Genomic DNA, 50,613 nt, shown 5'->3' on the forward strand with positions numbered 1-50,613 from the left:
TAACCGCACGATAATGGTATTCTACAATCAGAATTCACAGCACAAATGTCTGTGCACTCATGATTACATCCATTTTTTATGTGAATTAATACGTATCTATAACCTTTCCAAAATTAATGCATTATTATTGCTATTATATTTTTCTTAAAAAATAGTATATTCAAAAATATATCACAAAATTTATTAAAAAGCGGGAGAACAAATGACCAATCAAAAAAAGATGAATTATCTCGACTGATCGACTCACATTTCCGCATCCGAGAAATAGTTCTGTATGTGTCAGGGAAGTCTTTGTTCTGTAAGCAAGTTAATGAGTGGTGTAATCATCATGTCTAGAAAAATTGCGTTTACTTTTTTTATCTTCGCATTTGTAATCTCCTACACGAGTAAGTTTCTTATTTGTTTGCATTTAGATATGTCTTAATTCTTTTGTTGGCGTGAAAACCGTGTTTGAACACTTGCACTTCAAAGGTCAGTTGTACGTTAGTTCGGCTGATACTATTTGCGTTTCTTTTCACGTCATGAAAATACAAGTTTTTAATTTCGTATAATTATATTTCATTAAAGAGACGGTAACTTCATCCCATATAACTATTTTTAAATTAATTGTTAATAATATATAGTTAATATTTTAAATTTATTTAAAAAAAAATATATTAGGATTGCTTCCTTGTTGGGTTTGTTATCGCAGTATTAAGCCATTGCGTTTGGCTTTATTTGTTGAATATTTACGCATATAGTAAAGTGTTATTTTAAAACATTGTTATTCGATTATTTTTAGTGGTGTATATCTTTCAGTTTTTCATTTACGCAGTGGTACTAGGTTTTTTTTTGTCTGTGACATTGACAGAGTTTTGTCATCGATAATGGAATTTGAAACGTTGACTGTTTAACACTTTGTTATTGATTTGATGAGTATTTGTATTATACATTTTATTTGAACTATTAACACAAGAAAAACAGTAAATTAAAATTCCATTTATTAACAGGAGACTTGATGCTGTAACACTTGCCTAAAGAAATAGATTTTGCTCTTGCAAAGCAAAATATTTTTTTTTTTTTAGAAATGGTGTTTCAAAAAGATGAGAAGCTAATTAGTTTTACACTTCCTTCAAATTACTGATTGACACAATTCAAGCTGCTGGTTCATGGTTCACTGCTGTAGGAGCCATGTAAATAATTATGATCCAGTTGGCTGGAAGTGTAATTTCCTTGAAATTTTAAAGCAAGTCTACAATTTGTTTAACATAATCTATTCATAAAAAATATGTGCTGTAGGGAAATAATGAAGTATAATAAAATTTCATATTTATGGTGAATTTAATACAACTTTATTGTAATGTCTTACTTACGTGACTGCTGTGTCAGTAAAATGTAGGAATAATTGGAGTTCTGATTGGTAGGCTTTTTTTCAAAAACATTGATGAAAGAAAGGACATTAATGAAAATATAGTAAGTTGTATGTTGTCATTACTGAAATTCTTGGAAATACAATTAATGAGGCAAAAAATAAACTTCGGTTTGGTAAAAATTTATAATTGTTAAGCCTAAATAAAAAAATCTGTAGGGTTCAATTCTAATAATATTGATTCATGTAAAATCAGTTGAAAACAAACATAAATTATAGAAATTTGACTTCATTAACTAAATTGATGAAATAGTGACATACTACTATAATTTTAAACAAAAATATTTTTGATAAAGCAAAGAATTTTGAAACAACAGTATTAAAATAAATAAAAGACCAATTAATTAATAATAATAATAGTTTTATTCTCATCTTCTACAAAGTGCATACTGCTTGCAAAATTACATTGTAACTTTGTAAAAATTCTTAAAATAACTATTGCAAACTTAATATACACAACTGTGTAGAAGTATACATGTTTTATTATAATAACTGTGAAAGAAAATTACCTAACATGTTCTAGATATATTGCAATTTTTAGATCGTAAAAGAGTGAGAACTATAATTTGTGAAACTGTGTAGCATAACCAAAACAGTAGTCTGATTATTCTGATTTATCTGTGAGCAAAAACACTTCTCTGTTACGTGAAAGTGACGTAAAAATAATTAATTCAAAAATTAGAAAATTGTGTTAAAATTAAATCTTTAGCTGAAAAATTTTAAGATTGTACGATACATATAAATTTCATCAAGTAGAAAAAACCATTTGTTTTACCTCATTGTATTTCTTCAGTACTCTATAACCTGCTTTCTTTTGAATCAGTTTCCCAAATTTATCATAATATTTTCAGACAAACTGTCTGCTTCCCATTTTTTTCTTTAAGTACATGTTTAATATAATTTTTCCCAGCATTTGCATTACTTTGTTAACACCTATCAATAAATTTTTTATATCACTAAATTTAAATGTTATTATTCCCAACGTGCCGTTCTGAAAATTCTGATTTTCAGGAAGCATTTACAATTTTTTTCAGGCAATGGTATGGTGCATTATCCATTACTATGATAAACAATTTCAACAAATTTTGGTACTTAACAGTTATCTGCCCACCATGTATTTTTCCGTTTGAAGGGATCAAACTATAATTAGTTTGTTCACTGATGGTGCCACTGAAATGCTATATTGAAATAAGAAAATAATAAATAAAATTATAAATATAATCTTACCAAACTTAACCTCTGCTCACTTCGCTTGCTAACTTTGAGGGAAAGTTAGCAAGCGTAGGCTAAGTTTGATTAGATTATATTTATTTATTTTCATATTTCAATATAATGTTTCAGTGGTGCCATTTAAGAACTAACAGTTTGAATAAAACATTGATTTAAACAATGATTGTACATGGACAGATAATTGATCAGTTCCAAAATTTCTTTTAAACCACTACATACAGTTGTCTCCATTTCATTGTAATAACGCTTGGGAAGTTATGGATTCAAATACTTATTAACCACCATTCAGAAACATTTTTGAACTTCCATTTTCACTTCCTACATGCTTCACTATTAATCATTTAACCTTTTCAACTAGGATTTTCACTTCAGTTAACAAACCTGTCGTAAAAGCGTCTTTTGTGCTCTTTATCCATGCATATCTTTCCCATAATTTAATAAATTTTCTTACCCACTTCACAAAATTTCCTAATTTCTCTTAAATTTTCCCTACACCATGAAATAATATTTTTATTTCAATCAATAAAGAGTCTTTTTCTGACATGAAAGTTAGATTCATTGATTTTAAAACTTGTACTAATAGAAAATTTTGGCATTTCAGAATCTGTATTCAAATTTTGTTCAAGTTAGGAAGCTTGTTATTGAAATAAAACCTATGAACTGTTTTTTGATAGCTGTTTTAGTAAAATCTCCAACTTTTCATTTGTTTTCACAAGCTTTCGGGTCTTTTTAGGCTTAATGTGTTTCCATCAATTCTGTGGTTTTTTTTATTGTATTAAAAATTTTTCTTTTACTAACACCTGTTGCACTACTTTCTTTATGACCAATTCTTTAATAGCAATTTAGAGATCTTGTTTTAAGATTATATTCATTAACTGATTTTTTTTTTTGGAGCAACTTAAAGATTTCCTGGTTTGTTTCACAACAGAATCGCTCATTGTTAAAACCCCGTTGGCACAAAAATACTGCATAAATTAAAATTAATGAAAAAAAAACTAGTAAAAGTTTTATAAAAATGAAATACAGAATTGTATTATATCATACAGAGTAACATGGTAACATAGACTTGCAATACTTTCTTTTACTGAACTAAATAGTGTGTGAAGCATTACAAATATAATTTTTAAATATCAATAATAGGACTCAACAAATTTTTAATTGCTTGTCAAGGTATGCCACGGCACCAGACAAGTGATAGCTTGCAGCCTGTTATTGTGTACAAAAAGCAGTAATTGCACATGAGAGTGACAGAAAGACTGCCTAAACTACTGAGGTATTAGTCATACGTACTGAATTATATTTATATCTGCCGCACAGTTTTGTGAGTCAAGGATTAGGTACTCCCGAGATCATATATGGGAGTTACCATCATTATAACAAAACATATGTAAAAATTGAATTATTTACTATTGTATTAATACAAAACTTTTGAAAATAGAGAATAATAGTGGTGTAAAGTTATTCAGGGGGAGTATGATATGTACTTCTGAATATTTATGTTAAGTTATTTTATTCATTTTAATGTACTTAACTTATGCTAATTTAATATACTTATCTTATAGTTAACTTATACTTACACAGTTATCTTATGCTAATCTCTTTTATATTCAAAATATATCCTATTTATACTTATAATACATAGACTTGTTTGGAAAATTAGCTTATTTTTGAAAAGAAACTTTTGAAATAATCCTTTACAACTAGCCATTTTTTTTTAAATGCAGATTTAATTGTTGTAATTATTTTTAGTTGTTTAATGTTTGCAGGAATTTTATTGAAAATTTGAGGAGCGATAAAAAGATAAATTATATAGAAAATCTTTGTTTGGTTTGGGCAGTTGATGCTGTATGTTCACATATTAGCAACAAAACGTGTTCGCCTCTTTTTATATATAATGTTAGATTAATGTTGCCTATATATATATATAATGTCTAGAGTCTTAGTAGTTTACCATAGGAGTAATAGGTTCCATTCCCTGAAAATGGGTAAGGAATTAGAATTAAATGTTTGATGTTTTTTGAAATAGTTCTCATAATATACAGCTCCTCTCCGCATTGATATTCCATATTGAAGTTTGCATTCAATTAAAGTACAATATATTGATTTTATAATATACTCTGGCAGAGATTATAAATAAAACCAAGCATAATTTAGTTCTTTCTTTAATTTCACTGTGCCAAATTAATTATTTTGCGCTATTTCCCCTTCCTATTTTGTCTTGCAGTCAGTTAATAGTTTTGCATTTAAAACGGTAGTGGCTGAACTGATTTAGTTCTTAAACACAATTGTTTGAGTTTTATTTATATTCACCTGAAACTTGAAACCACGGGTTGACATCTCCATTAACCATTTCAACTAATTGTTTCTCATTGATAGTGCAATAACTCAGTGCTGCATCTCGGCAAATGTGATGGATCTGTTCAGTTTTCCTTCACATAGGTCATTTATATACACCAGGAACAGTTCTGCAGTGAAGGCAGAGTTTTGAAAAACTCTACATTTTACTGATCAGCTTGTACTTAAAATTTTACCTACTTTGACTTGCCTGGGTCCTGCCTGAAAGGAAACTCCCAAACTAGTGTTTGGTGTTACAAAGAGGAGTGTTGCACATGCCTTTGACTCCTGCATTTTGGAGTTTATTAACAGAATTTCTCAGTCAACTGTATCAAACGCTTTTCTGATATTAAGAAAATGACATATACATTTTTTTTTTATCATCTGTAACATTTTAAATATACATCAACACTTTTGACATAGCATTCTATGTTTAGTCCTTTCCTAAACCCAAACTGCAGTTTTTTGCTGTAAAACTCATTTTTTTTTATTAAAAATTTAGTCAGCTTGTTTCTAATTAGCATTTTCAGGATTTTTGAAAATACAGATAACAGGGCAATAGGTTTATAGTTATTTGTTTTGTATTTGTCACCTCCTTTGTGAACCGGAATGATCAACAGCCTTTTTTGCTTGTTGCCATAATGAGGTTATGAAATGCTAAAACATCTGAGATTACCACCTTGATGGTGTCAACCTAAATACCATTTCATTTCTAGAACAATAACTAGCTGACCTACTTTACTCATTATGATTTGCTATTCCGAATCCACAAACATTTAAAACTTTCATTGCTTTCCACTGTTCTTGCCAGAGCTAGCACTTTTCTTCTTTCCAGAGACAAGGTTTCATTTAGATATAGCGATGTGATAGATGGAAGATTTAAAAGTTATGTCTCAAAAAGTCTCGCTTTATTATTCTTCGCAGTAATTTCTCCTTGTTTATTCTTCTTGTAAATTTTATCAGTATTAATGGGAGGTTTGTCACCTTGGTAACCAGAAAGACCTATCGGTTATTTATTTGCTGATCTGTGATTTTACATCCTGGAGCATTTCCAGCAGTCTTACTCAAAAGATAAATAAAAGTTTTTATCCACAAGGTTGTTACGCAATTCAAGACAGTTAGCTTTTGAATATTGTTGTATTTCAGAAACTGTTTGGTGTAAGTCGTCTTCATTTCCCTTCTTAATTTCTCTAAGATTGAGCAATGCTTTTTTTAAAGACTGATAATTATTTTTCTTGATTAATTTTCCAAATTCTCACTCCATTCTTCTGCTGCCTTCTTCCATTTCATTGAGTAGATGGACCAACTGTGTTAATGAGATTTCCCCCTTTGATGCAGAAGTTTCCAGAGACAAGCTTTTTTGTTTTTCTTCTGCACGGTTCGCATCTCCTTTTTTTTTCATGTAGGAAATATTTCATTTATTTTCAAGTTTACACAGGCACCGTGAAACTTGAAGTTACAGTCACAACAAATTATTTCTGGATTGTTTCCATTTTTGAGCGTTTATTGCAGGCTTAGCACAATATTTTTGCAATTGAAAGTTGAAGTTTTAATTAATAGATTCACCACAACGCAAATTTGTATTGTGGTGAGAATACACAATATAAACAGAGGATTAAAATTATCACCAAAAGATGATGCACTGTAATTGCAACTGTTTACCTCGACCGCTACTCTATGACTATTTGTATGTTTTTCATTGAATAAGTGTAATCTTTTATTAGCTGTAATTAGAATAGAAAAAACTTTCAGGGTGTTTATATGTTCTTTTTTATTTATTTTCAACAGCAGAACAAATCTTAAAATTATTTTTTCCTTCATGAGACACTGTATACTGTCATAAACATAATATATTCTATGTTTTTTGCTAGCACTATTACCACCATCACCACACCAAACACAGTATAGCTGAAATCTTTACATGGGAATGGTTGTCTTTATTTTATTTTTATGAAAGAATTCTTTTGCTGCAGTTGTTATCAGTTTAATATTTGAAGTATAAGTTGCAGTTTGGGAACAAGTTGAATAAAAATTAATAGTTAACTGTAAAGATAAGTTACGAGGTATACATTTTTAAATAAAAAATAACAGTTGAAAATAAAATTGTTCTTGTTTCATTCAAGTTTAGGAACTTGTTTAAAACGTTGTTTAGGAACAACAGCAAAAATAACAGGAATCGCTTAATATTAACACCATAACTTATCTCATTTGCTGTTGAGCTTGTTTGTAGACTGATTTAATTTTATTGTGGCTGCAAATAGGTAAATCTGATCCTAGCATAAACTATAAACTGGACTATTGTACACTGAACTTGTAATTTGATTCACAGGTCTGGAACCAAAAGCATTATATTGTTAAATAAATTGCATTTATCTGTGAAGTTCTTCTGCTATTTTTATTCATCTATATGAGCAAAAATGTATAAATATTTTAGCGATTGATACCTTTAGTAGCTATGGCTAATTTGGCATTAAAACCACATTTTGTTGTGATATAAGTAACATTTGATAATGTAAAAATTAAAATATGATAAGTTATATAATTTCATTTGTCAATACATACTTAGAATTTCGATTAAATACAAATATAGTCATTGCTTAATATTTACATCTGGTTTCATTCACTGAAAATGCTGAAAATATAAAATGAAATTGTGAACTTTCATGAAAAAAAGAATAAGTTATTAAATTAAAATTAAGTAAGAATTACTAATTTTGGTTTTTAACTGGTTTACTTTAATTCACGGTCTGTAGAATAATGTTCTGTAACTAATGGATGATTTTACGAATTATATTAAGTTAAAAAAAAATGTTTTGCTACTGCTAATGTTATCTGTGGAGGTATTTGAAATTGTAGTTTTTGGCTGATCCCATTTTTAGTTATATTACTTTAAACATTGATTTTTTATTCCCTAAGCAGCAATGTCAGTAGCGTTCTTGAATAAATTGCGATCTCCAAGATTGTGATGCCACATGAACTCGAATCTATCATTTCTCTATCTGTACAGCATCACGGTGTGTTTTGCGAATTCCCGTGTATTTTCTGTAATTTGTGTTGAGCTCCTGTTTGTGGATCTACAAAATTTTGCAAATGTAACTGTTTGGTGACATATTTTCATGGCAGGTTTGCATTTCTCCAATATGTGTGTCGTTCATTGAAAATAATTGTAAATCCTCTTTTATGTAATTTGTTATGAAAGGCATTTAAATTTGCAAGCTTCTGTCTTACATCGTAATCAAGAAACATTTCTTATTTTCTTAGTAGTAAGCATTGAAGACACACTGCTGAGACAGTATATGGTCAAAATTACATTTTCATTATGTAAATGTACCTTTGTTAATTTCAAATTTCATACTGGTCCTCCAATTACTACGGGTTTGTTAATGATATTGTCAGCACAGACTGTGCACATAAAGGTTACTCCAGTTTCCAAAGTGTAGTGTATGATTTCTAACCGTTAACAAAACTTGACTGATGCTTGGCTCTTTGCTCAAACATAAATGTAGAATACTGTTTTCTGAAATTGTACTGGTGATATCTATTTATAGATATAATGGTTTAAATTCCTTACATCCCGCTGAATATGTCCACCGATCAATGGACATCCATTCGTAAAATCATGTCATGTCCCTGTTTAAATCCATCTGGATTGATAGATCCCCAAAAAATGTACTTTTAAGTGTAATTTTCTTCTTCAAACTTGTTTAAGTTTGAAAAAAGACCAACTTTTTGTTGCTGGAAATTTTTTTTTAAGTTCTTAATAAATTTTGTGCGTGTAGTCATTAAATTTACTATTTGAAGAATAAAACTTCATTTCATTTCTTGAATTACACTCTGGTGTAACTCCAAAACTACGTTTTGTAACTGTTTTATCAATCTAAATATTTTATTTAATAACTGTAGCTAATGCTGGCAGTTTACACTATCCTCGTCTGTACTGCCTTAGCTAAAATCATCATTATTGCACGATTAATTTCTGTAGATTTTTTGTGAGTTTTCTTAATCTTTAAACAAAAATTTGAAAGGAGGATATGAAAATTAATAAAAGCTTTTATTTACCTAATTATTGTTGAGTGCCACAGCTGCCAGTTGGCGGCCCTAGACAGTTGTATCAGGGGTTGTTTATACCATCTGGAGGCCTATGCGTATTCTACTTCTGTTGATGTTTCAGTTCAGCTGTTAAACTTTGTGAGATATTAGTTAAACGCTTAGTATTATAAAATTGTTTGCGGTCCCAAAGTTTTTCCATTATTTTCATAACGGTTGATGGTGAAATCCTGGGTCCTACTCGGTGAAGAAACGATTTTATGTTAAAAAAAATCTACAGAAGAACTAAAACATATTTTGGAAAATGAGAGTAGTAGCAGTGAATGTAGTACCGAAAGATACACTGAATATGGATATTTAGATGACAGTGATGTCAAATTGGGTAGTGAAAGTGATTTGTGCGAAGATGAAAATCTTTCTGATGCTCTCTGTGCAAATTATACACTGAGAAACTGAAACCGATGACAATGATATTCATAAAACTCAAAATGACAATACAAATATACCTGTACCAAAAACCACATGATGTGCAACAAATTCAAGAGCGGCAAGTAACCGTATTCACTATATCAGTAATGCGTAAGATCGGTCCGGTAATTTTCTTAAAAATCCTGGTCTTAGTATTCCCGTTCCAATTATCGGTAAGCCGATAAACTATTTTCAATTACTAGCTGATGATAAGTTTTTGAACTTTGCTGTTAATGAAACGAATAATTATGCAGATGTCTTAGATCAAAAATTAATCATGCTAAATGTGAAATTGTGACAGAAACAAATTTTGCATATTTCTGAGACTTGTTTACACTTGGGCAACATAAAGTTGTACCCGATAAAAGGTTATTAGTGTGCCCATCATTTAATTAACTGGTTTTCTGTAATTATACGGGTCAGAATAGATATATGGTAATTATGAGAGCTCTTCATTTTTGTAATGATGAAAAAACAGCAGGTATACATAAGGTACATTTTTTAAAGAAAAAAATTTCTAATTTGTACTGTCCTAAAATGGAATTATGTATGGTTTTTTTAGCATGGAGATATAGATATACTGTAAAAATTCGTGCCCAATTTTTCGACAGTATATTTAGAATAAAAAGCATAAATACAGGATTAAAATGTGTTAGATAAGAAGTATATTGTAAAAGTAATAATAATTTTCATAATAAAGTAATTAATTGCACGTTAACTAATATTGGTTTACTGTGACAATCATTGAATCCAGTCAGCGCCACATGACGTGTGTGGCCCTATAGAACATGCATTCATTCAGGAGGCCAACGTGATCGAGTTATCGTATACATAGTAGTTTTATAAGCGATATTAATGTAAAGATGTTAGAAAAACCACTGTTTTATCCAAATCTTTATACCACTAAAAAAAATTAAAAGTTCGGTTTCAGAAAAATTTTCTCAGATCGAGTGGCACCAACATTTTAAAAAACATATATATATATATATATATATATATATATATATACAAAACAGCGACTTATAAGATTTAATTAACCAAAGGTTTTCCATTTTTATCTGGTTTTTATTCAAACCGTTTTTTAAGGTTGACCAGTTTAGTCAATTTTTTTTATTTTAAAGAAGAATTTCCTCCAATTTGCGCTTGATGTTTTCCAGATAATTTGCATGAAAAAAGTTGTCAGTGTGAAAAGTAGAAATTTCTGTATCGGTGATTTGAAGATGTTTATTTTTTTTGTTTTTGTTGTTGCTTATTATATTAGATTGCTAAAACATAGTAATTACATATAGTGAATCACCATTATATAATTATTCTTCAAGTCTACCGCTCCCTAACACAACAGTGACCATCAAGTTTTGTATTTAGTCAAAATCCTTGAATATTTATGATTCTGATAATTTCTGTATCCAGTAATTATCATCTCCGATTCATGTATTTTTGGTTTTACTTGGTGATGCGGTTTTTCATACGGACCGAATAAGAATACTTGTTCTTTATACATTCTCTATATTTCTAACCGCCGATGTTATCAGTTCCTGTCTGCCCTTATTGTTTCATGCATAATAACTAAATTGAAAGTGAAGGTGTTCGGAGCTAGGTTAACTAATACAAGAACAAACATAACCGATAAAAGTTTGGAAAATTTAATGAAGAATAAGATTGTTAAGCTGAATATGACTTACAAAAAGAGATTCTGGAAATGCATGCCGATACTTCTATTTCAGAAGTGAAAGAAACTCAAATGCGAGAAGCAATTGGAGAAGTGCCAACTCTCATTGAATTAAGATCCAAATTATGTTAACCGATTACAACAATTAGATCGTAATTTATGAAATAATAAAACAAGTTTATTCACTTAATGAAATTCAAATGGTTTTAGAGAAGGAAGTAATTAACCGGAGAATAAAATCAAGTAAGCAGAATTAATTGTATGAATATTATCAGTAGCAACTGTATAGTAGAATTTGTGTTATTTTTTTTTTATTCATCACAGTATTTTAACAGAAAAAATTGTCTGTAAGGTGTACTCTGTTTTTTGCGTTTGTTATTAGTCAAATGTTTTGTTAAACCAAAATACTACAGTTCTGTTTAACTTATTTCTTAATAAATCTTTTACTAGACTTTATTAGTGTTATGCGATTGTAAAGATTGATTATAATTGGTTTTTTTTTATGGGATTGAGGTCAACTGCTATGGTGTCGTTAACCCAAATGGAAATTTGTAACGTATGAAAAATTATTTACCTAACCGGCATTTTTAAAGTGTGTATGTCTGTAAAAGTTGTGTGGAACCATAGCTGATCATTTTAGATTTCATTTCATAGGCTGATGTCTCGGGTATATAGTGTTATGGCCGATAAAGATTTTTACAAAAGTTGGTTTATAGAATTTAAGAACATCAAGATGTGTAGGTTTCTTCTTGCTTTGGCATCTCTTGAATGCAAATTGTTTATTTCATAACGCGGTTTGTTGTAGACCTCTTATTCACATTATCGATAAAAATAAAATAGACTACCTTACCGATCCTTAATTTGGTGTCTAATTAAAAAGTTGAAAGTTATTTTTTATATATTTGTCTAACTTTTCTTTTTAAGTTGTTCATTTTTATTTACAGTTAACCTTTTCTGATCATGTAGCCATTAAACTGGCTATCTACGGCGTCAGTTTTAAAACGCTGTTACAAAATCATTTTATATGGTATCTAAGTTTGTTATTTTGTTATATTCACAAAGGAATCAGTTTTATTACAAAATTTGAACGAGGTTTATACGATGTAAAATATTTTATTTAGACTAGAAAGAATATGACCCATTTTTTTCTCAGAAATGTGCTTGTGTGTGTGTGTGTGACTTGTGTATTATAATTGCTATGAGGGTACGAATTTATTTATTATTTACAAAAATAGCTTGTTATATTAGCAACATATCGATGTATTGAAACACAAAATAAATTATGTAATTCGGCACAAACAAAAAAAAAAAAAAAGGTTGTTGTGGTCATAAATATGTCACTCTTACTTGAGGTCTAAAATATCTTTTCTGACAAACGATATCGGTAAATATGAAACGATTAACGATTCGTAATGAGTAACAGTATACAGTAAAAGTTGTTTTTTTGTCAATCTGAATAGCCTTTTAAGTGGTGGGAATCTTTATAAAACGTAGTTTTCTCAATCTCTTTTCACTTATACTAACATATGTGATTTATGACACGGGTTTTTCATCATATTTTGCCCAATTTTCAACCGATTTGCCTGAAAGTATTATTTTTAAAATCAGCAAAGTATGTTTCATAAAGACAAAAAAAAATTTTCGCTAATAAAAAACGCGGTAGAAATGCGCAAAAAAATCCTGCAATTAAATTATCGTAATTTTTGTACTGTTTCAATATTTTTGTTGTTACAGGCATAAAAAATATCCAATCGTAACGGTTTTTTTTGTCAGAATCTGTTAAATCTCTTTAACATACTGTAATTTTTTGAAATTTTTTTCACAAGAGGGTAGCATAAGAATATGAAGGGAGGCAATCTGATACAAACATATTTTCCCGGAGCGCTAATCAACCGCCATTGTGATGGGAAAAGGTTAAATAACAAAATTATTTAAAGTCCCCTTCTTGTTTGGAAAACTATAAATCTTGGTTCAAGGTTTTAACCTGGTTGCATATTAACAGAGATACCATTGTTATTGGTTATAATCTTAGTTTTTTGCCCATTAGATGAAATAAACACTTTATTGTTCTTTCTAAACTTGGAAAGAAATTATACATTACTAACAAAAAAGGTTGTTTTTAATTTTAATAAATGAATCATTCTATGGGGGGTTTTTAGATTGAATTTCAAGATAAAACTTATTAACAATAAAATATAATTCATTTCCTTAAATAAATGTTTTTTTAATAACTGTTATAATAAATCATTGTTAATATTTCCTTGTGTTGGTTGCTTAAAACATTTGATAATTATTATCTTGGCCGAGTATTAATCTACCATATGGCCAAATAGGCATTACATTATGATATCCTTTGTTATTTGATTCTATATTACACACATATTGCAGCATTAACAGATAAATGTTATTTCTTATCTTTAGAAGAAAATATTTATGCATATTATTTTTTAAAGCTAATATATATTGTCCTAGTGAGGCTAGAGATAAAAAAAAATTAGGATTCTTTAAAATATTAAGTATGTCAAGGGATAACTGCTGCAATAATAGGAATTTTAACTAGGTTGATAGTGAAATATGTTATCAAATATATATAAAACGGTTTTTTGAACATTATTTGTAGTATATACTAACTTTTTTAATGAGACATTGCATCCATAACTTGATTTCAAAGTGTTACAGCATTGTTCTTTATCTAAGTTCATCATAATCGCTCTGATTCACGTAGTCATTTTAACATGGGAATCCAATCACAAAAAGTTATTCTTTTTACATAACATTGCATGCAATGAAACTTTGAGGTTTTAAGGATAAATATCATTTCCAGATATTTGTTGATAAAATGCTGCGCTCCAAATTTTTGTTCCAGAAAGCTGTTTATTTGCCCAAATCAACGAATTTTTAGTAATACTTTGGACTATGTGTGAGTTGTACCAGAAAACAGTGTTGTAATAAATGTCATTTAACATATCTGCTTCAAGTAATTTACAGTTTTAATCATTGCAGAATGTGTTCCTTTAAGGTTGATATATATATATATATATATTATATATATATATATATATATATATATATATATATAGTGTATATTATCTTATAGTGTAAATAAGATTTTAAGATTTTCACATTGGTTATTGATAAGAAGCATTTTTCTATTGCATTCTGAGAACTGTATCAGTTATCCAGTCAATGGAGTTGCTGGGTTAATGTGTTGTAAACTAATGTAATATCTACTGAAAAATGTAATTAATGCATTACTTAATAATCCGTTATTTTTACTTAATTTTAGCAAATCATTGCTCTTGGACTTGACGGCTGTGTTGAGAACATTGGAGTCCAACCCAAAAATTTTAATGTGTCTTGCTGTCTCTCTTTCCACTTAACACAATCATATCTTCTATCATCCCAACTACTAAGCCTTACCTTGTACCCCTGTAGGTTGCAGTATTTAATTAAAATTTAAAGAGCTGTGCTGTTTTATATAGTTGCATTGTAAAAATATTAAATGTTACTAGTTTCATCAGAGTTTTACTACAGATTTGATATTAGTAGTAAATTAATATTATTTAAAAGACAATTAAAGAACGTAAAATAATATCATAAATAAATTATATTTTGTAAACTTTCATTTATCATTATTTTTTTGTGGTTGATATTTACATTATTAAAATTCAGTTCAGCTTTTGTGTGTATTTGTCTCATTGTATCAGGAGTTTTCACACACTTGTTCGAAATTATAAAATTTAAGTTAACAATATTTAATTACAGGAAAAGATAAATTAAAAGTAAGTCAGTGTGACTTATGCTCACACATTTATCACTTCAATAATTGTACCTCAATTCTCAGTTGCTTAAGAAAGACAAATTTTGTAGTAAATGCAAAGTTCAGGTCTGATAGGATATGAATCCATCATCTGCATGAGTGGTAACTGTAATCCACCACGGAGATTGAAGCACTAAGATAATTATTATTTCTGTTACTTATCTCTCTTCAGACTTTATTATTATAAAATAGATTTCTTGAGTTGCATATAAAGTTAGTCATTGTCATTAGCCTATGCAAATTGTTAATTCATTTTATATGATGAGTGTGAAATAATTAAAAGATTATATTTAATCAGCTGGTAAGATGATTACTAGGTATGGATTGCACTCTGGTAGATTAACTGCCTCAGCAGTGTCGTTGTCGTTAATTCATTTAAATCAAAAAATCTTTTGTCAAATTACACCTTTATTGAACAAAATTATTTATGGTTTTCATACATTAAAATGTTTTAATAACTGGATTATAAATGAAGACTTGCACCTTTTTATTCCCACAGTGATTTTATGCTCATATTTTTATAATGTTATTTTGAAGCGATAGGTAATAGCAGTGTTTATTGATCTGTAGTATTTTTCTGAATCTTCCATGGTGGATTTTAATTTACGTACCACAAAATTCTCCTTAACTTTCCTGTATGCTAGGTTTATTTTACCAATGATCATTTCTCTTTCCACTTCTGAACACTTTCCTTTAATCCACTCTTCTTTCGCTAATTTGCACTTCCTTTTTATAGTATTTCTAAACTATTGGTAATTCCTTTTACCTTCTTCATCACTAACATTCTTATACTTTCTATGTTCTTCCATCACCTGCAATATATCCTGATATCCAAGGTTTTCTACCAGTTCTCTTTGTTCCGCCTAAGTTCACTTCTGCTGATTTAAGAATTTTCTTTTTAATATTCTCCCATTCTTCTCTATATTTTCTACCTTATCGTTATTACTCAGACCTCTTGGAATGCCCTCCTCAAAATTCTTCTTTACCCTCCCCTTTCTCAATCTTCTCTAAATTATATTGATTCATCTGATTCCTTTTCTTCGGGTTTTTAAACCCCAATCTACATTTCATTATCACTAAATTATTATTGCTATCGTTGTCTGCTGTAGGATATGCTCTGCAGTCGATGAGTTGATTTCTAAATCTTTTAACCATGACATAATCTATCTGATACCTTGCGGTATCACCAGGCTTTTTCCATGTGTATATTATTTTATGATTTTTAAACTGGGTGTTGGCAATCACTAAATTATACTTTGTGTAAAACTCAGTAAGTCAGTCCCCTCTTTCATTCCTTTTGCCCAGCCCGTATTCCCCCACAATACTTCCTTCCTAATTTTTTTTAGACATTTGCATTCCAGTCTCCTATTATTATTAAATTTTCATCCAATTTTATGTGTTTAATTGCTCTGTCAATTAAATTGAAGAAAATTGGATTTTCTTCAATTAAAAAGAAAATGCTTTGTCAGTTTCTTTGTACACACATTCTATTTCATCATCATCATCATGGCATATAGTTGTAAACCAGCGCTATCAGTTTAGCGTCTGATTTTATCCATAATACAATGATTCTATCGCTAAGCTGTTGGAAATACTCAACTTTCTTCCCTATCTTTTTGTTCAATTACAAAACCTACTCCTGCCTGACCTTCATTTGATGCTGAGTTAATTCTAAATATCACCTGACCAAAAGTTGTTACCTTCTTCCCACCAAAACTCGCTAATTCTTATTAATTGTATAACCAACCAACCTTTATTTTTAGACTTTAACTTTCCATACTCTGACTCAAAGAATGTTATTTTTTTATTTTTTGGTGACCCCTTCCTTAGTAGTTCCCACCTTGAGATCAGAATGGGGATTAGTTTACCTCTGGAACATTTTACCAAGGAAGGCACCTCCATCTTTGTTAAATGAAATGCAGAGAGCTACATTTTCTTGGAAAAAAAACCGTAGTTTTCCATTGCTTTCAGCTGTGCAGTGCTCAGAAGATTGAGTGATGATATAAGTCCTCCTGACTTACGCCCTTAGGAACTACTGAAAGAGCTGCTTCCCTCTTTTAAGAATCATTCCTTAGTCTGGCTCTCAACAGATACCTCTGATACAGTTGCATCTTTAGTCCAGCTACACTGTGTCACTGAGCACTCAAGCCCCCTCACAGTCAGCAAGATCTGATGATTCATAGAGGGAGTATAGTAATTATTAGAGTTATATTAAAAATTATCCAACAAACTGAATTAATTCTATTTAGGAATTGTTGACAGTATAATAACTAAATTGAAATACGTAATATAAATAGTTGTTCACCAATTGTAAGAATTGTGTAAGTATTTTGAATTCTCCTTTCTAAGATATGTTCAGTTTAACGAACTTAACATATCAATAATTTTGTATATGTTACTAATAACTTGATATATTCAACCTGAAAAACTTTTCACCAGTACAAAAATATTTTAGTATATTTTGTCAATTTTAAACTTCTGTTTTGTATTTCATTTCTAACAAACTAAATGGGTCAAAATTATACTCATTACAAATTATCAACTGCATCAAAAACTTGTCTGAATTTTTTCCAGCATAATTAAAAAAAGTGTGTAAAAGTAAAAATTTATTTAAATATAGAAATGTTGTTTACATACAATTTTTAATTCTAACATGCTATTAATGCATATTACACCAATTTTAATTATTGAAAATTGTAATTGTAACAGAAAAAAATTACATTTTTTCATATATTATGAAATTTTTTCTCAACTCTACATTGTAAATCATGAGTACAAAAAACCTTTTAAAATTATATTGCTAGTTAAAGATATTTATCATTCAGGTGATTATACAGCATAATCATAATCCTTGATACTTATTTCGTATTTTATTTTTCAGCAAAACAAATAATTAAAATAAATGTCTTTAACAATTAAGAAAGTTGAAGTAAAATTGTTTGATGAATTGTTCACCGCATAAGCTCAAAGCTTGTACATGGAAATATGAAAATGGGATTTTGTAAGATATGAAAAATGCCATGCCTGACTGAGATTTGAACACTGTACCTCCAATTGAAAGGTCAAGATGCTACTACGTGTATTTAACAGAATTAATAATTTGTGCTTCATTACATCAGAATGTACAAGACATTAAGAACTCTCCAGTAGAGTAAATTACATTTTTTAATTTATCTGACATCTAGTGTCAGAATTTAAAATTACCTTAAAGTGTGTTAATCTATTTAAAAAATAATTGAAAGTTGAATTTGAGAAGATAGGTAGATGCATTACATTGACTTAAATGAACTGTTCAATAATTAAAAAGATTATTGTCTATAAAAATTATTATTCTGGCTATATTTAGGTACTTGTCCCATTTTTCTGTCAACTTTTTATTCCAGTAGTAATGTTATGACTTTCCTTTTTGTATTTCCTTGTAGTAGGAAAGCCACTCCTGGCTGTATTCTTGACCTTTCATTCATTAAATAATATTTCTGCATTGCCATATGTTGCCATTTTTTTAGTGGAAGATTTCTTTCTTTCTCTTTTCCTGTGTAGCCTCTGGTAACTACAGTTTAGATAATTCTTCAGAGGATGAATGAGGATGATATGTATGAATGTAAATGAAGTGTAGTCTTGTACATTTTCAGTTCGACCATTCCTGAGATGTGTGGTTAATTGAAACCCAACCACCAAAGAACACCGGTATCCACGATCTAGTATTCAAATCCGTGTAAAAACAACTGGCTTTACTAGGACTTGAACGCTGTAACTCTCGACTTCCAAATCAGCTGATTTGGGAAGACGAGTTAACCACTAGACCAACTCGGTGGGTCTAGTGGAAGATTTAATAATTATTTATTGAACTTGGATTTATCATTTTGAGTGGGGTAAAAATAATTTTAGATTATGGAATGGAAACAACTAAATGTCGGCCAGTAAAGTGATGCTAACATTGTTTTGGTACTATATAGGTCCAATTTATTGTAATTTGGAAGCACAACATACAATGCCAATCTCAAACCAGTTTTTTTTTGGTGGGGGGGTTGGTCCTCAAATAGGTTTTAAGTGGCACCAAGTTAGCAACAGTGAGCAGATCAAGAATCGCCCAGATACAAATTTGAACAGTTCTTTACAACTGAAAAAGTGATGGGAAAAATCCCTATATATAGCCAGGAATTACATTAAAAAAGTAGCATTACATCATTGAGTAAATAATTTATCTCTAATTATTATTGAATGACCCTCATATATGAGATTAAACTTATTTCCATTTAATTGTGTATATTAACCAACAAAATGTAGATTATTCTGGTCTTCCAAATAATCTTATCTTGTGCACGATCACCCGTTGCTTTACGTTAACTGTTTTATGTGAAGTGACTGTTATTGAATTTATTGGGCCTGTTCCTTTTTTTTTATTAAATTGTTATAGTGTAACTTAGCAGTATGCTGATAGTTTCAAAACATTTTAGACCATTTAACAATGAGGTGTTTCCACCAAGATAGTACCACATCACACTCCATGAGAATACATAATGGATGCTCTTATAAACAGTGTTTCCTTTATTTGATTTCTTGGGACGGAAATTTTAGGTAGCCATCAAGATTTTCAGGCTTGTGTATTTCTTTTTGGGGCTATTTAAAAGCTGAAGTTTATAAGAAGAAATGAATATCAATAAAAAAACATGCTGGAAGTCTAACATGATGTGAAGAATGTGTTCTCTTTAACAAACCATTATTTTTTTTAGTTAAATGAAATTGGCTGCATTCATTTTATTTTTTTTCTCCTTTACTATTCCTAATTTGATCCAGTAATTTGTGCATGTGGTATGAAAATAATATCCTTGTGTTACATCTACATTTTTTTTTTTTGTAATTTCTAAAGTTTAAAAGTATCAAAAATTAGGAAGGAGATTATCCTATTATAATTGCAAACTAAAAACATGCCTGTGAACACTTTCTCATAGGTTATGAAATATTCTTTGTTCTTATAAAACTTCATTCAGTCATTTTACTTTAAATATGCTTAATTGATTATAAATAAATAGGAATTTGATCAGTTAATAGTACTTGTACAATGCAATACAAAACCAGTAGTACCAATGTAATGTGTATGTGACCAGTTGTTGACATTACATGACTTGCTTGATGCTTAATATGTTTTATGTAATATACTCTTTGGGTGGGAGACAAACTACAACATATTAAATGAAGGCATTAACTTATAAAAATTTTTATTTTTATCTCTGATAAAACTTACAAATCAGAAAACCATTGCCTAAAAAATGTCCACATTTTGCTAGAGGAAATAAAAAATGATCAGTTATTTGACAATAAAAAGTCATTTTTAAATTTTTATGCTAATTATGTGTATATCAAGTGGAGTTGGGTTTAAAAGTAGTCAGATTTCAGAAGTTTTATTTTATTTTTTTAAAGATTCTGAATAAAGTAACACCTTCCATAATTTTTACATCTGTTATGAAGAGAGTTATTCGTCTTCTAACTTATCACCAGATAATTACAATTAATACATTCTATGAGTACCTTACTCTAAAGAAGTAGTAACAAAAATAATAATTTGATTAGTATTTAGGAAACATTTGATACTTGATTTATTTAAAAGAATTGGTTTGAGTAAGCTTATGATTATGTATAAATAATGATTGTTTTAATACTTTATAATTGTTCAGTGGTCAGTGTCATGATATTAATTGAGGAGAGGGAAAAAGAGAGAGAGAGAGATAGAGAGAGAGAACTGTCTATGAAGTACCATATGTATTTTGTTTGTGCCTGTGTATATTGTTAAGAAAAAAGAAGAAATAGCGTAGAAAATGAGACTTATTTCACAGGGGGAAAAGGCCTGTTATGTTAAGAGTGTGTGTGTGTGTGTGTGTGTGTGTGTGTGCTCATCTATTTGTAATGTGCAATACATTGTTGGTAAGTAGATGTTTATACAGTTTACCTGCAAGGCATAGTATATCGGTCTTAGTGTATTTCTTCACGAGGAATGTCTTAACTGTACATCATATAGTGAAATAATTTCCCTTTTCATAATTTAAGGCTGAAGGTGTGCTTTCACAAGCGATGGTGGTTTTCCTGATCTAGAACTTACATTATCAGTTCACACGTGTTCTCCTGTATATTTGTATGTTTGTATATTCTAATATTCCTGCATTATAGTCACACACTCTTTATAAATTTTAGTCATTTCTGTTCCCCAATCTTTCTCCAACGATCGATAATTCATGTAAAATTTTATTTTTAGTAGAAAATTGGAGGAATAACAAACCAGCAGGGTAGACTTAATTAGCAGATTATACTATGATAATCGGTGTCAGATTCTATTTAAATTGATGTTCACATATAAGTGTGCATGAGATATGAGGATTAAATATAGTGATTTAAGGTTCTTATTTTTTAATCTTGTCATCTTGTGTTGTGTTCAGATCAGACAGCCTCCAAACTGTGCATAAATACATTTAAACATACAAATACTAGACAATTAAGAAGATTTTTCTTTGAAGTCTGAACTAGTCATCCAGAACCTTGGTTCATAAAGATTGTTTGATCAAGTATTTAAATACCATTTTCTGATTGAGCCATTGAAGAAATAAAAATTGAAGTAAATTTTTTCAATTGATAGTAATTGTCTTTCTGTTATTTATATATATTTATTGAGAAAAAGTTAAGAAAATGTTGAAAATAATGGCGTAAGTTCTCTCAAAAAACAACATGAAGTGATAAATTGTATGGATTTGCAAATTATGATAATTAAAAACACATCTATATGTTACAATAACATACAAATGGTATTGTATTGGCTTTATTGAAAGCAGTACTATCAGTTAATAGTGTGCATGTTTTGAAGACAAAACATGTTTGCTGTGTGCAAAATAACATAACAAACATTATCAATGAAGTTGAAAGAATTTTAACTTTATTAAAATAGAGAATTATTGATAATTGCTTGTTAAGTGTAACTAGAAAGTTTAAAAATAATTTTTGTTCGCTATTATACATGTGTGTATATATATATATATATATATATATATATATAATAGTGAACAAAGGGAATTTTTGTTTTGTTGTAGGGAATTCTCATTCTGTGGCTGACTGCTTACTGTTCGGTGTTTAAAGTTATGTTGTTAGATCGTATTCAAACAGAATTAGTGGTTTTTGTGCTTTTATAATTCATTGTCAGTTAGTTTTTGGTGACCTTGTGAGTTTCTGTTATAAGCTTGTTATTCATTTCTAGTTAATACAATGGATCTAACCCCGCAAAAGCAGTCGAAAATTATTGCTCAGTCCTAGCATACACAAATAACTCAGACAGATTGCCAGTGAGTGTAGTGTGGGGTTAGGTACTGTAAATGAAACCGTGAAAAGGTTAGGGAAATTGGTTTTGTCTCTCCAAAGAGAAAAGGAAAATGTGGATGGAAAAAGAAAACCACACTGGCACAGGATTGATTATTAATAATAAAAAGCAAAATTATCCACAATTGTCAGCTGTTGACCTTAATAGAGACTTGAGAGCCAGTGGGACTAATGTTTCTGATGTGACAGTTCGTAGAAGATTGTTGACAGTGGGAAGGATTGCTTGGTAACCTAAAAAGAAGCAGTTGCTGACACAGGTTATGAAGACTTCAATGGGCAAAGGTACATAAAGTGTGTACTACTGAGATGTGGAAAAAATTAATTTTTTTCAGACGAGACTCATTTCTTTGTCCAAGGGGAGAGAGTAGCCTACATTCGTAAGTCAGCAGATGAGTCAAACCTACTACACCTACACCAGCACACCTGTAACAAACACCCAGCCAAAAAGATGTTTTGGGAATGTTTCACAAGAAGGCCAGGAGCACTTATGCCTGTAGATGAGATGATGAAATTGGACCAATACATTAATATACACCAAAGTAAAATAGTCCCGCTTATGCAGAAGAGCCCAGACCTCATTTTCCAACAGGACCTTCTACTATGTCACACATCAAAGAAAGCAAAAGAGTTCTTCAAAAACCAAAAATTTGATTGCCCTTGTGGCCAGGGAACTCCCCTGACCTGAATCCCATTGAAAATTTATGGGCTGTATTAAAAAGAAGACTTTGGAAAATGAATTGTAGTTCAAAAACTGACCTTATTAATTCGGTGATACAGGTTTGGTTTCAAGATGAAGAAATTAAAAATGATTATTTTACCTTAGTGGAATCAATGCCAAAGAGGATTAATGAGATTAACAAAACCAAAGAAGGACTTATAAACTATTAAATTTGAGTAAGTTTGGCTATTAAACATTTTTTCTTTTAAAAATAAAATTTTCTGTTAAAAATACTGTTTGGATTAATTTGTTCACCTCTGTATATAGGTGATCTAACTGGCAAAGTTTTACTCATCTGCTGACTTCGAATGTAGGCTACTCTCTCCCCTTTGACAAAGAAATGAGTCTCGTCTGAAAAAATTAAATTTTTTCCACATCTCAGTAGTCCACACTTTATGTACCTTTGCCCATTGAAGTCTTCATAACCTGTCTCAGCAACTGCTTCTTTTTAGGTTACCAAGCAATCCTTCCCACTAAAATCTATTTTGTTACTCAAAGGGGTTGATGAATAATGAAGCCAACAAAACCGCTAAAAACACCGCCGATCCTTCTAACCTTAAACAACATATCCAAAAATACTGATATGTGTTTTTTCAGATAAAAATTACAACTGAACTCATTAGAATGAATAAATTTATGATTAATAAATAAATAGTCAATTACAAAATGATAAACAATTCAAATGCAATAACAAGTTGTTCAGTTCACTTTACCTTATTTTAATGCTGCTAATGGAAGTTATGAATAAATCTTGCACTTTTTGAAACAAACTAATATAACTTAGTGTCCCTACCATTTTTTTTTTATTGAGTAGAACTGATAAGTCGTCATTCTTATTTGGTGTAATGTTGTGTCCTCTTCCAGTAGTTGATAGAAAAAGCTCTGAAGGCGTGAGAATCTTTAAAATATTTCTCATATTTGATTATCCCTCTGATTTCGTGAATGAAGTATCAGGACCCCGGGGATGGAAAAAGTTATTTGATATTCCTCTTCATTTTCGTGCTTTTGACTTCAATGACTTTGCCTAACCACCACTTGCCCATTGTATAGGCAGCAAACATCATTTTTACATTTTGGCTTTGGTAAACCTATAAACCAATCATCAGAAACACTAATTTCCTTGTGTACCGATATTAAAATAAATGTTTCTGATTGAGAGGTCGCCCAGACTTTCAGAATACATTTCTGATTTGTTGGAACATAGCTGTGAAAGGTTCTTCTTTCTGGGACTGTTGTGATTACTTGATAATGAGAACTGAGTTATTCTTCAGTCTCTTGAACATCCCTATTAGAGCAGAAAATAAATGTTATATTTTTAATATTGTCTTTGCAATAATTGTACATTTCAGAAAGTTGTTGACTGTCATTCAATTTGGTTGTTGACTTTCCTTTGAAGGCTTGCTTTAGTTACAGTCCTTCTTACAGTTCCACCAATACCATCACATGGTCCTTATCCATGGTATGAGGCAAAAAATTCCATTCAGGTGCAATTTTAAAATCTTGATGGTAGCACAAATTTAAGAAATTTTTTTGTTTTTATACTGGGCTGAGGAGCCATCAGAAAATTAAAAAAATTGTTTAACATGTGGTAACAACTTTATAATATAACTTAGTTTTGAAAGCAGAAGAACAATGTTGTATTGTGCTTCAAGTACTCACTAATCACACAGTAGCTTCGGCTTTGTAATTTTCCTTCTTTTTTAAAATATATGATAAATGGATATACTGTGGCATAAGTTTTTGACCAGTGATATGACTGGACTTCATCCTGTATCACAAAATGAAAATTTTGATAAAAGTCTCCCATTACAATACATTCACCCTCCAACAAGTTTTCCTTTTAATGTTGAGGAAATTAGCCTGATTCTTTGCAACAAAATGATGCCCTTTTAGATTATTTAAATTTTCAATAAGTTTATCTAAGTACTCATGGAAGAATTTGAGTAGTTAGTTCACAATGCTCGACAGAAACCTACAGTTTGAATATAATTTCAGAATCAAAATCATCCCAGCTCTACTGCAGTAATTAGTGCCTAGATATTTTTCACACTGTGATAGCATGCACATTTCATTTTCTATATGAAAGGACCATTTTCCATGGTTGAAAGGAGAATTTTATAATCTGATTTTATTTTTAGAACAGATAGCATGTTTTAAATGTTGATGAGTAAACATACCACACAATGAGTACATATGATCCACCAGCCAGAACACAAAATTTAAATAGCAAATTTTGCAAAACCAATTTTTAAATTGTTTTTCTTTGAGGCTTGTATACAATTCTTTTAAGTTACACGAGATAAGCCTTTTTTGAATATTAATTTTTTTCTTGTCAATTTGTCTTAGAGAGACACAATCCTTCTTGCCACCCGGCATCATTCGGCTATGCTCATCATTCTGGTAAAAATCTTTGACACATTTAATAAAATTTTCATCAATTACAAGGCTGGGTTTTTTTTTGCTGATTTGTGACAAAACTCCACTTGGATTGACGGGCTAAATACTGACTAACAGGAAATTCATTTTGAATTTTTTGAATGCTCCAGCTGCTTTGTAATAAACTTAAAATATTAATTTTTTCCTTGGTTGACGTAACTGCCTTCATTTTAATAATTAATTCTTCATATTCTCTACCTAAATCAGCATAATTTTGTGGAACTAAACTGGTTCTTTCTGTAGAAATATTTAAATCAAAGGAATCATTTAATTTACTGGTAACTGACATGGCTATTTTTCTAACTTTATTTTTTTAAATTGGTTCCTTTGTGCTGCTCGATAATTTTTGAACCTTAATGGGGATAGACCTTAATAAGTGCTGAACAAGTGTTATTCACAGACTTGATTATAACACATTGAGGCTCAAATATATCTTAACATTCCGGTTCGCTTTCTGTGTCATTTTGTGGTTTTTGTATTTTGTTTAAGCATTTTGTACACAGTGCTTTGCCTAGAATTAATTTTAAATTTGGATTGCCTGTTGAAAGTATCATATCTATTTCTCAAAGAGATTGCTTAACCGGTTTAGTGTGACAGCTAAATGAGTCAGACCACCTTTTCCCATTAATATGAAAATATTTATTTAAATACTCAATTTTATGAAAAGTACAAATATGTTTTGTTTCAGTTCATCCACTTAAAGATATCAATGTAATTGCTGTTCAGTATCGTAACAGTATATACATTGTGCAATACTGAAGATCTATTGTAAGTCAATTTGTGATGTACTGTTTCAGTGTAAATGCCAATTGAACACCCCATAATCCGTTTTTATAAAATGCAAGGGTTCTTACAATAACAATACAGTTTATATAAATTATAAAACTACCAATGGCAGCACCTCACTTATCTTATACAAGTTTCTCTACAACTAAAATAAAAATTTCTCTTAATAAGATTAAAAAAAAAAGATATCACATAAAACAGAAGTTCACTGCTAATAAAATTACTTTATAAACAAGTGTAAATTACCTAATCACAGTATTAAAATTAGCAACAATTCAACATATATCACATTGAAATTAAAACGGTAACTGAGCCTTCTATAATGATTACATTCAGGATTACGCAAAAATTTATGTCCATGCATGTCTATTCACTTTTGTATTACATGTATGAGTCGTACTTTAAGTAACAAACTATCTAGAATATAAGCTATCTCATTATAGATATATCAAAATATTTTGTATAGTTTGCCTACATTAGTATCTGAAAAAATACATGTTGTGCAAACCTTATTGGATACATTGCTCACAGTTAGAAGGAACTGTGTTTTTAGTAGTTATGATTTTATTACTCGTCAACCCTTTTGGGTAACAAAATAAATTTAATATGATTAATAAGTACATATACAGTACTTGCTGCTGTAAACATTTCAAAGTTTTGCCACCTGCCCTACATTGGTTTTTGGGCTCCAAAAATGAGATTTTCAAAATCGTACAACTTGGCAGCCATTTTTTTTTTTTTTTTTAATGAAAGACAGTAACAGTCCAATTTTTTTTTCTAACTAGTACCTAGAAGTTAAAAGGTAAAACGCAGGCCTGTTACCCTAAGCCCTTCATTTATTTTGGGCCCAAAATTTGAAGAAAAAAAATTTTGCAAACAACTTCAGTAAATATTACGAGATTTGGTTATGTAACAAAATGAATTTTAAATACACTAAGATGAAGTTCAATCTTCACTTTCCAAAAATTCCTTTTTGACCCTCTGTACGATGTAAGAATGCTACAGCTCATGAAAAAGTGATGAAAATGGCCATTTTTACCTTGGCAAATTAAAAAGTAGTCTATTACTCGAAGAAAACATTTTTTTAAAGATAAAAAAAAATATTTTTTGGCCACTACAAGGTGGGTAGTTATCATATACCAGATATCATCAAATCAAAAATAGTGATGTAATGAAATTTTTGAAAATTTGTTCAATTAAAATGGAATACCCCCATAGGGTTTTGATCAATATTCCCAAAGATTTAACCTTAATTTTTTCAACGGTTTTATGTTTATTTTGTTATGTCAAGTTATTCATTAGTTGTGCGGTATGTTAAATGGTTTCTTTAATAATACAATTTTTTAATCCAAATGAATGTTTGTCTTCTTTTTTTTCAGTTGCTGCTGAAGATGCCAAATCCGATAATAAAACTGTGGCTTCTACAAATGATATTGTTACCAGTGTCAGTCTATCAGATATTGCAAAAAATACCACTAATACAAGCACTGAGGCTCCTTCAACAACGCATACTACTCCAAAACCTCCAATAACTCAATCTGCTCAGCCCACTACCCCAATCCCAATTACCACGACTCCACCTCCGCCCACAACCCCTGCTCCTACAACTCCAGCCCCTGCTCCTACAACTCCAGCCCCTGCTCCTACAACTCCAGCCCCTGTTCCTCCACCAAAGCCTACTGAAGACATATGGATAGTATCCGAAAATAATAAGACTTGCATTAAAATGAAGAGCAAAATAGCAATACATGCTACTTACGGGAACAAAACCAAACAGGTAAAGCAGTTTTAATCAGTATTTATTGATAAATTTAAAAATTAAAGTGCGATTAGGGAATGATTTCAGTTCCCAAAGTACAAAATTAAGAAAGTGCTAAAATATAAATTGAGAAAAAGCCTCGCTGCTCTTAATTACCTTTTTCTTGTTTAGTTTACATTGAATTGAACCGGTATAGTTTAGCATTTCTTTTCACAAAGTACTTGATCAGATCAACAGATCCTGTGTTTTGATCTGTTGCCAAATGTCTGTGTCAGACATCTGTCAACATTTAGTAAGTGGTAGTGATGCTAACAGTGTTTTGGACTATGTATTGTGATTATTTATATGAACAATGTCCAATCAGCACAGAGTATCATTGTGACATGCTAGAAAATAAAGTGATACCCACAATAAGGAGGAAATGTCCTGGTTGTTTTGTTTATGTTAAGTGGACAGTAAATAAACAAATACTGATTCAAATTAACAATTTTATATTAAAATATTCACGATTTAATTTAATTAGTATTACATTGTTGAAAAATATATATAATTTAATGTATTTACATGTCTACTGTATGATGTGTAGTTTTGACTGAATAGTCTTCAAATGATAGATAGAGACTAGATGAGACTGGCAGTTTCTAGTGTTGAGCTGGCTATAGTATAGGTGGAGCCAAATGAATCACCAGGAGCTGTGTGTGGTACAGAGCCAAGTGAACCGTCAGGAGCTGTGTCTCAACATACTGCTTGCCATAATTTATCACCTCTTATGATAATATAATAAGATTGAATCCAACAAGCTTGGCGACTAGGATGTATCTTACAGTAGTGTGTTATAATAAGATTGAATCCAACAAGCTTGGCAGACAGCAGTGCTGCCTGCACACCAGTTCTCCCTCAAAAGGCATAATTCTTTTGCATGAAACACCCACCCCCATACTGCTCAAAAGACACTTAAAACTATTCAAAAGTCAAATGGAAGACATATCCCGCGTTCACTTTACAGTCTTGATCTTGCACAATCAGATATTATTTTGGGGGTTGTTTGGTCCTCTCAAACAGTTATTATGTGGTGCCAAGTTCAACAATTAACTAACAGGTCAGGAATGGCTTGGACACAAAGGTGAAGAATTACTGGAATAAGAAACATGGGACCAGTGCCTAAACGTAGCCAGGGATTATGTTGGTTGGTTTGATAGTCATTGAATAACTTTTTTTTTTTTTTTAGTTTGTCCTAATTGTTTAACAGTCCATGTATATTACTATCAAAAATAGGGAAAACAGGAATTATATACTTGATTAAATTTAAAACAATTTTAACAAAAGAATTGTAATTTTAGTGGTGATTCCAGAATACAGTATTATAGATTTAATCAATCTAGAAATAATTATAAAACTAAAGAGAAAAATTACTCATCACACTAAAAAGGTAAAAGAGTCAGTCAGTTAATTATGAATTGTAAAGAATTTGAAAGATTTACAAATTGGTTGTGAACTGTAGCTACTCTTACAAGTATTCGCAGGTGAAAGTGGAAAAAGGAGTTTTTATTGAGATGATGAAATTTTAAATTAATTTTATTATTGTTAAGAGTGTTAATAAAAGGTTTTGAAAATGAAACTCTTTTTATGTTCATAAATATTACAAATTGATAAAACTAAAAAAAAATTCAAATTCTAAAAAAGTTGTGAGAAATGTAAATTACATTAGAAAAAAAAATGGTCATTATACATGGAACTAAGTCAGAACATGGAGCAGTAAATAAGAACAAAATAAAATACCTCATTCCATCAAATCAGTACTGCTTGAGTTGGTATAAATGTATTAATTCCATTTGGAAATTACTATAGCCCTCTAAATTAAGATAAATCTGAAACAGAGTGTCATGTGCCATTTTAGAATCTATCTGGAAAAGCTTCTACATGTAATAGTAAAAAAACATGTGTTCAGTCAAGATATCCCATATTGTTTGTAACAGCAGGGCAAGAAATGAAGTTGCTAAGCCAGTCAATTTGAATTCGCACAATAGAGGTTTCATTTTGTTCCAAGTATCCTCTTCAGTTTTTGGTTCAATCATTTCTTTTGTCTTTGTGTATAACATCCTTTTGACTGTAACACTCAATTAGAGTTCTACTTTTTTTTTTTAAATAGATTGGCTAAATAAATTTATTAGTCAAACCACTGACTTTTTGAACAATTGAACTTAACATACTTAGGTTTTCAGGAGTTGTACTGATTTACTACTTTCAAAATTTTACATGGTGGGAATAGTTTTATTTTAGTGATAAAGCAAAAAAATTAAAGTTGATGATTTAAGGTTGAACTTTTTCTAATGTTCGGTGTGTACATTCTCATGTAAAAAAATTTAGATTGTCTGTGATCATTTATAAGATCGCTCATCAAATTTATAGCGATTGTAGCAGAAGTACTTGGAATGGCATAAAAGAAAGCCATGAATGAATTCTTCCCCTGAGAATTTATTTTTTACTCTTGAAAATTGTTATACACTCCTAAGTTGCACATCTCTACAGGATTTCCCCATTCTTCTTCAAATGATATAATTTTTTTTTCATTAATTATTACAGAACAACATCCTTGTGATTTTAGTCTAAGATGCTTGTATCACATCCAAATCTATTTTCCAGTTTCCCAGTACACGAAAATAGACCCAGGTTTTCAAAAGTATGAAAACGTACAATAAAAATATTTATTTTACACACCAATCTTTATAAAGTTAGAATAGCCCTCAAAAAAAAATTTAGGTTACCTCAAAAAAAAAACTAATGATCTTAAGACAAATTTAGGTTAACATTAATATTTAGAGAACATCATAAGTCTTAAGACGCATGACTGAAGAGGAATTGTGCTGGGAGAAAGGTGCAAATACCTTTGTGTTCTCCCAAGGATAACCCAAGTAATAATATTTCAGATCAATCTGCAAAGGTTCAGAACTCATCCCAATTCCATGTTAAAACAAATTTATAACCAGCATTAAGTAAATGAATAAGCAAGGGACTCTTGTCCTTTGCTGCCATTTATAACCCATGCAGAGCCTAGACAAGAGACTGAGTTCTGCAATGAAAGGGGGATGGTATCCCCTGATAATATCCTTGTGTTCCGTTCCAAAAGGATAATGTGACCTTGTATAACCAAAAATAGTTTTATTGAATTGACTAGATTAAAATTTTATTATGCATCTATTACTTAATTGTTAAAAAAATAAATTTGCAATTTAAAACAATTAAAGGAGTGTTTATCTTAAATAGTTGTGTAAATTTGTTGCTTTACCGTATCTGTCTATGTATTTCTCACAATCATAATACATTTAATGCACCTGATGTTCAAGAGGTTGACAGAATTATTTTCTCTTTGAGTAATGATACTTTCCAGAAAGCCATTTTTTAAAATGGAAGGTGTCATTTGTATGGCAAAATATTCCTTCATTTTTAGTCTGTCAATTACTCGTATTCCCAAGATGTATTTAGCTGTATACCACAATCTGATTTTTAGATTTTTTTGGAGAGTGTCCATTTGTCAGACTTTACCTCAGCATAATTACCTATTCTCTGCTATGTATTATTATCTTTGTCTTTCTTTGCCATTTTATCCTTTATATTTCCTTCTAAAACAACATTAAATTAAAAATGTTTAATATCCATTCTAATTTTCAATAGACAGTTTTAACCAAAATTTTCTTTACGTGGTCTGTATGTTTAAATTTATCAACAATCTCTCCTGTTTAAAAATTTCCTATATTGCAAATTTAATAACAGTGATAAGTGTTCTTAACTGGACGAAGTTTATTATCGATGGTAGCATTTCATTCTCTATGCCAATTTTTCTCTAATGCAATTTTTTGTTAGGGGGTGTTTATAATGTAGTGTAAATAGAATTAATAAAGATATATCTATAAAATGTAAAAACAATTCTATAACAGTTCCAGAACAATGTTCTATATGTTTTACAGATTGCTCTAAACAAGATAATTCTATTGGTTGTGCTTTTGTGTTTGACTGTAGAACATACATGTTTAGCCTTCTGAACATTGTCAGTGTTTTTGTCGCAGAGCTGTATGATATTAATAAGGGCTTAAAGATAATTAGCCCAACATTTTAACACAACTGTGAGTGTCTGCTGGATCCCCAGCCATATTGAAATTTTAGGTAATGAGTATGCTTATAATGCGGCAAAAGAGGCTTGTTTGCAGCCTCCTTTCATTAATTGCGTTCTTTTTTGATCTTGTTTGATATCTGAAGAGGGTGTTTCCTGACGAGTGGCATAGAGAATGAAATGCTACCATCGATAATAAACTTCGTCCAGTTAAGAACACTTATCACCATGGAGTTCCTCATGCAGGAATAACCGTTGAGAGAAGGTTAGCGATAGGCTGTTTGTGAATAGGTCACACTAGATCCGCTCATGATTCAGGCCGATGCACCCATTTGTGTTTATTGCGACTGCCAACTAAAGGTACACCACATACTTGTGGACTGTGTCTGTTGTACAGCATTGCATCAGAAATTTAAATGTGGGACTAACATCCAAAATGCATTGGGGAATAATATGACAAAGTTGTCAGATGTATTATTACTGCTTAAGACTATCCATCTTTATTCGAATATTTAATAATTTTATAGTGTTTTAAAATCTGTTAGATTTTTACTATTTTCCTGTGATATTGTGCTTTTTTATTCTATATTTACGCCATTTGGCATGTGCCAAATGGTAATTACCATTTTTAATATTGCACTTCATGTGGTTTTATTATTATGCCTTCAGCATAACCACTTCACATCTATGCTGTACTGTATGAGAAATATTTTTCATTATGATATAATTAATGCATTTTAATTGTTGATTTTGTTTTGTATTAACTGTTAATTTTTAGGTTTGGTGTTTAAATTGTTTTCTATAGTAATATTGTGTCTGGGCAATAACAACACATTGTTGTGTGCCCAGAGGAAAAAAATGTCCTACATAGTGAAGAATTTTTTTAATACAACTAATATAGTTTATTTCTTGTTTAATGATAATTGATGATCCTAAAAAAAAAAATTTGTTTATAGTTTAATGGACTTTTCTTTTCTTTTCTTTTTATCTGTTGTGACCAACATTTCAGACATGGGTGAAAATTTTTTTTTCCTAACAAATTAATGAATCGGAAAACTAGTAAATAATTTTAAACTTCTAGATAATATTGCAGTAATCTGCCTTTCATCAAGAAGATTCAAGGTGAATCCTAATTTTGTAGCTCTGTATTCACATGCTATAAAATTTATATCTTATATTATCTCTAAGATGTAAGCTTTTGTTATAAATTCATTATCTATTGAGAAAATATGATTAAATTGATAAAAAAAAATTGCTTCTAGTTTTATAAGTGAAGCCATTAGTCCTTACATAAGTTTTATCAGTAGACTATTATATGTATTAGTTACAAAAACTCTATCTTCTATCCTAATCTGTACTTATTTTCAGTAATTTGTTGTTCTATATTATGGTATATAGTGGTATTATTTATACCACTTGTGAAATTTGTGTTTAATTATTTAAAATTATGACACCTGAAATGCCTGAATGAAAGAAACTGCATTTAAAATATGAGCCAAATATCTGTTATATATTCCTTTTAGTGCCAACATCTGATCAAACAATTATGTAAAAATTGTGAACATCTATTTGAGCAGTTGTTTCAAAAATTCTCTTTTTAAATTAAAAATCCTAATTTTTTAGAAATTTCTTATGTTATAAAAAAATAATTTTAATTTCAAAAGCAGATATATGCAGTTTAGTTAAATAAAACATAATTAAATCCCATGTTGGCCAACCTCTGTTGTGTTGGCAGCCCTTCAGTTTTCTTGGTCTTGCATTTTTGTTTAGTCATGCTGTCATTTGTGTTCTGTGTTTTTTAACTATGCATTTTATTTATTTATTACACTAAACAAATATTGGTGCTCTTAATTTTAACATTTATATGTTCGTGTTTTCATTATTTAATTCATGCATTCATGTAAATTTTAGAATGTTTCCAAAATCTCAGCGCTTCAGACCATTAACTGAGTGTTTCATTTAGGATTTTTTAAAAATATTTATCAAACTGAAGAGTTGTGTATAGGTAAAAATATTTTTTTTATTTCTAGTGGACTAGTTGAACTTATATAAATATTTTTATCTACCGCTCTAAAGGGGCTGAAATGAAAAAAAAAATTTTTTTCTGTAAGTAGAATATTATTCATTTTTTATAGATTTTTCTTTGAAAATAGTAGCATATTGACAAAATATGTCTATTCTTTGGTCTGTTCTGAATAAATTAAAGTTTAAAGCCATATCCTAAAATTCACTTAAGATATGATTGATTATTCTTGTCTAAACATGTATTTCATATAAAAATATCCCCGAGAATTTTTGCAAGGTAGTCACAAAAAATGTTGGCACATAAGAAGTATGTGGATTTATGATTTATAAGGAATCTTTTTTCTATGGTATAAAATAATTGAATTAAACAGTTATTATATCATTGTTAGTGTAGTAAGGCAATTACTATTTTTGTCAATTATCATTTTTCCTTAAGAAGTTTATAAATAACAAATTTTTTTTAATTCTTCATGTTTTTATATGTTTCAGGAAAAGGTTGATGTTAGTGTTCCATCAAATGTAAATATTACTGGTTCATGTGGAAGTAATTCTAGTGAAATCCAATTTCTGAAATTGCAATGGAGTTCTGACAAAGTGAAAAATGCGACTAATTCAGTAAAATTCTCATTTAATAAACAACAAAAAGATGCCACATACTACATAGAGAAAATTTATATTGTAATAAATGTGAATGATACAAACTCTACAGGTTTGCTATATTCATTTATTTTTTAAGTTGTCATAAATCTTTAATACTATTTCACTTTTATTCCTATTATTATCGTAGTTTTAACCCTATTTTGCTAATATTTCAATATCCAAGAAGAAGCTTTTTGTTATTAGTTTTACCTGGGTGATGATAATGTGAATGTGTTTTTCACCCAAGAAAAAAAAAATTAATACGAGGGCTAATTTTTCAAGTAAGGTCTGTTTTTTAATACATACAAAACTAGTAAAGATATTGTCAAAAACTTCTTTTCTTTTATTTCACTCTCACTTTATGCTACTTTTCTACACAGTTGCCTTGTTTGTTTAAACATTTATCATAATGTGTTTTATTAAATTGTTTAGGCTCGTCTCATAAGTCATAATTAATGTAATTTCCTCTGTGTTTAAACTTTACAATTACTAGTTTAATTAAATGTCTGTAATTCTGTGAGAAACTCCTATTTTGGATATTCCCACTGTCAAAAAGATTGACAGTTGATTCCCAAGCTGTAGATTTTTTCATAAATATAAATTAAATTTTCTGTTACCTGTTTGCTGGTTTTTGCCAATATAATTTTTTTATTTTTAAGAAAAGTGTTCGAGGTTTTTGCGGTCAGATAATTTGGTATAATTTTTGAAAATTCATATATTTTAACCGCCGTGTTAATATGTTTACTCATATAACCATAACATCAACTGATGACGTGAATAGTTCACGAGAGAACTTTTGAAAGGTTAATAAATCTGTTCTGTTACTGTGTTTTTGTTTTATATAATTTGAATTAATGCTCAGACATACAATGACATTGTATTTAGATATCTTATAAAAAAGGCAAAAAGAAAGATGAGATCAATACTAAAATTCCATCAGACACATAATATAAAACGTATAAGATATGAGTGAAAATACACAACATATTTTCCAGAACATGAAGTGCATCAGTATCAATTTTTATAAATACAAACGGACAAAAAGAGTTAATCATTTATTAAACTATTTAAATTCACAATTAGTCTTTACTAAAATGTGTACACCAAGTATAATAATTGCTTTTCTAAAATTTGGTACTTAATGATTGATAATATTTTTTGATGCTTTGCTTAAATGAAGCATGCAGTCCCAATCGCGACACTGACAAACTGTTGAAAAATTGTGTGAATTTATCAAGCTTATTTTGAATTCTTATATTGTTTGTAGAAATTATTATTATTATCAATCCATAATCATCGCCGCCGCCACCAACACCACCACCTTTTGATCACCATTATTTATTTATTTGTTGATACCTCTGTACCATTTTTTTTTATTAATATAAAGTTTTTCTGTGCAGAAAACAGATTTATCAAATAATGTCTTCCCATTTTTAAGCAAGTAATTTATAATTTTCTATTTAATTTCTAAAATTCTTTGCATGTTAAATTAAGGTCCGTTTTGAAATAAAAACAAAACAGCAAAACATTTGTATTGCTTTAGAATGAAAACTACATTTATTTACTACTTTTTTTATACAGCTGCCTTTAACTTTTTCATAAGTTCCTCTTTAAGAAATTACATTGTCAGTGACTTAAGCCATTCAGTAACACCATTTTTTATTCGTCGTAATCGTCAAACTTTTGCAACGCAAGTGACTTTTTAAGGCAAAGAAAAATAAAATAATTGCTGGGAGCTAAGTCAGGGCTGTAGGGTAGATGATTGAAGATTTTCAACAAAGGGTTTTACCATATGTGACCAGGCATTATCATGAAAGAACAAAAATCCCTTGGAGATAATGTTCCATGCAGTTTTGCTATCGCTAAAGATAACAAGTAAGACATTAGCCTTAAACTTCTTTACCGAATATTCTGGTTTGAACTTCTTAAGTTTAGGGAATGCTACAATTGTATCTACTACTGCTTTGTTTACATTTAAATAAGAAATCCAGGTTTCATTACTGTTAAAAAAGCGATGAAAGAATTTATCATTTTCAAAAGTTTCCAAAAATTCATGCGCTGCAGCAAGATGCTTTCCTAGTGTATGTCTGTTAATTTCTTTGGCATCCATAAGCACACAGTTTTTCAGTCAAAACTTTACATATCAAAACTCATGAAATATCAAGAAACATCAGAAACAATTGTAACATAGAGAAAAATCTTTTCATGAGTTTTTCATCATCTTTTTCAATCAAATCATCCCAACGGCTGGCTGATGTGTTACATTAAGGGATAGCTGTAACAGTAAAATTTTTATTTATTTTAGTGACAACATTATTTACAATATCAGACAACTCAAATAATTATGATTTTTCTGATGTGTTTTACGTATTCTATTATACGTAATGTAATAGTTATAATTTTTTAGGTTATAAATTTTGACAATTTCTCGGCAAATTCAGTAATTACTGCTTCTAAATTCCCTCAAGATTTTATAAAACTGTAATTATATTTGTTTCCAAAATTGTTGGAAAGTAGTTTCTAAATTGTGTGTAATTCAAAGGTGATTCATGCTTTTATTTGTTAGCTGATCTTTTGTTTAACATTTTAGTTTTCTTTTTAGTCAGTTTTATTATTATTGGTGTCATTTGCACCATAGCATTATCATCTAACTCGTCATTATCGTTATAAGTTACAAGTTTATCACAGTTAAATTGTAAGAGCATTCTGTTGTGTAAATAATTGTCGTATCATAAAAAATTATATTCGTACCTTGAAACTGTACTAGTATTTAGTGAGCAGTAGTTAGATTGAAAATGATATTTGTATCTTTTCTTTTGGTTCTCAAAAATTCCTGCCTGCTATTAGAATCCACTTAGTTTAATAAGTTGTCACAAGTCTTTCTCGGTTGAATATATTATTTGTTTTTAAAAAGGTTTTCTGATTCTGTATCGGTAATAGTTTACCTGAATTTGTATATATTTATCATTAAGCTTGACTTCGTGCATTTTTTATACATTCAGCAATAACTGCTTCATTTCATAATTTATTTCTTTTAATCTAAACTGTTAATATAATTATAAATAGAGAGCTTATTCAGCAATATGACTACAAAAACTACAGGTTTTGATTACTTTAAAATCTTACTCGTTAGTAACCAACTGAAATTTTATAAAATAATGAAACAAGCATCATGAATCATTTGAATTCAGAGTTGAATTTACCATAGCGATTATAAACTAGAAACAGATATTGATAAAATTTTAAGTTAAAATCAATCTATTAGTTTCTACTAAAAATAAAATGTTAAATGAAAATTAGGTAAAGATGTATTGCTACTGATTTTTCCTTTGCAATTCATACATAAACAAAAAAACACACTTATATATTAGATAATTCATTACAAATAATGTAGAGTTTTTCTTTTATGAGGAATGCAGTACTGACAGATTTTTATGCAATTTTTTTTGTTGCCAGTATAAAATTATTTTGACATTTTTATTCTAGCATTATACATCATAATAATAAAATTCAAGTTCAAATCTTCACATCACAAACCCAATTACCAAGTAACATATTTATATTGTAAAATATCTGCTTATCTGTATCTAATGTTGTAACTAGACTAAATTTTGCTGTTATTGAAACAGTTTGTTTTCAGTGCAGTAACACAACCCTCAAAAACAGGGAACTAGTGGTGGAACTTCAAAAGAAAGAAAGAGTGATCCTAAGGAAGATTTTAGGGAGAAAGAAGAAATGTGGCAATTGTTTAAAATAAGTAATGAAAAGATCTATCAGCATATTAAATCAATAAAACATAAATTAGAAAAAGAAAGCTAATGTTCATTGGACACTTTATAAGAATGGACAACAATAATCGGCAAAAAATCTTTAAAATTGCACACTAAAGAAAATCTTCCAACCCCTGGTTAGAGAAATCAAGAAAGACTTTACCGAACTTCAACTCTAGGAAATTGATGCACTAGATAGAAGCAAGTATAAGAAAATAACTGAATTTAAGGAATTCCAGGAGGCTAAGAAGGTAGAAGAACAGCCTTAGAAAAGAAGAAAAATATGAAAAAGGATTTGTTGCATGGCCCCCAGTTGGTCAGTTTGCTCTTGAAAAGAAATAAAAAGTTACTTATCAGTTAATAATGAATTATCTGTCTTTTTTTTTTACAGATAGCCCTACCTTTATTATATGAACATCCTGTTTTGTTGATTTTAAAAGTAAACTCCTCGAAGGAAAAACATTAAATAAAAAAAATATAGGCCAGAATTTTTTTTTACATAAATGTCTATTCTCTACCCAGCTGCTTATTTTAGAAATGAATTGATCCTTGTCCAGTAATGATTGGGAAGAATTTTAAAGAGATAACCATGTGTTGACCCTAGCCAAGGATGGAGGTAGATATGTATTCATATACTCATTGAATATGGAGTCATTGCATATGGAGTATTATGTAGATACACGAGTCTGTATGTTTTGTAGATGGATTGTGGGTAGGCAACTAATGAGTTTTGGTGGCAGCCTTTTTTCTTTTTCCCTACTGCATGTATATAAATTTATTTATTAGTTGTAGGCATTTTCTACTATTTGTAAACATCATTTTTATTTAGCGCATTGTGATCGTAATGATTGCAGGTGACATTTTGTTTCCAAAATGTATGCAAAAAAATTCAAAATGCCAAATAGCTCTAAATCAGTTACATCATTAATGTAGAAGTGTTTACACATTTAACAGTTAAACATAATCTCCCCTCCATGCATTGACCATGCTCCCTGTTTTATATTGTTACTGAATAAAAAGATTTGGCTGCATTACTCTTACTTATGAACTACCAGTTAATTGCGTAAAAATTGAAAATCCAAAATGTGTTCATGAATTTGCATAGTGTCAAAAATCAGTGAAAAATAAATTGCCCTTCTAATCATTTCTAAGATTTTTTTCTTTAATTGCTTCAGAAATTTTATGTAAGTTTTTTTTTTGTATTTTATTACCTAAATAATGAACAGTCCTTTTTTGTGATGTTTGAATATGACACAGGTGTTCTATTACTAAATCAAATTTAGTTGATAGTTTCTACCAACTTCAAAAAAATTTCTCGTTGAGAAAACATTTTTTGAGTTTACCTTCTGAAAGCTAAACAATTTCCTTAATGAATGTATTATGAAAATTAACTATTTTTTTTTTTAATGTTTCATAATCAAAGATATTTGAATTTTACTGTATTTTGAACAATTCTTGATATGTGTTAACTGGTTCGTGTACTTTCAATATGCGACTCAAATGTTGTCAATCATTAAGTTGCTAATTTTGAACGCCTATATTTCAATAATAACAGGAAACTAAATAACCTTGTAGAAGTTTTTCTCCATTTGGTAATATTATATAAATTTGAAAACCTGCAAACTGTTTCATCTTTGAAAAATTCTTTGTAAGAGTTTGATGCTGGCAGTGCTCAGCTAAACCGTCTCTTAACTTTTGTAGTTCAATGATTTGGTCAAGTGCCTGGATCATTAACATCAAAAGTTAAAATCTGCCAGTTTCACAATATCGGAATCCAGAATGTCTACTGTAACCTCTGTGGACAGATCACACTGCTTGTCTGTTACATTTGTTTCTGCAGCAGAATTATCCAGTCTTGCATTTTTAGATGACTGCAATTAAAAATTTACTCAACAATCCAGCCAGTTTCTTTTCAGTTTGTTCTCGCTGCATATTTATTTTTTTTGTTTTATATACCAGATAATTGAATCTGCTTCTTTTCCAACATCTAGATGATAAAATATCAGGTTAGATTTTTAGATTTAATGGAATTATAAAGCATAAAAATTTTAGAAATTTCACTATAAATTTATTTAAAAAAAAAAATATTTAACAATTTATTATTCAACTGAAGTTGAAAGTTAAAAATTAATTTAAAATTTATTTGCAAAGCACTAGTCAGTCAAGAGAATACAAGGTGGTATGAAAACGTTTTGAGACTAGTTCTGTAATACGCCAACAGGTGGCTGCACACAGTTACAGGGAGCAGAGTTTCATAAGTTGATGTGCTAAGATATGTTATACTGTGTGTATCAGTAGTTGTGCAGCTCATACCATTGTGACCTTGTGCATAACTACTTTTGTCATTCCAATGTGGACAGTAAGCTTGAACAAAGAGTAAATTTGGAATTTTGTGTGAAACTTAGCAAATTTGCCATTGTGACATTGCACATAATGTAGTAAGTTTATGGTGATGCTGTCATGAGTTTTGCAAATTGTTGTCTGCATTGTGCATCAAGAACTCATCCCCAGCGGTCAGACCATCAATAGCAAGTTCTACTGCCAACTTTAACATCGCTGAGGGAGAGGATGTTTGTTGAAAGTGACAAGAACTGTGGCACATGAAAAACTGGTTTCCCCATGATAGTACATTTGCTTTTGTCGCATATTTCTCCTCGCACACGACTTTCTCACAAGACAAATTATCTCACTTCTGCGCACACCGTACTCTGGATTTTCCTGTGGACGTTGCTCTCATCCTGCGATTGAAAATCCACCCCACCTTAAAGGGGGCACTGTTTTGACACCATTGCAGAGATCTAGTGTGAATAAGGTACTGGCAAAAGGTACTTGCCATGCTTCACAAAGTGGACTTCCAGGACACATTTCAGAAGTGGCAAGAACGGTGTGTTGCTGTGCCAGAGGGCTACTTTGAAGGTGATAGTGTATACACAAAGAAAAATAAAAGTAGTTTCTTGTCAACAAAACTAATCTCAAACTTTCTGAGATACGCCTTTGTATAATGTGCCAGTGATTATGAAAGTGGACTGTCGTATATTTTTCATTTTGAGATTTTTAAAGGTTTGTGTAAAAATTGCTTACGGAATTCCATTTGTCATTGCAATAGCAAACTCAAGCTAATAGTTGAATTTTTATAGCTTCTTAAAAATTACATCAAACTACACTTTATTTGACACAAAGTAACTGATAAATTAATTTTTTTTTTTTTTTTAATTTTTGATGACCACTTTCATAATCGCCAAACAATACACACCCTTTTATGTATACAAACGAATTCAAAATCTTACCCAGTGCTTTTGATGCACATTAATAGTATTTTAAAAGTGTGATAGTGGGATGATTACAAGTAATGTTCAAGAAAGGTCAGAAAATTTATACAATTTTTTTATTGTTTACAGATAATTAAAAATTCATAATAAAATAAATTTTATAAATCCGTTAGAAATTTTTCTTATGAAGTTTATTACAGGTCAATAAGATTAGTAGATTGTTAAAGTTAAACTTATTATTAGGCTGAAAGAAATTATCTTGTCATATTATATATATTTTGTAAATTTTTTAAAAACTAATAAAAAATGCACCTAATACTTAAAAGCACTTTTGTGCAGATCACAATTGCATGGTGCAGCTGTGGCCCTGAGTCACACCTAATGTAATATTTTATCAAATGTGTTAGCCTCTCCAACCAGTCTTATGCATATATGTATTTGCATCATGGTATACTCATGTACAATTAAAAATGCTAGTGGTGCTTGTAAGCTTTTTTTTTAGATATAATGTTATAGTTATATACTGTGTGCTTTGAAGTGATTAGTTTATATTATTCATGGTTTAACTTTTTTTTCTTTTCTTATCATTTACTGATAGGTGTATAAAGGTAATTTCCAAGAATTCAATATTTTCATTATCATTAAAAAAACAGTACACCAGTTCATGTATATAAGAAGCATATGTTACTGTAATTATTAACCCAAGAAAACAAAAATAAAGATTTAATTAAATTTTTAATTTCTGTAATCAGTTCACTATTAAGTTAGTTTAAATTTATATATTTCAGTTACCTTCTAAAAAAGATATAACAACTACTAATGGTGTAATCAAACAAAAATTTAATGCACTTGCTAATTAATAATTCAGCATCTTGCATATTGAATTAGTAAAATCATCAGCATTTATATTTCAGCCATAAGAAGTAATTAAATTTCTTACATTTTATTCATTAAAAAAATGTTAACGCTTACATCAGTATGATCATTGACATAAATATATATAAATCCATTCTAGAATTTTGTCAGTTCATTTTAATCTGTAAAATTTATATCCCTTGGTTTGTGTTGGAATAAACTTAAGCTATTTAATTTATGTCATTACTCTACTCTTAACAAATATCTTATTTATTTTTATTCTTTTTCAGCAATCAATTTGACTTTTGCCGGCAAAGAATTTATTGGTCATGAAAATTACTCTTACTCTTGTGCCAGTCCACCTCAGTTGGAATTGAATGGAACTGAAGGAGTATCTGGACATTTGGCACTGTCATCCTTTCAATATGAAGCATTTGGTATAACAAATGAAAAGAAGTTTGCCACTGGTAATGTATTTATTATTAATGATTTCAGTTTTTATATATACATATAAAGTAATTGCCAATTAGTGATATTGAATATATTTGTTGCTTAATTTTGGAAATATATAAAATTAATTTAAAATAATTAAGGTGTTTTTAGGGTTGAGAATTTTGTGAAGACACAAATAAATGATGAGAGAGCCATAGTGATTGCAGGGATATTCTCTCCTTATTCTTCTGATAATGAACATACTAATTATAATAGAACATGACTGTAGATATTATCCAAACAGGGTGGTAAACTGTTCCTTGATTTGAAGTCACAGATTCATACGTATGATTAAGAAATAAGTCAATGAATCTCTGGTTTATGTTAAACACTTTTTTATTGTAATGAATATAATATTGATAAATATGTATAATTTACTTAATGTACATGTTTATTCTGTGAAAGCTAAATTTGGACGTGCTTAAACAATATAAGAAATAATAATAAGTAAAATAAATGTCAGCTGTTGGTTGAATTGTAACAACTTCATATATTAAGGATTAAGAAGAAGGCACAGTTCATTTAAATAATAAAGAAGAAATGATTTGAATCTGAACACAGGATATGGTTAATGTATTGATAGAAAACTAAAAACATTCATTTGTATTTAAAAATTTTCATAAAAACCATGCTCATTTATAAAGTTGTACAGACTGAATTCAACATAAACCTTTTATTGATTAGCATATTTTTAGAAATTCTAAAAGTGTTTTTGTCAAAAACTGGCAGAAAACATACCAAATTCGTTAATCATTGAAGATATTGTATCTGTACCTTTTTTAATAGATTCTTCGAACCTCAAAAATAGAGAGACTTTCTGCATCAAAATGTAAAACCTGTAAAGTTTGTCAAAGATTTTAAAAAGATATTTAAATTGATAATTGGTGATTAATTCCTGTTACTACATACAATATTTGCATAAATTCGTTTCCATACCAATCATTCTATACTATTACGGCTGAGGTTCACATTACAGTTAAGCCAGTGTGTTACCTGTAATGTCAAGTTGGACAATTGTTGTTCATTTACTTCTAGCATATAAATATTTCATAAGCAACAGTTTAAATTGTCCGTAGACCAGATCAAAGCGAACTATTTACTGATTCAGATAAAATCTTCAAACAAAACATTGTATACAAAGAAATCTTTCAATATACACGACAGATCTTAAACAGATATTAAACACCTGTTTAATATAAATGATGCACGATAAGAAAAATCTAATAAATCAAAGGTGAATTAATTAAAAATGAGAGACGGCTTTTCTAGTCTTAGTAAGGCAGTTATTTTTATATGAATTAGATCATGGATACTATCTGGCAAAAGGGATTAACATTTTTAATGCTTCCCTGACTAAATTTCTATATTCACTTCAATGAGCAAGCCAAACGTATCTAGATCTTCAGATGTGAATTGTAATTGTAACATTTCAGTAGACATTTCAATTAGCTGGTCGTGAATCTCAATCTGTAATTTCACAGCTCAAAAATGTTTTCACTAAATGGATTCAGTACCAATCTTATTAAGATATTTTTGTCTTTTGGAAAATATTCTGCCAGTTGAATTTTTAGCTGTGCAGATTTTTTCATACTATCCAAACTGTTGTCCCAAATTTTTCTCAGTATAATCAGAAATAAGTGGAAACATGAAAATTTTGCTTTGAATGCAAATAATCCAGATAGCAAACTTCTTAATAAAAGCATGAATTTTATTATTTCATGACTTGACTGTCATTAATAAAAACCATATTTTTATTACTTATTTTTTCAATAAAATGTTTTTATCGCATCCTTGTAAATTCACATTCAACTTGTTTAAATGCAAAAATACATCAGCTAAATACGCCAACAACAACATATACTCATTATTCTGTAAAAACATTGAGAACGACATTTGTTTATCCTGGTAAAATATTAATTCATCTCGCTATTCCGATAACTTTGTTTTTCCTGTTTAGCCTTCGGTAATTACCTTTCAGATAATACTTCAGAGGATGAACGAGGATGATGCATGAATGTAAATAAAGTGTAGACTTCTACAGTCTCAGTTCGACCATTCCTGAGATGTGTGGTTAATTGAAACCCAACCACCAAAGAACACCGGTAACCACCATCTAGTATTCAAATCTGTTTAAAAACAATTGACTTTACTAGGACTTGAACGCTTGAACTAGACTTCCAAATCAGCTGATTTGGGAAGAAACATTCACCACTTGACCGACCCAGCGGGTTATTATTCCAATAACTGGGTTAACAGTTTCCTCTGTGATAACCACCTGACTTCCGTATGGAAAAGAAAGTTTTTTTCTTTTCGTCAATTTCATTGCTTAGTTTAACAAACCTATTCTATGATGGTCAAATTTTAACAAAATTAAACATTTTTACAGTTTTACAAAGAATTTATTACAGGTTTCTCAGGATATTTTTTGTAGAAAGAGCATCTATGAAGGAAGCAGTGCATATTCTGCTCTTGAAAAAATTATATTTAAATTATAAGACTATATTTTTATTTTTTCAGAAATTTACTGTTCTTTGCTGTTATTGCCTTTGTACCATCACTACATCCTGTAATACATTGTGTACAATCTCTTATAGTTAGCATGTAGTTTAGGAAGCAGAATTTTTTCAATTTTTGCTTCTTCCTCACCTATTAAAAGACTGACCATATCAATTGCACCAGGCAATACGAGTTTTTCTGCGATTGCATGGGGTTTAGAAATCTTAGCTACTCTTAATGCTATGAGATAAGATGCATAAAATGTACTTATATAAGTATGACTTGTTTTACAGATAGAAGCTTAATTATTTCTCAAAGTATGTAATTTTCTTTTGAAAAATTCCAAAGGTTTGCTTAAGATCCAGATGTTTCGTTTTCAAGTGTTGAATTTTGTTGGCTCATGCTTTTACGAGGGTTGCTATTTATATTTCTGGCCTTGGCAACAGTAAGTGTTACTAGGCACCATCTGACATTTCCAATGGAAACTTGACATGTTAACTTGAAAAATTCATCTCAGGGCAAAAAATGAAATGAACTTGTGAACATTTTTGTGCAATTTTTTTCATAACTTTCGACATGGATTATCAAGACAAGAGTGCATTGATGAACTTAATTCTTTATATGGTAAAATTCTTTATATAATAAAGCACCATCCTACAGCACTGTAAAAGAGTGGTATAATTAATTTAATCGTGGTCAATGTTCGCTCCAGGACGAATTCCATGAAGGTTGTCCAAAATTGATTGTTGTTCCAGAGAACAGCGATGCTGTGCGTGAACTGATAAGCAAGATCAACATGTGACATACCGTGAGATTGAGGCATCGTTGGGCATTAGTATCAATAAGATATTGCATGATCATTTGGCCGACATAATCTGACAAATGCTCAAAAGAAGGCTCGTGTCAATCGGTGCAAGGAAATGTTGAAAAAATTTGTTTGAGGTGCATCAAAGGCTGTGTATAACATCTAAACAGGTGACAAATCATGGATCTATGCATATGAACCTGAAACAAAGCAATCTACTATGGGGCATCCCAGACGAGCCAAATCCAATTAAAAAAGTTTGTGGAAGAAGCACATCGAAGCAAATGGTTTGCATGTTTCTTTGGTATATCAGTCACGTAGTGACAGCGGCATTAAAGCAACGTAGGACGGTGAATTCTGAATGCTTCATGGCCATTTGTTTGCCAGAAGTCTTTGGAAAAAGTCTAAGAAGAGGCAAATCATTCTTCATCATGACAATGCGAGCTCTTGCACATCGGCTCAAACAAAGGAATTTTTGACTGGCCAAAACATCGAATTGATGGGGTCATCCACCGAACAGCCCTGATTTGACACCCAATGACTTTTTATTCCCACACATCAAAAAAAAATTACGTGGTCAACGATTTTCGACACCCGAAGAAGTGGTTATAGCATTTAGAACGCATGTTTTGGAGTTACCTCAATTGGAGTAGAAAAAGCGCTTTGAAAATTGATTCAAACATGCAAAAGTGTGTATTAATCTTCATGGAGAATATTTTGAAAAACAATTATCTGGAAGAATTCTGAATCAGAAGCCAAAAAAAATTCATGTTAATTATTTTGTATTTTGAGTTTGAATTTTGTTTTTAAGTTTCTATTTTGTTTTAATTTTGTTGTCTTATTAGATTTAATATGTTTGTTTTCCGGGCATAACACGAAAATGTTATTCGCCCAGAAAAAATTTACATTAATTCTTGTTCCCCAAGATCTATTGAAATTCAACTACAATAGGTTAATTTCAAAAAATTTCTGTGAAAGTTGTGTGAAATCTTTTTTACTTTAAAAATTGTTTACTAAAATATATCAAATTTGTAAATTAACAAAGTTATAAAAAGGATTTTTTTGTCTTATTCATAAATGCTTTTTTTTTTTTTCAAGAACAGGACACCCCCACTGTTAAATATATATATATATATATATATATATATATATATATAAAGTTAGAAAATTGACTATTTCTAGGTTTTTCTTAGTTGAAGTTGAATCTTGTCTTATTTTGTCATTTAAGCGTAATCCTACGTAAATTCTGAATTGAATTTATATACTTGCTCCAAATTGAATAGAAGTAAAGACCCTTTTTCCAAAGAAAACTTTATTCCATGCAAAATATGTTAATAATTAATTATTTACTGTTAAATTAATTTTCTATATAGTACACTGATAGTGTTAATAAAAATTATATCTTGTTCCTATGAAAATCTTTATAGAAGAAGACTATTTAATTTGTTTGCAATATCTTTGAAATTGTTATCTAGTTTTAATAAATGAAAGCCCATAAATCAATCCTATTTTCTAAATGAACAGCCATAGCAGTCTTGGAAAAAGTTCTAAACTACCAGGTCAGGGTCATTGTCTTCAGAGTTAATCATCCTGTTATCATCTTTCTTCCCTATTCCTTATTTGTTGCACAGTTACTGAAATTTGGTTACCCACTACCCTGGTGCTATGCTGACACTTATCTTGGTATGACAACACCTTTTTATGGATTGGAAAAATCACCTGGGACTTAGAAAATGTTTTCAAGAAGCTAATATTTGTCTGCAACATAAGATTAACTACAATTCTGAGAATATGTTGAATTCAGAATAAGAAATCCAAATGTAAACAAATATATATTTTGAATGTGTAGGTAAACATGGAAAAAATGAATCGTACTTAAAACTTGTCCTCATAAAAAAAAAAATAATATACATACATACACATGTCTTTGAAAGTGCTCAATGGCTGTTGTGATTTCCTTTGTCTACAAATTACAAGTTTATTTATTTGACTGACTGCAGGTCTTCAATTCTTTCCCAAAGAAAATAATAATTTTAACAGATGTTAACCAATTTATGATAAATGACATAAGAATTGTTAGCAGAGTTAATTTTTTCTTTAAGAAAGATTTGTGATAATTTTAAGATGTGAATGTAAATTCTTAAATGATGGACAGATCTGTTTCTCTGTGATTGCAGGACAAGATTGTGCATCAGGTGATACTCCAGATATTGTTCCAATTTTAGTCGCTGGTGCCCTGATAGTACTCGTCGGTTTGGTTTTAGTGGCTTATGTTGTCCAACGCAGAAGGTCACGAGAAAGAGGTTATCTCAGCATGTAAATATACAGCTGATAAATCCGTTTCACTAACCACAAATGTATAAATGTTAGCAATTCTGTAAACCATTTGTCTTTCTTACTTTATTTTTTGTTTTTCTTTTTTTTTTGTTACATATCATTGAGAACTCATAAATTTTATAATTTTACAAGACTTGATATTAAAATGTATCTCCGCATTTAAATAATGAATCAGCTTTGTGGTATGTTTCTTTTAATCACTGCAATTCATGTTTGTATTTAATAAGTGATTTTTGCTGGGTTTTGTTATTTTTTCAAATTTTTTGTTTCTAAAAAACTTAAGTGATTAAAGTCTAGTTAAAAAAAAGGTTATATATATATATATAAAATATGTATATTTAATATTGTAGTCAAGTTATCAATTATAATATTAATTATTAAGGTAGATTTAGTCATCTGTTTTAGCTGTTTCTATAATGAAATGTGATTTAAAGTTTTATCTTGTTTATTACTAATTGTTTAATTTTAATGTTAATGTTTTTATATGAAATTGTTGATGATATTTATGTATCAGCAAATTATAGACTCAGTATAGTAATTATTTTCTGTCATCATTAATTTCATATTTTGACTAATGATTTATGATATTTTTTTATTACATTATGTGTTTCTATCGAAAAAAATTGGTTGTGAAACGGAAGAGCTGCATCGTTTGCGTTAAAATCATTCCTAATTTTCAGTCTTACTGTTTCTTTTTTTCTTTTTCTTTTTTACAATATATATGGATATATTTATTAAAAAAAAATTTACCATACCCTAGCATCGTTAAGTCTAAAGTTTGCTGATCGTGTTTTTCTTGGAATATTCACTCTGTAATGATTCATTATCAGATAACTAATATCAAACGAATCGTTAACCAGGGTAGCTAATAAATATTGTGCAATTAAGTCCAAAAAAGTATGCCTTAAAAATATAAGACTTTGTCCCTACAACTTTGCTTATTGGAGTAAAATTTTTATATGTATGGGTGTAAATTTAGTCTATTGCTCTTCATTACTGAATGTCTGATAATTTCTGGACATTTTTTAAATACACGTTATTTATAATACAGGCTAGTTGTAGAGAAACGTTGTTTTATCTGAACATAGTTTTCGATTTATTTTTTATTAAATCGTTAGCAGGTTTCATATTTTTTTATTTAATGTTAATATTTTTATCAATTTCATGTGTTTGGATCTGATTTCTAATTTTTACTATATAGTTTTAATATGAAAAATTATAAGGTAATGTTGCGTAATGGTTGATACTGCAAAGTGTATTGTTCTCTTTTATTAATACTATTATAAAATGTGATTATAGTGTATAATTATTAAATAAAATATATATATATATATAAATAAATTTTGTTCTAATTTAGTATTGTTAATCTTTTAAACCTTTGTTCTTTACTTAGAAGAAAAAAAATTGTTTTAAAAATTCATAATTTTAGTTCATACAGTTAATTTGTATAAGTGTAAGTTTTATGGATATGGTAATTAATTAATGATATATTTTGTTCATTATAAAGAGTCTTACAGTAAATATCATTGTCCAGCCTGCTATAGAAAGCATTCACTTTTATTAAATCTTTAATTAAATTTAGGGACAGATTTTCCAAATGGGAGAAGACAGATTTTTTAAGCTAAACTAAATTAATTTTTACTTTGTTTAATTGGAGCTACATTTTTGGCCTCCTATAGACATCTGTTCAGAAAAACAATTTATCCCTGATCATTGTTTTAGTTGGCACATTGTGAAACTAAAGCTTCCTCTACTGGCACAATTTTTACGCTGACTGATGTTA

At 29.6% G+C, this 50,613-nt stretch overlaps 1 protein-coding gene across 1 annotated transcript; it reads left to right on the forward strand.

The window, feature by feature from the left end:
- Positions 1-227: 227 nt before the first annotated feature.
- On the forward strand, positions 228-50,186 carry Lamp1 (lysosome-associated membrane glycoprotein 1). Its single transcript, XM_075357395.1, has 5 exons — positions 228-386; positions 27,655-28,052; positions 34,657-34,876; positions 42,991-43,167; positions 48,671-50,186. Exons 1-5 carry the CDS (start codon positions 275-277, stop codon positions 48,811-48,813), a joined length of 1,050 nt encoding a protein of 349 aa, XP_075213510.1. The 5' UTR covers positions 228-274; the 3' UTR covers positions 48,814-50,186.
- Positions 50,187-50,613: the final 427 nt, after the last annotated feature.

Source organism: Lycorma delicatula, chromosome 2 (assembly GCF_047948215.1).
Source record: "Lycorma delicatula isolate Av1 chromosome 2, ASM4794821v1, whole genome shotgun sequence".
In the NCBI taxonomy this organism is placed as follows: Eukaryota; Metazoa; Arthropoda; class Insecta; order Hemiptera; family Fulgoridae; genus Lycorma; species Lycorma delicatula.

Bases quoted from the DNA above. Each gene is read 5' to 3' on its own strand.
- Lamp1 (XM_075357395.1), top strand. From the start codon at position 275: ATGTGTCAGGGAAGTCTTTGTTCTGTAAGCAAGTTAATGAGTGGTGTA. The intron at 387-27,654 runs GTAAGTTTCTTA...CTTTTTTTTCAG, and splicing joins ATTTGTAATCTCCTACACGA to TTGCTGCTGAAGATGCCAAA. The intron at 43,168-48,670 runs GTAATGTATTTA...CTGTGATTGCAG, and splicing joins TGAAAAGAAGTTTGCCACTG to GACAAGATTGTGCATCAGGT.